This window comes from Misgurnus anguillicaudatus, chromosome 13 (genome assembly GCF_027580225.2).
Source record: "Misgurnus anguillicaudatus chromosome 13, ASM2758022v2, whole genome shotgun sequence".
NCBI classification, from domain to species: domain Eukaryota; kingdom Metazoa; phylum Chordata; class Actinopteri; order Cypriniformes; family Cobitidae; genus Misgurnus; species Misgurnus anguillicaudatus.
The window spans coordinates 7,864,071-7,922,467 of NC_073349.2; the positions used below are offsets into that span (position 1 = coordinate 7,864,071).

Genomic DNA, 58,397 nt, shown 5'->3' on the forward strand with positions numbered 1-58,397 from the left:
TACTGTAGAAGGAAAAGTCTGAAAATATTTCATGTTCATTTAACTTTGAACGAAATATTGCCAGTAAATAACATAAATGTAAAATCTACAGTAAGTTACTGGCAGCTAGTTACCAGTAATACCCATTAATACTGTTATTTCTACAGACATTTTTACAGTGTAGTCAAGATAAATAATACTGTTTGCATGTTGGCATGCCTTGTAAATCTGAATTAATTCAACAAAAAAAAGACATTAAGGCAGCAAAGATTTTTTACAGTGTAGAAATTGTGATTTGAGCTTCAAATATTTTTGTGGTAAACTGTAAGAGACTGTTATGAGAAAACTGACTGACAGGGGGCAGCACTGCTCCAGTGAGACACTCGACAACATGTTTATTTAACAGTGTATTGTTATTAATAATCATAACAGGCAAACAATAAACACAAACAATCATAAACAAAGTGCCAGGAGCATTGGTTCAAGATTACAGGTTGATAAAGGTGAAAAATACAAAAAGGCATGGAAAAAAGTTCTGTGTTAAACATTTCTTGTGACTTTTTTGTTGGTGTGTGTCTACAATAAAACCAAACCAAAAGCATAAATAAATATAGAGAAACACATTCAAAAGTGGTGCCATGTAACCAATCTTTAACCTCTCAGACAGTTCATATGTTGAAACACTTTAATTATAAAAGTATAATAATGGAAGACAATAAAACAGTGAGTGAACGTTACATTTGAACATTTATTGGCATTTGAGGATTCATACTGGACCAGCTGGCTGATTTGGGACCATTAAATTTGGGTTGAGGCAACGCAGTGTGTGTTATTTAAAACAATGGCAGTGTATATAGCTCTTATCTGCTGAAAAGTCACCAGCTAAAATGTTTTAAATGCTTGTCCTGAGCAAAAAAAATTTGTTTAGAGACGCATACCAGACTTCTTAAGCTAAACCAGCAAGACCTGGTTGACCTGCACTGCTGGTTAAGCAGCATACACCAAATACACCAGCCTGGATAAGGATTAAATTTAAGCCAGTCTTTGATGTACACTGCAAAAAATTGTAAACGATTCCTTGTTGCACTTAAATTTTTAAGTTTAATCAACTTGAAAGTACAATTCATTTCAACTTTCTCATATAAATAATCAAAATTGAATGATGAATTAGTTTAAGTTATTTCAACTTTATTTGAATGATTTATAGCAACTCCTCACTAGTCAGGAAAGTTTGAATAATTGTAATTTCAAGTTGATTAAACTTAAACATTTAAGTGCAACAAGGATTTTTTTTACAGTGATAGCTTATTACTAGCAAGAAAAACATTAAATTCTTTGGACAGTTTGTGGGACTTAAAACCAACACAGTCTCTATAGTAACACTTTTATTAGAGTAGCATACCTTCCAAGAAAAAACATTGAAAGTAGACTCTCAACTCAGCACATTGTACCAGTTTGACCTTTGACCCACAAGTGGCCAGTGGTATTCTTGCTGGTTAGCCAATTACACACATCTCAACCTACTTCAACCAGCAAATAACCAAGCAAACTTAGCTACCACCTTAAAGGAAAAGTTCACCCCAGACTGAAAACTAGCCCATATTTTTTACTCGCTGTCAAGCCATAGGTGTACAGAATATTACAGTATATGGATCTTCCTGGCTTTAAAATGGCATTGATTTTTTGATTGATTTATTTAGACAGTAACAACGATAAAATGCATAACAAGATACCATCACAGCAACATTGTACATTTATCAGAACTGTCAAGGATAACACAATAAAGTTACAAACTTATTTCCAGTGCGGTCCTCAATAGTGGCCATATTTTTTGTTATGAAGTCCATCCATCATCAGAAAATTATTCCAATGACTTCATTTGGTTAATGTCTTTTATAATGAATCAATATGATTTTGAGAGAAAATCAATCCTATTTTGAGCGTATTTTGTGTTTAATGTCGCGTATGAATGTAAGCCATCTATAAAATGGTGGCCTGCCTGCTCCACATTGGTGCGTACGATGTTGATTGGTTCTTGCGAGTCTCATTTAGCCTGGGTTTCCCCATGCTGCCTTGCGCGCAAATTTATTCAAGTCTAGCATGAAAACTATGGACCTTTTTTGCCCCTGAAATAGGGAACCAATCACAGAACGGGGAGGGGGCAGCAAGACGATGACGACGTCTATGCGACACACCGAAGCAGTTTTGTTAATCAAACACGACAGCAGACGCGAAGTTACTTTTCAGTGCAGCCTTAGATAGTCTTCTAAGTAGTTTTGAACGCAAGTTTATTTTAAAAAAGAGCAACTTTTGGCGTTAAACAAGAAGGATGTTTGGACATGGCAAGACATGATAACCACAGAGTTTTATAGGACCAACCTGCTAGGCATCGTCGTTGACGAAGTACAATTAACTTATAAATGGTAAGTGGTATTTATTAATATCATATTGTCATTATGCCTGTACTGTGGTTGTCACAGTGCCACTAAATTGTGTTGCTTTTCAATATCAATATACAGCTACCGGTTTAGTTGCATAGCTTTCAGCTGTGTGCACATGCACTGATACGCTTGAATTTATGTGGCTCTACATACATCATCTGGTATAACTAAAACGATTGGCTATGAGCTACGTACAGACGCATTTGATAGACATTCGTAGCGCCCAATAAATGGCTCTGGGCATTTGTAAACCACGCCTCAAATACGAGAAAATGAGCATGTGGTTCCCAGACCACTTCTTGATTCTCTATGAGACTGGTCTGGTGTAAGCCAGGCTAAGTCTCATTAGTCATCGTAGGTGTTGTTATGAAACAGGCTGTCACGAGACACGCAAGAACCAATGATCGTCTTGTTTGTACAGCCATACCGATGTGCAGGGGCGTCATGCACCATTTTTTTTTTTAAGGAGCACAGTGTGCACAGCTCACAGAAATTGTGCATAAACAGACATTAAATGAAATATTATAGAGCTTTATACAGTCTCTTTCATGGCACTCCCACTTACATTTCTAACAATATGAGGCCTCCTGCCTTCATGTGAAAACCACCCAAAAAATGACTAACTTTTATGTTAAAAACTTATATCAATTAATTCCATCATAATAATAATATATTGACATCCTATTACATCTGAAAAGGCATTTTTTGTTTATATACGTCCTGTTTAATGAATTAAATGTGCCATTAATGCATTTGCACAAGAACTGCGTTATGTTATAAAATAATGTTATTTTAAATCCATAAAGTATATAAACAATGAAAATGACATAAGCAACACAGTCACGTGATTGATTTTAATGTTTAACGCTGCAAAAGTAATAATGCTGTAATCTACACTTTGTTTTTGTTTTTTAACTTTTATTTTAATTGCAAATATTAAAAACGTTAAAATATGTTTATATAAAATTATTAGAGGAACAGATTATTACACAAAATTTTACCTTATATTTGAGCATATGTGACCCGTGAACTCTGGCGTTGTACCAAGATGAATCTAGAAATCTATAACGTCATTCTGAACCATATATTTTTTACACAGCGTATAACTGCACATGCATAAATATGCTAAAATGCAAATTGTTTTCTCTCACAAGCACATCATTTCACTTCAAAAGACATATTTGTGTCAAAATTTTCAGTCTAGGGTGAACTATTATTTAAGCAGTTTTTAGCTGGATTTTCCAGTAGGGTAGCGCTTTGCTTTTGTGACAATATCTTAAAGGGGACATTTCACAAGGCTTTTTTAAGATGGAAAATAAATCTTTGGTGTCTCCAGAGTACGTATGTGAAGTTTTAACTCAAAATACCCCACAGATAATTTATTATAACATGATAAAATTGACACTTTGTAGGTGTGAGCAAAAATGTGCCGTTTTGGGTGTGTCCTTTAAAATGCAAATGAACTGATCTCTGCACTAAATGGCAGTGTCGTGGTTGGAAAGTGCAGATTAAGGGGTGGTATTATCCCCTTCTGACATCACAAGGGGAGCCAGATTTCAATGGCCTATTTTTTCACATGCTTGCAGAGAATGGTTTACCAAACCTAAGTTACTGGGTTGATCTTTTTCACATTTTATAGGTTGATAGAAGCACTGTGGGCCCAATTATAGCACTTAAACATGAAAAAAGTCAGATTTTTATGATATGTCCCCTTTAATATTGGCGATACTGCAGCAGTTAGAAAGTAAAGAGAGATTACACAAATCTATAAACTTGGATGAGAAACTTTCTCAGTATTGGTCTCTCTTTGTACAGTATTAACCGCAGCACTTTATTTTACAGGTGTGTTATACACTTATGTATTATGTACCTACTTGTATAACTGTGTATGTTCTAGGTACCAGCCCTGAACATGAACCTAACTAACCCACATTAGGTACATGCAGTTACCAGTGTTTTGTTGTCCACATACTGTAAAATAAAGTGTGACTGTATTAACTGTATTGTCTGGTCTTCTTCACTTGGAAAGTTTGCTGATGACTCGTATTAAGGCCCCGTTTTCATCTTTCAGCCGCTGGTTGTCAGACTTCAGTTCAGTCAAAACCTGAAACAACAGAAGAGAATAAGAGAGATGTTATAACACAATTAAAATATTATCCTTTCTGTCATCACTAAAAATAATTTGTATATACAGTAATCAAAACATGAAGCCATGCATCATAAGCATTATAACACCCTATAATACCTCATTTGGCTACATTTTAAGACAGCAGCATACCGTAAGTAGCTTTTGAGAAGGAAATCCCAAAATGCACGCTTATTAAAGAATAATGTTGTTTTTTTTTGCGACCTTCTAACATCATAGTCAAGTGAATGAATTGTTAGTATGCTGTTTGTCTGGTTCACATATTTTGCTACAGTGTGTAAAGTGTTTTAGTAGACAGTAGTAAGGTGGTTTAGTAACAGCAAATATTTTTACAGATTTGCTTGTGGGGATGTTTTAATTATAACAGATAACACAGATTAGAATTTTCATGTTAAATATATATAGTTTGCCCCAATTTTTAATCCATACGGTTATTAAATGTATTTTTCTAATGTTGGGTCAGTAGTGAAGCCTTCCACCAGCCCTTAACTCTCCTTTGAACTGGTGTACTGCCGAAGGCCAGATCTGCACCGGAACCGGGCCGAAATCAGCAGAAATCTTCTGTTGACCGGCGCGGTGAACGTGATTTCACCAAGGCTGCGTTCCACTCCAGTTTTAGACACGCACTCGCAAACTTCCCTAAGAACTTCCGCTCGGGGGAATCCCTGTCGCCATTTTGAAGTGCGTTCCACTTCGTCAAGTGAACGGGGGAAGTTTATATGGACAGCCCCTCGCTCCCTTGGTCTACTTCATATGTACACTTCAGGCAGCTCCATATCCCACAATGCAACATGATTGTGACGTCACTTCAGCAACTCGCGCTTTGCACAGTTCAAATGATGGAGGGGGCGGTCTCCACTTTCCATGTGATCAAGGGCTTAGGGCAATCCATTTGAACCTACTTCAAGTGTTTTAGCAGTAGTGGGCACTCGTACAACGTAAGCAATGACGTATTTCTGAGTGAACGAGACTGAGGGAAGTTAGCAAGGGAAGGTCATTAAAAAAAACGAACTGAAACGCAGGGCAAGTAGGTTTGTAATACTGAATCAATACCATTGTTGGTCCTGGATCAACATTTTTGTTAACCAATCAGATTGCAGGATTAGGGTGTATGTTAGATTTAAGTTTAGGATTGGGGTTAGGGGCTTTTAAAAATTCTACTTAAACTATTATTTAAAGGTGCAGTGTGTAATTTTTAGAAGGATCTTTTGAAAGAAATGCAAAATAATATACAAAACTATATTATCAGTGGTGTATAAAGACCTTTTAAAATGAACCGTTATGTTTTTATCTACATACAAAGAGGGTCCCCTTACATGGAAGTCGCCATTTTGTGCCACCATGTTTCTACAGAAGCCCTTAACAGACAAAACGTTTTACTAAGTTCTCTCCGACGATGAAATGTTTGTCCGGTGGTGGCTACCGTAGCTTCTTTATGCATTTCAAAAGCGAGGGTTGGGCAGTGGACTGAGGTGTTGGTTGCAATTCGCAACCTCACCACTAGGTGCCACTAAAATTTACACACTGCACCTTTAACACTAATTTTAGGGGTAAAATGCTTAGGGTTTGAGTTAAGGGTAATTTGGGGTTTCTTTGATTAAAAAGTTGATTAAAAATATCTTAATTTGTAAATTCACAGCGACCTGGTGCATCACCTTAGACGTTTAATAACTGTATGGATTTGTTTTTGACAAATCTATGCACTTTTTGGAGCTTTAAAATGGGTCACTATCCAATGCCATTATAAAGCTTAGAAGACCCAGGATACAACTCTGTGTTGAACTGAAAGAAAAAAGTTATTTACAGGTACACCTAGGATGCAGTGGCGGCCGGTAAAAGCTAAATATGTGTTCGGACTGCTGCATCTGTGTCGAAAGGGTTTATGATAAAAGAGACACTCACGTCTCACAAGACACTCACTTAAAGGAACAGTATGTAAGAAATGTATTTTAATTAATCATAAAATGGCCCAGATATGTCACTAGACATTAAGAAATTATTTTCATTTCAAATACTTATATCACTCACAACAGTGGTCTGGCCAGGATATTGTCATTTAAAAAGTGGAGTTGCAGCCCTCAACTGATGTTTATGATGTCATTTTGTGTATTGGCCACCAGTTGTGTGATTGCAGTACCAGTTTTAGCCACAAGTTTTGTGATTGCAATACCAGTTTTGGCCACAATCCTGCATACTGTTCCTATAACAGTAAACTCTGATTATACATAAGATTAATTGAGTATCTAGTAAACGCGAGCGTCTCTTTTATCATAAACCCTTTCGACGTATGTGCAGCAGGCTCTTATTTTGACAAGACATGTGATGCACTTGAGAATGTTTTGAAGAGTTTCTCGGGAAGTCACGAGCCACCACTGCTAGGATGGCTTGAGGGTTAGTAAAATGGGATAATCTTCTGTTGCTGTGGGTTTACACCAGATGCGAGTTCCACGATTTGCGCGAGTAGATTACATACAAAGTCAATGCAAAGACGCGATCAGACGCGTCCTCACGTGGGGCGATGCGGATGACGCAATATTTGCGGTGCGCTTGCCGTGAAAACACGCACTATTCGCCTCAAAAGCGTCTTCGCCCTAGTTGAAAATATTCAACTCGAGCGAAAAAATTCGCATGACACGAAGTTAAATCCCGCGAGTATTCTAGAGCGATCAACGCAATGCAATTGCACTCTTTGCGTTTGTTGTAAACCCACAGTTTGAGGTGAACTATTCTTTTAACTTTCATAACAGTACAGTTTGAGTGACATCTGGCACATGATTGGCATGCGAGTGTGTGATCAGCTTCAGTGTATTTGAGGAGATAGGTCACAAACAAGGGTGAATGCTGGTCATTTAACTATACGGTTGTGACTTAAACAGCAACATCACAGCACTACTCAGCCATTCGTGACTGGGTGATACTCGCAAAATTAGACTTATGAGGTGTCATGAAACATTTTGATAAAAAAGTAAATGCTATCAAAATAAGAAGCATATAGTAACAAACATGTCTTCATGTATTATTTTGCACACAATTTCAAATGACATCATACAAACCAGTTTTGTTGTTTTTTCTACATTTTAGGGGAAAATTTTCATTACCGCAACGTGTAAATGACTGGATTTGGGTTCTTTGACATGGAAATATATATTATTAAAAAATCTAAAAAATAAAAATCTTCAGTGCATGTGATAAACATTTACATTAAAGAAACATGTGGTATTTGGTGATCATTGGTAAATGTAGAGACAATAATAAGGAATATAAATTTTCTCATCCTCCGCAACTATTTTCAAAAAAAATTTGTTGGAACGGACATAATTGACTGTGACACTCAAGATGGTTACCAGGTAAGCAGTTCTTATTTTTCTCTCCAGATAAAAGTTTAAATTTTGTTTGTCATAGTACCTAGAAAACTTTTTAGTTCTCATTACCGAAACATGAGTTTGTAAATGCATATATTTAATGTAATGTAATCATGTTGCGGTAATGATAATTTTTTATAATGATAATCTAAAAAATTTTAATAATTCTATAGAAAATATTTTTTAAATCCTCTGAAAATAATGGTTATAGTAAGTTCAGACCTTAATCTTATATGTGCAAAAACAAATTGGCTTCAAGGGCTTTTAAAAAATTGTAATGCTGGACACCCTTTAAGTCTGGATTTCGTGAGAATCACCCGACTGCATTTACCATCTTTCCAGCATTTTGCATCACATCTTTCCAGGTTCTTTTCCTTTTAAAATGGCAAGCACACACTCATGCACACACATGTAGACATGTCTGGGATTTTCCATGAATACTTTTAAACTAATTGTTAAACAGTTAAATATCTTGGTTAAGAGCAGCACTAATTGCTGGCATTTCTTTTTGGTGACACAGAAGTGAAACAATGTGATGTAAAATGAAATATTGATTTTGGCCTTTCCCGTCTCAGTGCTTTTAATCTTCCAAACAAATCCAAATATTAAAACAATACAGTCTAACTGTATAAGGCATTTTCTGTTGATGTGCAAATCATTTTATTTTTGTTTACCAAAAAACATATTTGTTTCCTATATAAAAACAATTTTTATAAAGTTACACATGCCCTTTCTAAAACACGATAGACAATCTCATTACAACAAATGTAAAAACTGAGAAAAACTGACTGTCTTTGTCAAGCTCAGCCATTCAATCCAAAATTACTGAAGCCAAAATCTGAAGCCCTAAACCTTTATTCATGGAAAATGTCTTTAGTAAAAACACTGGAAAAGCTTTTATAGTTAGCTATTTCATATAATCAGGAAAAGATTTCATTATTTTCCTTACTCTGTCAGTATAGACACAAAGCCATATGAAGGCCTACAGTACAGTACACGTCAAGTAGTTTTCAAAATAATCAGCAGATGTATTCACAGACACAAGAATCGTAAAGCTCTCTGGCAGTGATTTGATTTGGACGTTGCTCTGATATACAGGAGGCGTTTGGTCATGGGTTTGGAGAAGTTATAAATATGTTCAAAGTGAGCGCCTGCAGGAGGAATGTGAGGGGTTGCCCTTCACCAGACAGACACATGAGAGAGAAACAAGAAACAAACAAATGATTCAAAACAAATGAAAGAAACCTGCCTGGGTGGTGTGCAGCAAAGGGGTGGAGGAAGAGGACGATAGGGTGCAACCAAAAGAAAGGAAAGAAGACACACACACAGAGAGAAAAAGAGGGAAGGGAGGATTAGAGATCGTCCGTCTCAGGGAGAGAGGTGGTCTGAGTGAGGCAGGAGAGGGTGCGGAGCATGGCTTTGTTCTCCATTAGGAGGTGCTCGTTTCTCTGACGGAGAGCCTGTAGTCGAGCCAGAGCAGGAATGGTCTGGAGATATAGAAAGGTCCAGATATTTTGCAAGAGAGACAGAATAGGAGTGTTAAGAAACATTAAAGATGGTTTAAAAAGAGAAGCGTATTAGTTTATTAGTATTAGTTATCTCATTCTCATGTTGTTACAAGCCTGTATAATTTCTTTGTTCTGATGGACACAAAAGAAGATATGTTAAGGAATGTTTGTAACCAAACCAATCAGAAGCCCCACTGACTATTCTTTTATCCTACTATGGAAGTCAATGGTGCCTCTGATCAGTTTAGTTACAAACATACCTCAAAATATCTTCCTTTGAGTTCTTTAGAAATGTATACAGGCTTTTAACAACATTAGAGTCAGTAAATGATAACAGATTTTTCATGAAATGAAAATTTACTATTTACTTTTTTTAATAGTAACTTTCATTCATAGTCTTATCGTTAATAAAACATTGTGCAATCATTCCAAAGAAAAAGTGTTTGCCTTCGTAATATTTCATCAAAATGCAATAACTTGTCCCACCTCTAAAACAACTTTCATTTTCGTCTGACAAACTGACGTCTGACTTTACATTTTTATGAAATAAGGCAATAGTGTGGCACAGCGTGATCTGAGCAGAAATTCGTCAGTATTTTGTCATTTGTATTATAAGTGAATCGCACAAAAACAAATGAGACGCCTGTGAAATCCCGATTAAAGTTGTGTATAATCAAATTATCAAATCAAAGTAGTAATGACAAATGTATGTACTTTTTTGCTGTAAATGATAGATTATAAACTAAGCCTTTAAGATACATAACTTAAATTTTAATTTATAACATAAAAATATTGACATTAATGATTTTATTGACAATATGTTTTAAGCTATTTCTTTGTTTGTCTTTGTATTCACTTAACTCTTTCACCGCCAGCTTTAAAAAAAAAAGTTGCCAGCCAGCACCAGCATTTTTCATGATTTTCACAAAAGTTTAATGCCTTCCAGAAAATGTTCTTCTTTAAATATATAAACATACAATATATCAAAAGAAAGAACAGACCCTCTGCTTTAAAAAAACCCTTTCATCCTACCTTCATTAGTTCTCTTGTAATCACCTCTCAAATATGGTTTGGTTTCTTTAAAAACACAAAATTTTGAGCAAAAAGCTGAGATAATTAAATTTTTTTGAGGGACTTTGATAAAGATCAGATTCAGAGCAATCCTCAAAACATACACAGAGTTTTTATGCTTTCACGTGAGTTGTTACTTCCGGGTTGTATAAGTTGTGGAAAATAAGTTGCGGATAAAAGTGGTATTGCGGAAAGCTGGAAATACTCGTCATTGGCAGAGAAGTGTTTTCTCATAATTGACAAGTTAACTTGTCAATGGCGTTGAAAGAGTTAAGGCACAGATTTTTGCATCATTCGTTAAATGAACTATAAATTAGAAAAGTCATTAGAAAGTGAAAATATACCATATTATACAAACGTTCTTTCTGGTTCTCGAATCTGATTGGCTAAGACCTATGCGATATTGTGCTGATATCGGCACTGTAACCGCTTCACCTTTCGTATCATTCCGCCACCTAGTGAATGGAGGTCCTAAGCAGGCTCATCTCTGAATGGAAAAACACAGATGCCCTGTTTTGAATCACTCTCCGTTTGTCTCATTAGTTTACTAGCTCATAAATCAGTCTGTGAATCTCCAATCGGAAGTTATTCCGTCAAAGATCAGCGCTCTTGGATGTTACGTTACAGTTAATGGGAGAAATGTCTTGTCACATCGTGTGGACGATTAACACTTGGAAAGAGGAATATAAACACTCGTTTTTTTTCTGGAGCTATATTTCTTATCAGAACGCGAAAACACCGTGGAACTGCAGGTAAGCACCGCAGCTTTTAAATGTGGACATTGATAATTTACTTTATCGTGACCTGACTATTAAAACATGTTATGAGATATCGCCACTGGTATATTTATAAGCAGCATGCAAAAACATCTCTCTGACACTTATAAAAAAACGTTTTATATAGTACTGACAAGAACAAAGTTTAATAATAATTAAAACTGCAAGCAGTGATGGAAGGGCCCTCGCACACCTGACACCGCCACGCCGTGGCATAAGAATTAAAGGGAACAGTAGTAAATAGGCATTTAAGCATGTAAACATAGGTGAACCATTTGAAAGTGTAGTATAATGTGCCACATTTCCTGTTGCTAATTACAAATGACAGCGAGGTAGCATCGTGTAAGATAGCATGAGAGAGAGAGAGAGAGAGTGAGTGAGCGAGTGTGTGTGAATATGAGTGACTACATGTAAATATTGGCACGTAGATGTGTTCTGTCCAGGACTCTTATCAATCATGTGAAGTTTGGGACAAATCCGACATTGCATTATCATTGTAAACATGTTACTTCCTGTTACCAGCTGGTGGCGCTATGACCGTAACTGACTATTGGCATCATAAGTGACTATCAGTGATGGGAGTAACGCGTTACTGTAACTCCACTATTTTTTTAAATCAAGTAACGCAATTACAATTACTGAAATTTAAATGAGTTCGTTACTCGCGTTACTCTATTTTGTAAAAAATAGACAAGACATATCTGACGTCGCAGGACCGTAGTTGGCGGCGCAATGATTCATTACACTTCATCATAGCTGACAGTGCATATAGAATGAACATGAAAAATCTAAACGGGACAACATACCTTTGTTTAAAAATTGTGCGCAAGTCATAATCCATCCGGTCTCATGTCTGTAAATTATCTTCACCAAGCAATCGCAGTATGACATCAACTTGCATTTGTAGTCCACAAAGGTAATAAATCTAAGAAATGTTCATATATTCTTAGATGTTTACATCGGCTTCATGGAAGAGAACGATCCGCGATTGTTGTTTCCACTAAAATATTCACATTGCGCTGTACACCCGTGTTAAAACTCCATAGTATGTGTGAGCTCGCTTTTAGTTTTAGTTTCAGTCTCTCCGTATCCGAACAAAAAATCCACTCGCTCTGTGTCCGTCTGACAAAACAATCCACTCGCTCTGTGTCCGTCCGACAAAACAATCCACGTAGCCTACTCCGTTTTCTGAATAAATATCTTCCTTTAATCCTGTGTATCATTTAAATCCAACAGAAAACAAACAATATATGACCAAAGAGCGCAGTCCCTGCGGCAAGCTTCACAAGCTGTGTTCCAATTCAAGGGCTGCACCCTACTAAGCATGCAATAAAAGGTGAGCACTCGGCCATTCAAGGCGCTCAGAAGTTTGCGAAGAGAACTGAAATGAGACGGTCTAACCTTCGGAGGACCCATAATTTGCCTCATCTGCTGCACGCGCATCGTGCCTGTCAGCAGGACACAGCGGAGACGTTTCTAACTTAATAAAATAAATATGAAATCAGAAAAATTATAATTTATTTTACAAAATTTGACATGTTGACACAATTGTCTCCAAATTTTTAAAGAGACACTACACAATTTTAACATATTTTATATTTTTGTAAACATGCAGAATATTTGTCTAAATGGTCTAAATGATATACATAAATAAACTAAGTTTACATATTAAGATAATTTCTAACAAAAATATTCAAAGGTTGAATCTAAAGCAAAATAGGCTCCTACAGTATGTGATATATTAGAGTCTTACGTGTAAAATAGCCCATCCATATTATTTTACTGTTTGACTGTTCAGTACTGTTCATATTTACATTTAAAAAGCAGACATAAAAGTAACTTAAAAGTTACTTTTCTAAGTAACTAATTACTTTTGATATACAGTAACCGGTAGAGTGATTCAGTTACTTTTAAAAGAAGTAATTAGTAACTGTAACAAATTACTAATTTTTTAGTAACTTGCCCAACACTGGTGACTATTGACATGTAGATGTGTTCAGTCCAGGACTCTTATTAATCATGTAAAGTTAGGGAAAGATCGGTCATTGCATAATCAGTGTAAACATGTCACTTCCTGTTGTCAGCTGGTGGCGCTATAACCATAAGTGACTATTGACATGTAGATGTATTCAGTCCAGGACTCTTATTAATCATGTGAAGTTTGGGACAGATCAGACATTGCATAATCAGTGTAAACATGTCACTTCCTGTTGTCAGCTGGTGGAGCTATAACCATAAGTGACTATTGACATGTAGATGTGTTCAGTCCAGGACTCTTATTAATAATGTGAAGTAAGGGAAAGATCGGACATTGCATAATCAGTGTAAACATGTCACTTCCTGTTGCCAGCTGGTGGCGCTATAACCATAAGTGACTATTGACATGTAGATGTGTTCAGTCCAGGACTATTAATAATAATGTGATGTAAGGGAAAGATCATACATTGAATAATAAGTGTAAACATGTAACTTCCTGTTGCCAGCTGTTGGCGCTATAACCATAATTGACTATTGACATGTAGAAGTTTTCATTCCAGGACTCTTATTAATAATGTGAAGTAAGGGAAAGATCGGACATTGCATAATCAGTGTAAACATGTCACTTCCTGTTGCCAGCTGGTGGCGCTATAACCATAAGTGACTATTGACATGTAGATGTGTTCACTCCAGGACTCTTATTAATCATGTGAAGTTTGGGACAGATCAGACATTGGATAATCATTGTAAACATGTCACTTCCTGTTGCCAGCTGGTGGCGCTATAACCATAAGTGACTATTGACATGTAGATGTGTTCAGTCCAGGACTCTTATTAATAATGTGAAGTAAGGGAAAGATCGGACATTGCATAATCAGTGTAAACATGTCACTTCCTGTTGCCAGCTGGTGGCGCTATAACCATAAGTGACTATTGACATGTAGATGTGTTCAGTCCAGGACTCTTATTAATCATGTGAAGTTTGGGACAGATCAGACATTGGATAATCATTGTAAACATGTCACTTCCTGTTGCCAGCTGGTGGCGCTATAACCATAAGTGACTATTGACATGTAGATGTGTTCAGTCCAGGACTCTTATTAATCATGTGAAGTTTGGGACAGATCAGACATTGGATAATCATTGTAAACATGTCACTTCCTGTTGCCAGCTGGTGGCGCTATAACCATAAGTGACTATTGGCATGTAGATGTGTTCAGTCCAGGACTCTTATTAATCATGTGAAGTTTGGGACAGATCAGACATTGGATAATCATTGTAAACATGTCACTTCCTGTTGCCAGCTGGTGGCGCTATAACCATAAGTGACTATTGACATGTAGATGTGTTCAGGTCAGGACTCTTAGCAATCATGTGAAGTTTGGGACAGATCGGACACTGTATGCCTGAGTTCCAGCAACCTGTTTCATAGCGAAACATCAAATTTTGGCTGGCCGAAATAGACACAAATTTTAATATAGAATCAAATCCTTCGCAATTTAGCATCACAAAGGCCTTAAGATGAGACTCGCCAAATATGATGATGATCCGACGAAAACTGTAGGAGGAGTTAGTTAAAGTATGACTGCTGGAAATGAGAAAAACTGAGCCAAAATCTGAGAAATAATTCAAAATAGCTGACTTCCTGTTTGGTGTAGGGCGTTGCTCCAAGAGACTTTTTTGTAGGGCTTGTAATAATACATGAGCATAACGAAATTCGTACATGTAAGTTAAACACAGTCCAAGGGCTGCTTCATTCAATATTTGAAAGTGGCGCTAAAACATGTTCCTTCAGGTTGCCAGCTGGTGGCGCTATGGCTATAAATGAAAATTGTTATGTAGATGTGTTCAGGTCAGGACTCTTAGCAATCATGTGAAATTTGGGACAGATCGGACACTGTATGCATGAGTTCCAGCAACTTCCTGTTTGATTGGAAAACATCAAACTTTGTTGGGCCAGAACCGACACAAATTTTTACGTAGAGTCAAATCCTTCGCAATTTAGCATCACAAAGGCCTTAAGATGACACTCACCAAATATGAAGATGATCCGACGAAAACTGTAGGAGGAGTTAGTTAAAGTATGACGTCTGGAAATGACAAAAACTGCGCCCAAATCACAAAAATAACTCCGAATAGCTGACTTCCTGTTTGGTTTACGGCTTCGCGCCAAGAGACTTTTTTGTAGGTCTTGTCATGCTACAGACGCGTACCGAATTTCGTAATTGTACGTCAAACACAGTCCGAGGGCTGCTTCGTTGAAAATTTGTAGGTGGCGCTATAGAGCCATTTTCTCACGCCTAATTCTAAAGCCTACACCACATGTAAATTTTCATCACTCTTGACATCTGTGCAAAATTTCCTGAGTTTTCGAGTATGTTTAGGCCCTCTAAAGTCCCGCTGAAGTCGGAGAAAAAGAAAAAAAATAATAATAACTCCTTGAAGAACAATAGGGTCCTCACACCCCGGTGTGCTCGGGCCCTAAAAAAATAATAATAACTCCTTGAAGAACAATAGGGTCCTCACACCCCGGTGTGCTCGGGCCCTAATAATCGAGTGCTCGTATCACGTTAAGAATAAATGAGAAAGCAATAGCAACATAATATAAGTATAGTTTTATTAACTTTTACCTCGCGCCAAAACAATAACAACACAAAAGACACTAAATATGAATTAAAAAACAAGTAATAGTTTGATCATGACACCAAATACTGCTGATCTGATCTCATTTTGACGATCATAAACAAACAAGGCCAACATGAGAGCCAGGGTATCTCTGTCAGAGATGTAGCCCAGAGAGGGCGGTGGTCAGCGGGGCGAGTGAACACTGATGTCCGCTCATGCTTTGGTTCTCATTCGTACCGAATCTCACTAAGCAAACGTTCAAACAGGCGCTATCTTTACTAATCGACTGCAGATTTAAATATAATACATATACATTCTCGACTGAACTAATCTTAAAACTACACTTTGTGACCAAGAAACGGTAATATAAAGTAACGGCTTTTCCGTCCATTGAGTTGTTATGAGCTTCAAAGCAGCCGAAAGTTTTACCTGTCATTCTGGCTGCCCTCAAATCCGTGGCGGAAGAAGTAGTTCTCAAACAAAGAGGCTTTTAAAATAACTCCGTTGTTGTTTTCTAGTTTTCGTTTTTCAAGCGTGTGCCGTCGAACTGTTGTATAAAAGCAATATCGCTCTCGGAGTCGTGTGATATAGCTCTATATCATCACGGCTGTGATTAGGCCAGAGGCACGAGGCCGCAGCTCTATATAGAGCTATATCGCACTCCTACTCGAGCGATATTGCTTAAATATATAATCGCACGAGCGACAATCAGGTCTACGTTTCTCAATAGTGATTAAACTTAGCACTTAAGTGCGCTTTCTACGAGCGGCTTAACGAACATTCATTTTTCATTCACGTGCGATTCCCAAAAATGCGCATAAAACAATTGCTAGCACCTGGGATTCAAGTGCTACTTATGAGTCCCTTTCAGTTTGTCAAGTGCTGAAATTTCACGACTCGTAACTGTAGCAGACGCTTGTTTTTCACATGTTTAGCCTAATGATCTTCACCCGATGTGAATGTAATAATATTGTTTAATATTGTTCAATGACTAATGAAATTTTTTAATTATTTGTGGATCATGAGAAAATCTTTTTTATATTTAGTTAGGACTCATCCCATGTGCGATGCCTTCTGCAGTTTATATTATTTTTTAAATTATTATTACTTATTTACTTTATTATTTTATTGTTTATTTATTATTATGGCTTTCTGTGTAACAACAATTTTACTTTAGCAGCAATGTTATATGCATGCCGTATGTTTACACTGAGCACAACCTTTGGTCATTATAAACCTTACAGTAAGAGAATGAACTACGATTTAGAGCTAAATTGTGCCAAATACGTACCTTTTTTAAAAAATGTTCAGTCATTTAATTTTGATTTCTTATTTGAACTTTTAAATTAAATTAATTTAAATATAAATAAATATAATATATTTAAAAACATTACATTATAGTCATTGCACATGAGCAAAGTTGCAATTTGCTGATTGTCCTGCAGGCACCCTCGTACAATGCACGTATGGTTTAATGATTACTTAGTGCTCGTAGATCTACAAAAAATTTCAAGTACCATTTAAGTTACGATGCTTTTGGAAAACAGCCCTAGAGTCTAAGATGATTCATACGATTGTTTTAACGATCTACTTGGCTTACAATGCTTTTGGAAAACGCAGCCCTGGTCAGTGCCGGGCAAGGCATGAAAATGCGACTTTGGCCGGGTTCTTATTTCTGTGCAAATATTTTTCATCATCACTGTAATTTCAGGAACAGCTTCAACTTCTGATTAGATAACCATCCTTTTTAAATACATTTAAAAAACTGCTATGTGTCGAAATAATTACGTTTTTGGTTGCCGGTGCATAATGAATTCCGAATGGGAATATGACAGCCGCACCTATAAAGCACGAGGATCAGAAGACGGCTGATTGTATAAACTGTAAATGACCAAAACTGACTTTAGCTGGGCAATGTCACTGGGCAAAAGAAGATCATACTAAAATGTACAAATGAGATCTAATGAATTCAAACAAAACAGCCACATCGTAAAGTTAAGTACGAATTCCTGTCAGATTGTATTGGCTAAACATGCAAATATCATCAGGTAAAAACACATGGAACTCAAAAAAGAAAACCAAGCCTGCATTCAACTTCACTGACACTTGTACTGTATATTAAATTAAACCCATATACTGAGTCCTGAGGCATTGCTAGTGGCATGAGGCATTTCTGGTCAACTTTATCCTGTACTAGCATGTGGAGCAATCCTGAGGTATGAAGCGCCAACTGCGACAAAACCACCCAAACATGCTTTCACAGCTTACAGATCTGGGATCAGGCCATCGACCGACAAAATACTTCAAGGCATCTAGCAACGGTTTGTATCTCAAGAACGCTCACAAATTTCAGAATGACTCACTGCTTTGAAAAACAGAGGTGGGCGTGTCTATGAATGAGCCAGTGTGACTGCTTTTGCTGCCAGCCCTGACTAAATGTGTCAAAATAAGGATTCTTGATAGCGTTGTGATGTTCTTTCTGCTGTGTGCTGTTTTCTCAGTAGCTTACAAACCTTGTAAGCTCTCAGTGCCTATAGTTACTTTCTAAGGGCAGCTATATGTAACCTACAGTACTGTGCAAAAGTCTTAGGCCACCACCACCAGACTTGTTGTTTAAGTAGTTTTAATGTCCATCCATATTCATTTTTCAATCTATTTTATTAAGATACAAAACAGAAAATACTTGAAATATGTACAAAAAATAAATTTTCAGGACTAAATGTCTTCTTTAGGCATCTTCTGTGTTTAGTGTGACCTCTCTTAGAACTAAATACATCTGAAGTAAAAAGCCATTTCCTGTATTTTCTGGATGTATTCTATTAATCTGAGAAACAATTATATGTGATCACTATGACATTGCAAAAACAACAAATCTAATTCTGGCATGGTGGCCTAAGACTTTTGCACAGTACTGCATATATCTATATGTTAGACAGCATGAGGTATCTTACAAGGAAGCATAATCATCTGTCATACAGCCAAAAATGATATATATTTTTAGAGAATATGATTACTGGTATGAGGACGGATGACGTCAGAACGCGTTAACAGCTTCTGGCCAATCATAACATTGTGACACAGTTGATGCGTTTACCTCCCGTGCTGTTTTTCTCCACACGCTACTTGAAGTTTTACACACATATAATGCTAGATCGGACAAATCTCTTTACCAAAGTTGTTTAAAACAGTTTACTGTCTATTTGCCGAATTGCCCAAGTCCACTCTCTGTGAAGTCTTATGTTTAGACATTACTGTCTAACTGTACGTTCACAACGACGCCAGCGAGAGTATCAAAAAACACTACGGCTGCCCTGCCAACGACGCTATAGAAAAAGAGTGGTGGACGCTCTGACGGTTGAATGCATTCTCTGAAATCCTCTCAAGCGGAGGACTTCTATTGGTTTCTGCATTCCGATTGGTTGCCGCAGAACTGCGTCGTAGCTCAATGCCATAAAGTTTACCTGATTTCAACTCTCCTCGATGCTCACGCCTTCCAAGACGCGCTGCGCCGGTGCTCCCCGCCACCTCTCATTGAAAATTAATGACTTCCGGACACTTTGACGCTCCTGGTGGCAGTGGTGTGAATGTACAGTAATGTTTTCCCTAAATCTTTTCCCTACAGTTCAATTTGAAGTCATCTAATTCAACGTTATTTGGTCAAGATGATATCTTACTTTGTAAAATGACGTAACGTCATTGCGTGTGTGAACAGCACATGTTTGTATTTACTGGTAAAATCATTCAAATTCTTTAGAAATTACAGTATTACTGGGTATTACTGGCAACTAGCTGCCAGTAACTTACTGTAGATTTATGTTATTTACTGGCAACAGTTTGTTCAAAGTTAAATGAACATGATACATTTTCAGTCTTTATCTTCTACAGTAAGTTACTGGCAACCAGCTGTATAATTACTGTAAATCTGATAGATTTACAGTAATTTACCGAAATTACAGTGTGAAAGAGGCTACTGTATGTTGCAGTTTTGTCTTGATGGCATTTCGTAATATGATCAGTAATTGTTTGTAATTAAGGAGATTTACAGTAAGAAAGAGTAAACCTACATAAAACCTAAATTACTGTAATCTACTGTAATCTGCAAACACTGATGTGCTGCACGTCCGTGAGAGAATAGCTTGTGTGAGAAGGCACGTGGGCAAACCACTCACCCCTTTTCACCCAGTCCAGCTGAGGTCAGCTCAGGGCTGATAGCCAAACCTCACTGAGGGTGTCTGCTGGGGCAATAGTGACATCACTGATCAAACAAGTACAATAAGCAGAATATCAAAAAACGAATATGATGGACAGTAGTTGGCTTTGTTCACGCTGAGAAAGATCATGATCTTTGATAGGTTTTTCTATAAGAGTTGGAGATTTAAGGTGACAATAGCAGGCAATGAAACAACATTCAACAATATATGTAAAGTTTAACATTGTTTTCCTGCGGCTCAATTTGTAGAGCATTGCAGAAGCAGTACAAAGGTCATGGGTTTATTCCCAGGGAACAAACATTCTGACAACATGTGTACCTTTGGATAAAAGTGTCTGCCAAATGCAAAAAATGTGACCCTGTCTTTGAAATCCAGGCTAATGCTAACCTAATGATCATAGATTAGGAGCATCAAAGTTTGATTTCAATCATTGATTTGATGGCCTTACTCAGTCAATATAAAGATATCAAAGTTATACTTTCACGACGTTCTTTATGTTACGTAGGATGATTTTATGTAGAAAACAGTAAATCACAAAACATTTTTATGCAAGTTTATGTAAATATGTAAAATAACTGTTGTGTAACTAAAATGGGAATTCGGAAAGCCGAAGCCATTTTAACCATCTAAACATTGACTTACAGTAATGACCTCCAGCAATTACAGTAAATTGCTGCCGCTATTCTGTACTGTGTCTGTGTCTGTGTACCATGAATGGCAGTATCATTTATATAACTCTGTCAAATGTTATCAACAATGAACTAATCAAAGTATGAAATGAGCTGTCTAGTCCAAACCTTATCGCAATTGAAATTTAGAGCAATTACCCCATGAACCAGACTTCTCATTGTTATTGCAGATATCTCATCCCTCTTACACTGATTTGGCCTATCGTATTTTTGGCACCACACTCTTTTTGGCCTCTCGTAATGCCAGCTATGTGCAATTACTGCTGGAATGCTGAACAAAAGCCGAGGTGCGTCTCTGTGCTGGATTCAGTGTGGCCCGGTGTAGCTTAAACTAGGTCGCTTGTAGCGAAGCAGCTGTGAGATGCTTTGGGAGTGTTGTTGAGTTATGCTAAAGGCATTGATAGTGATTGTATTGGCATTGGTGTGATATGGACGACTGGCAGAGTTGGCTAACATGGGTTTAAACAGGCGTGGGATTTACAAACAACACATTCTCACAACCAACTTGTCATATTGACGTTTTGAAGTATTGCCGTTTGGTCAGCGTGTCACTGCATCACGCTTTGGCGTTGTTTTGTGACATGCATGGTACTTTATGCTTTTGTTGTTTGCAGAGGCGGTCTTAACATAGAGGCATAGGTAGGCGGCCACTTGGGGCCCTGCACCAGTGGTCATTTTAAGGGGGCCCCTAACCAACCTAATAAGTACATAAATAAACAAAACCCTTATCATCTTGAACACTTCAAAAGCATTGTAAATTATATTAATATTCTTAAGAAATACGTTGAAACTTTAAAATAGTAGTTAAAATGTCCATTTCATGTTTATCTGTCACTACACACATACACCCCTTCTTTCACAATGAAATGGACTAGTCCGTAATGGTGCGCGCTGGGCGGCACGAAAGATAAACTGCGAGTAAATAGTCACATTTTGCGAGTATTTTCCCTGTCTATGCGACTGTTTTTTATTTAAGGTCGCACTGGTGCGACTGTAAAATTTAAATATAATTAAATTAAAATAATGCGCAGATGATTACATCTTAGGCACATCCAGTCACTCTTCCTGTTGCTGCCCTGCTCCCCCGCCTTTCTATCCTATCTAAAGTGCATATCACCTCTCTAAATCCGTCTCTTTTGTCCACTTTAGACCGCTTATGGCCTGATTACTTTGAGGGGTGGTCTATGGAGACTACGGCCGAGTGCCTCTGCTTTCGTTTAAACGCGAGCGGGAAAAATTACGGGTTTAAAATGACACAAACTAATATTATGTCAGAGTCCGATGCTTGTGTTGTAATTAAACATGCTGCCATGATGCACAGTGTTTTTTATATGTGTATGTAAGAGCTTTCTCTGATATTTCAGCGCAGTTGATGAAATAATCTTGCGCAACTTCCTCACGCAAAATGAAACTAACGAAAGAGGCGGAGATCAGCTGCTTTAGTTTACTAAAGCTGTTCGTGGCTGTTTTTGCCCCATTAACTTATTCTCTATTGGTTTGTGTAGTGCTACACTTTGTGTGTTCTCTGCTTTCTTTTGGAGTAAAACATTTTTTCGTCCTCTTTTATAGATCGAAAAGGGGGGCCCCATACATACCTTCGCCTTGGGCCCCCAATTTGCTAAATCCGCAACTGGTTGTTTGCCATATGCATCAGATCAAGACATATTTAAATAGTTGAAACTAATATTATACAAACTATTTTAATAAGTTTGTAAACTTAGATTTTACTTAAATTAATATTTATACACTGTAAAAAAGCTGGTTCAAATTACAAAGTAAGTTACCTGGTTGCCTTAAAATTTTTAGTTAATTCAACTCATAATGAACTCATATTAGTTGACACAACATTTTTTACACATTTTTTTGTTGTTTAGTAAAATAATATTTTAAGGCAACCAGGTAACCTACTTTTTAAGGTGAACTAACAAATCTTTTTACAGTGTTTAAAAGTTAATTTGGAGCACCAAACCCCACCCATGCCCTAAACGTGACTAATTTTTGTATGGCAGCAAAATGTTTCTCATTGAAAGCAAAGAATTACCCTGAACACTGTTTTCAGTGTAATTCATTCACAAAAACAATGCCAAAGGGGTACCCTGTATGTTAAAAAGTGACGCTGAGGAACGCTGACCAAGCATCAATGTGACAATCATTTTGTGCTACTGATTTAACCTTTCATCGGTTATTTGTAAGTTCATCAAATCTAAGTACTGAGGTTAGCATGTTTGAACATGCATTTGAAAGTCAACCAACTTCAGGCAGCTGAACTACATTAAACTGAAAATAACAACCACATTAACGCCATCTACTTAAATACCTTTAGTTCTTCTTCCATGCCAGAGACTTTCTTCTCTAAAGCTTTCTTTTCCTACACAAGTGGACAAAAAGGAAAAAATCTTATTGCAATATCTAAAATAAAACATCTTCAATATATTTATGAAAATATTATTACAAATTAAAAAGCAAATTGTATGTCTTAAAAATTAAGGTTCTTCAAAGTGATGCCATACCCTTTAATAATCTAAAGAAAATGTTATGTCACAAAAAAACAGAAAGGTTTTTCAGATGTTTGTATATGGCATCAGCGTTCCAATTATGTCAAAGATTATGGGAGGGTCCTCAATGCTTATAGGAGGTCCAGGACCACCTCAGCCCCCCCTCAATTCAAACACTGTATGGCATTATAAAGCATTTTTATTTTGAGTATAAACAAATCAATGAGAATCATGTAAAGATCTGAACCAAAGAACATGGAGGAGGATTATCAGTTAAAGTTAAAACTAAAGAGAAATGCAAAGAAACTCATATATGAGAGTGCCAGAAATAATTATATATAATGATGATTATTTATACCTTTTTCTCTGATTCAAATACAGTCGATCTCTCTGATATTCTGTCCTGTCTCTGAAACACACAATTAATGATGGGGTATAAAACATCTTGCCAAAGGACTGAAGTTGAAAATTATCCGGCTGGCAAACACTGGCACATTTACAGTAATGTCGATTAATGTGTTTTGCCCTTATAAATAAAATAAACAAAAAATAAACAAATGAGAAGAAAAAGTAGAAAATGAGAAAAAAAGCATTAATCAACATCAAAAATCACTTTGAAACAATAAACACTGTAAATATAAAACGTCATCTTTATTTAATGTATTATTTTATGGTTCGTGCTGCTTCTTATTGGCTGCTACCTACAGTGTATTATTTGCTTTTACAGATCATAATACTTTACAGATGCTATCAGCCGTACTAAGCCAGATCCCCAGGAGCCCGACGGGATGCAGAGGGCAAGCGTGTGCTGTTGTTTAAACACAGTCTGAACTTCTTGGCAGATGATGGCCATACTGATTAAAACCACAAATAATCTTTCTTTCACTCCACATCGACTGAGTCTCTCCCTCACCTGTGCGACTCTGTCGAGCTGCGAACGGATTTTGGAGAGTTCCTGTTTGCTGTCCTCCAGGCGAGACTTCAGCTTCTCGTTCTCAGACAGAGCGTCCTCATACATCTGATGAAAATGAAACAAACGCATACATGCAGTTTGTCTATCTGGTTAAATTAACATTTCCACTGGGAGTTCCTTTCCTGTCGTTGGTCACCAGCAAACCTCTAGGGGGATTCCCGGACAGGGCTTATCCTAGTCCCAGATTAAAATGGAGGCTGGGGCTAGTTGTCACTTTCCCAACAAAATTGGTCCGTATTAGTTATGAGCCATTTAAATGTACAGTATGTGTTAGTATGCAAAACTTACTAAATAAACAATCAGTATCCAAAATTGTCTCCTTACCACAATTCAAATTGTAAGCTTATAATAATGTTTAGGGATAGGGATGTCAGGTCGGATTTTGGAAAGATGTCAGGTGCATATAAACAAATGTAAAGATGTATGAATGTAAAATAACTTGAAATTCGTATATTTCAAACTAAGATGGTGTACAAACTAATTTAATACAATTTATATCATATTAAACACCAGTTTCACTGATTAAATTCATCCTGACCTTCTTATAGTCTTTGCTAATGGAGTCATCCTCAGTTTTGGTCAAGGAGGCGAGTCTGTTCTCTCGACGTGTGTAAGCCCGAGCTGTCAGTCTGTCTGATGGGGCGTCAATACCGCTGGAGTCTGATCTGTTATCATCCAGCAAATACAGTAATAAATCATCTAACATTATATTAAACAGGCATTTATAAACATAAATCATCAGGTAGGTGATGTCATGCAAACTATATGAAAAAATTATGGTTTCGGACAAAGAATGAAAGGTTTTACCTGGACACACGATCTTGCTGTAAAAAGAAAAAGAACAAAGTTATTGTTACTGCATTATGTTGCTGTTTATTGTCATATTGTACAATTGCTCATGGTGAGTTTTCACCAAAATCAAAAAGACTGCATACTAATATTGATATTAATATATAGCACCTTTGTTTAATAATCAAGATTGTCTTACTATTAACACTTCAGTGATTTAAAACAGTGGTTACACAAAACACAAAAGAAGAGAAAATCTTCAGTGAACCTCATGCTGACCACACGGTTCAGTATGAATTAAAGGGGACATATCATGTTTAAGTGCTATAATTGGGTCCCCAGTGCTTCTATCAACCTAGAAATGTGAAAAATATTAACCCTGTAACTTAGTTTTGGTAAATCATTCTCTGCATGCATGTAAAAAATGGTTACTGAAATTTGGCTCCCCTAGTGATGTCAGAAGGGGATAATACTCCTAATCTTGTGAAATGTCCCCTTTAAAGACGCTGTGGAACTGAAGTACAGATTGTCTTCTTTTCTTTAACGTGACATACTGTATATCCGAGTGAAATGCTTCTGAAATGAGAAAAATGTTGGGCAGGAATCGTTCATTGAGAACTGATTGGATCGTTCAGCCATGTTGCTACTTGCTAATTGCTAATCGCTGCGATCTTTTTCCCGGGCAGAAACAAGTCTACGATAGCCCCGCCCTCATGCCATTCCTCATGACATGAAGTGAAGAGAGGTTAACGTATTTGATTTGTTTAAATATTATCAATTTACATTTATTTAAAAAAAGAAAGGCAAAAATAAGTAATTTATAAAAAAAAACGCTACAATATTTTATTTAAAATAAAAAATTATTGCATGCCCACTTTAACCTAATGCTGCCTTCACGTGCTATGAAAAAGAATACATTTTCCATTTGTGAACTGGTATTTACCAGTATGCTGTGTTCAAGTGCTTTTGTTGTCATACTGTATCACATGAATACAAATAAATACAAGTAAATTGCCAGAACCCTCATTACTAGGAGGCTCCTATTGAATGCTAGCTAGCATCTTCTAGCTGGAGGATAACACCTAACCATAATGGCAGGGTAACCATACATACCATTTTTCCTGGACGCGTCCTGGCCAGGATTTCGGTGTGTCTTATTTGTCGATCGCATACGTCATAGAGGATTATTATTATTATTACAGAAAAGCAACCGTTACATTTTAAGGTAAGAATGAAACTACGATTGTATGTCTTATGTTTTTATGACTTCCAGAAGACGCACTGAAATCCTGGCCAGGTCGCGTCCGGGAAGAATGGCACGTATGGTCACCCTACATAACGGTATTTTTAAAAGTGACACTGAGTTTTAATGCATTATATTACAATTGTCAATGACACAACATTGTATAGGCTACAGAAACTATGCGCTAACAGTAGCAAAAAACATTTAGTAGTGTACAATGCTTATCATTCACGACTCTTCAGTTGCTCTCCGGCATTTTGAAAAGGTCAAAGGATATCTCATCTTGGCGACTCGGGCCTCAAAATATTCTACGAGTTGCCCAGTGGAAAATACCACATGAGGGGGTGTGCATTTTCCACGTCGGCTTTTGGTATTTACCATAATTATCATAGCACATGAAGGCAGCATAAGTCATGATAGACTGCAACTGTACTGAATTCAACCAACCAATTTATTAAATGATCTCCTTGTGTGTTCTGCAAAAAATGTAAGTCAAACAGGTTTGGTGCAACATGAGAGTGAGTAAATAACAAAAACATTCATTTGTGGTAAGACTAATGCATTCGTCAAGACCTAAGAAGTTAAGGAAACTATATTCATATAAATGTCCTTCTTATTTACCGTGAGTTGCTATAGTAACATCATTAAACTTACAGAAAGTACATTCTTAAAGTGTTTTAGACATGATACCATGGTACTGTTTAAGTTATTTACTGTATATATTTTGGAGTACCATGGTTCTTGTAATAACTGTGCAGTATCATGGTATTTTCATCTAATGGTAGCAGCACTCTGAGTGCAAGAAATCCAGCTTTTTTAAGATGATATCATTCATCTCCAACAGTTTGAAAATCTTTCACTGGGAGTCCGCCAATGTCACCAAACATGTGCATGACAGCAGGTGACTGAAATTTCCATGAACAAGATTATAATCTTAAAAAGCATATAAAGTGAACATATAAAGTGTGTGAATGCTTTCTTCATTGCTGAAATGTTATTATTTTTAGGAACGTTGAAAAGTTGTTACATTGTCAATTACAACTTATTTTAATGTATCCTTGTTAGTGTAAATATACATTTAGGTAGTGAGTGATTAACATGTACTTAGGGTTTGGTTTAGGGGTAGTTGCATGTAATTATTCAAAATTGACTGTAATCACTATAGTACTGTACATATACAGTTGAGCTTATAAGTTTACATACCACTTGCAAAATCTGCAAAATGTTAGTATTTAGCAAAAATTAAAGGCATCACAATTTGCAGTTTGTTTTTCATTTATTCTTGAACTAGCTATTTCACATAACAGACACTAACATGTCAGTCATAAACCAGAATAAGAACTGAACTTACAAAAATAACCCAGTTCAAAAGTTTACATGACAGTTTTATGTTTTGTGATTATTGTTCGTGAGTCTATTTGCTAATATTTTGTTTTCAGGGAGAGTGGACAGTAACCCCGCCCCTAGCCCCAGAGGCAATCGGTTCTTAATTCTATCTAGACCAGAAATGTTTTGAATACTTAAAGGAAAACACAACCGTTTTTCAATATTTTACTATGTTCTTACCTCAACTTAGACAAATTAATACATACCAATCTTTTTTCAATGCGTGCACTTAATCTTTGTACAGCGCGTTGTGAATTTGTTATCATTTAGTCTAGCCCCATTCATTCCTTAGGATCCAAACAGAGATGAATTTAGAAGCCACCAAACACCATGTTTTCCCTATTTAAAGACTGTTACATGAGTTGTTGCACGAGTAAGTATGGTGGCACAAAATAAAACGTGGCGATTTTTTAGGCGGATAAAAAATGAAAACTATATTGTATGGCGGAAGAGCACTTAGTTTGCAGCACTTCCACCTCAAGTGCAGTAATATTGACGAAAGTTTGAGCGAGAGGGGGAGTAGTCAGGAGTGATGATGTTACTGCACGCTGAGGTCGAAAAGCTGCAAACTAAGTGCTCTTATGTTTTATTTTGTGTCACCATACCCACTCATGCAACCACCCACGTCTTCAAACAGGGAAAACACTGAAGCCCTTGGGTGCCTCTAAACTAATCCCTGATTGGATCCTTAGGAATGAATGGGGCTAGGCTAAATGCTAACACATTCACGACGCGCTGTACAAAGATTAAGTGCACGCATTAAATAAAGATAGGTATGTATTAATTAATCTAAGTTGAGGTAAGAACATAATAAAATATTGAAAAACTGTGTTGTTTTCCCTTAAAAAACACTTTTCCTGGTTCAGAGCTGGTGCTTTGGGTGTCTAAACAGAAAGAACTGATTTGAAATTAGGCTCTGGCTCTGAACCAGAACTCAAACTACCTTGGTGGAAAAGGGGCATAAGCATCTGTTATGTGAATTCTGTTTGGGCCTTCAGGATTGCTTCAGATTCAAGGCTTTGAGTTTTAGAAGAAAGGAGAACAACAAAAGAATCCCTTCTGTTCCTCTTCTAAAGCGAGCACATCCTGTTTGGACACTCGGCAGCACGCTTGATTATGCATCAGAGAGAAATAACAGTGCACTGTCTGCATGAGGGGGACCGCTGAACAATGCCAAAAAAGGACATGGAGAATCCAGACACTCCGAGCGGACGCAGGGAAACTAAAGTCATTTAATAAGATATGTGCCATCACATACACGACCTTATATGACAGTGAATGTCTCAGATGCTTTTTTGCTGGGAAATAAACATTTTAGGATGGAGCCCTTGATAACTGGTGAGACAGGGCTGTTTCAGTGTGAACTTTCACGTAATAAACACATCCAAAAGTTTTCTCCTTATGTGGTTGTACAGCACAGCATGCATTTGTAGCTCTTGACCTGTAGCACTGACTTGCAATAGCTTACAAAAAAGCATCACTGTTAGCAAGTGGAGTAGAAAAATTTGGTAGTTAAAGTGGTCCCAAACCGTACTGGGCCAGTGTCATTTAAAAAGGCCTTAATATGTATCATTTAGGTAGAGATTTGTATACATTCGGGACCAATATGGACCTCTGAGGTACTAATATGAACTCTCAAGGTGCACTTTTAAGGGTACCACCCCAGTAACAGCTCCGCACCTTTTTTTGACCATTTTTCTCATTGTGTAAGTACCACAAAGGTCATGGGTTTTATCCCAGGGAACACACACACACTGACAAATTGCAAGCACTGTAATGCACCTTAGATAAAAGCATCTGCCAAATGAATTACAATATCTAACTGTATACATATAAAACATTTGGGACTTTTGTACTGACACATCTTAACATATATCTGTGCCATTGTTTTTTCTCAAGATGCACCCCAGTATTGTTTTTTTTTTTTTTGTATGGTTTGTTTGTATGTCCTGATATAACTAAGGCCTAAACCTGGATTAATCTAAACCCTGTCTGGGAAACCCCCCATAGCGTATACATATCTTACAGCTAACTCCAGAGATACCTCTACAAACCATAAATTAATGAATGTTGTTCAAATCTTTAACCCAAGCCCTAAATGAAGTATATAAATTATAACCAAACCTATGTTATTCTTAAAAGTAAAGGAAAATGACTAAATAATGCATAATGTACTTTAAATCCCGACCTTATCCTTAAAGGATTAGTCCATTTTCTTAAAAACAAAAATCCAGATAATGTACTCACCACCATGTCATTAAAAATGTTGATGTCTTTCTTTGTTCAGTCGAGAAGAAATTATGTTTTTTGAGGAAAACATTTCAGGACCTTTCTCATTTCAATGGACTCCAATGGACCCCAACACTTAACACTTAACTCAACACTTAACAGTTTTTTTCAACTGAGTTTCAAAGGACTCTAAATGATCCCAAATGAGGCACAAGGGTCTTATCTAGCAAAACGATTGTCATTTTTGACAAGAAAAATAAAAAAATATGCACTTTTAAACCACAGCTTCTCGTCTATCTTCGGTCCTGTGAAGCGCCAGCGCGACCTCACGTAATTGCGTAATAACGTCGAAATGTCACGTGCTACATATATGAAACACATTTGCGACCATTTTAAACAATAAACTGACACAAAGACATTCATTAGTATTATTCAACATACAACAACGTCGGAACGGTTCTCTTTCTCCACTGAGCCGTAGTTTCCCATTCGTCCTCTGTGACCTCTTGACGTGATGACGTATTACGTGAGGTCACGCTGGCGCATCACAGGACCGGAGGAAGACGAGAAGTTGTGGTTTAAAAGTGCATATTTTTTTATTTTTCTTGTCAAAAATGACAATCGTTCGCTACATCAGACCATTATTCCTCATTTGGGATCGTTTAGAGTCTTTTGAAAACTGTTAAGTGTTGAATTAAGTGTCAAGTGTTGGGTTCCATTAAAGTCCATTAAAATTTGAAAAATCCTGGAATGTTTTCCTCAAAAGACATAATTTCTTCTCGACTGAACAAAGACAGACATCAACATTTTGGATGACATGGTGGTGAGTAAATTATCTGGATTTTTTTAAAGAAAATTGACTAATCCTTTAAGCCCAAAATCTGATGTTGAGCCAGGAACAGGTCCATAATGCACATCAATCCATTTAAAGTCGTTACCCACGGGCACCTGCTGGCCTGAAGCCTGCTTACTGTCCTTAAGAAAAGAGAGGGAGAGTAACAGAGTCCAAACTTTCACCACAGTAAACCATGTAAGGCAGTTCTGACCCTGATGCTAACATTCCACTCGCCGAGTAAAAATAACACTGAATCAGATTAATAGATATGGCCTCTTAAAAAGACATACAAGCATAACATACCGTTCCTTTCTGATCAAACCTACACCAGTCTGGTGTCCACGGCAGAGCTCATCCTTCATACAAAGATCTGGGAACAATTTAAGTCAATTTTCTTACAATGCTTCAACAAGGATTTGGTTGGGATAAGCTCGGATTAGTGCACCAAGGGCTACTGCAGCCAAAAAGGCATTGAGAAAACACAGGAGGACCTCTGATTGGTCACGGCATGGGCACACAGCAGAGGTTTTGAAATTCTCCATGCGTTTGTCCAATGCATATGATCTCCATAACTCATACAGAATAAACTGTGACGTGACGGAGCGATGTTGCTCCATGCAGCTGTGGACTTCACCTTGATCCAATAAATTCACAAACTGTAACATTTACAGGATCTGGCTCATACTGAAGTATTTATGTGCAACCCCTTTAATCCTCTCTTTCTCTCATCCCTTCACCCCCCCCCCCCCTTTGAGAGCCAGCTAGTCCGTCTGCCAGCTTGCAAAATGGAAAATATGAGCATCGCCATACTTGCATGGAGCCTTACAGCAACTCCAAATAAAGGTTGGTTTGCTTTGCATTTCTCTCCCTCCCTCTCTCTCCTTCCAATTTTATCATGTGATAAGACACTGATATATTAAAGGAGTTATTTCGTCCTTTTCTGGAGTCTACAGTTCTGATATCCATGAGCTCTTGTTGTGTCATTTGAAGTAGAGGTAGACTGATTAAATGGTTTTGCGATTAATCGGCACCGATAGTTCATTGGTGGAACGATCGGCTATCGGCAAAAATCCATGCAATAGTTTTTCCAAATTGCGTCCATTGCTTCATACCATGAAAAAATGTGTTGACTAGATGCCGCATTAGCAGAGAAACAACAGCATGAACCTAAGTTTGTCGTCAAAGCTGAAACAACACTCAAACAAAAATACACGCAGATAAATCCAACCCAAATGTTTAATGTCATGATTATCACCATCCATTAGTTTATATCCAGCTGGTTACTTTTATTCATGATTTAGCCAGCTAACCTGCATATTTTAAGCTTCCATTTTAAAATCTATCGGTTGATTAATCGGTTATCGGCAAGTACAGACCAACCTAGTTATCGGTATCGGTAAAATCCACTATCGGTCGACCTCTACAAAACAGTTCTACATTTGAAACACTTCAGAAAGTACAGTGATGATACTATGGAGAGATAGTATCAGGCGGTAAAACTATGGTACTTTGATGTACAGAAATTGCCATGGTTTTTGGGGTACTACAATATAGTGCACCTAAAAAGTGCTAGTACCTCAAAGATGCATATCAGTACCCAAATGGACCTTTTTAAAGGATACTGCCCCAGTGACAGGGTGGCTACATATTTTGTAGAATTTTCCTAAAAGTGCCAAAATACCATAGTAGTACCATAGTACTTTTTTTTAATAGGGGTTTCGTTCAAAAATCAACAGTATATGGAATTATGTGTTGTTTGATGTGGCATAACGGTGATTAAATATGTCATTATTATGTAAAATATGTAATTTTACATTATTAAAAGTGACATCATTTTTAGGAATGCCTTTATAAGGGCTTATTTCTTCTGCAGTGATTCATGCCTATTAAAATGTGTTCGTCTGTTTATTACTCTGTAATCTGTTTGTTTGGGCTAAAAAAAGGTCCTTTGTAAACAAACAGATGACCATTACAAACAAAACACATGTGTTTATTCTTTTAAACCTTCACTCCCAAAGAGACCTCACATGTACAGGCCGTCCCCCGTCATGGAAACTTCAAGACCATGTGTGCGATTTTGTTGATGGGAAAAAATACAAGTTATTATTAGAGGAAACATAAAACGCCGTGTCCATTTTTTTTAGCTAATCTGGTCTTATTATGGGATGAAACTACCATTATGATCAAACTTCCTTGATGGTTTGCAGACTAAGACGCGGGCTCAGTGATGTCATAAAGCAGCATGTACTTTATATTTCTGCCAAAATGCAACTTTTGGCAAATGCAGTGGGATCAAACAGAAGGAAATTAAATTCACCCTTCATTCAGTAAAGCACCTGCTGATTTTATGGGAGTTTTTTTTCTGATGTTAACACATCAACGTTGTCTCCGACCTTTGAGGTTGTCCATGGCATTGTAAAGCTGCGAAACAGCGGCCAACGGAGAAAAAAAACAAAAGTTTTAATAAATGCTATCTGAGGATCAACCTATTATGCAAAGGGTGTTACTATACTGTTTCTGCAGTGGTCCTGGTGATTTGTTAGGTGGTCGTTGAAAGCCCCAAATCTCAAAGAAGCCCAAACTAAAAGCGTCCTTAAGGGAAAATAGAGTCGAATTCTCAAACATTGCAAAGCTTTTATTCACATGAGAGATTTAGCATAATAAGGCTATTTTTATTCAGGCAATCTAATAAGAAGATATTGGATAAGCTCTGCTTAGGATGTATTTGAAAAAATCTATTAACACCTGATAAAACAGAGAACAAACACTGTTCACAATACAGTCATACTGATGAAATGACTCAGAAGGTTTCCACAACACATGGAAAGTTGGTATGCAATATTAACCCCCAAACTGTCAGGGGTCGTTTTATACCTAAAACAGCAAGCAAATTGTACCTATGCACATGACTACTGTTTTGATATGGCTAAAAACTTATTATTAACAAAATGATGTCTTGAGTCATGAAATGATTAATTTGGTCAGGAACTATGTTTGTTGTCCTGTTGTTTTATGTTCACGGCTATTTAAAGCAGGTTATCACTTTTTATGATAACATTTCATTAATCATATATTAAGACGACATGTTATTTAAATAAAATACCTAAATAGACAATAATGAGCAATTCAACGCATTGCATATGATGTACTACGCTATGACAAATTCAAATGCACAGTTTACCTAATTAATTATTCATTTCTTTAGTTATATTATTTATAATTTGAATAAGAGAACAATAACATAGAATATTAAAACAAAAGCATTGCAAAAACAACAAGGCGAATATAAATACATTCTGTAAATTTGACCCGCTGGCACTTAAACAGTAGGTATAGACCATTTCAAAAGATGTAAACAACACTGGTCCAGGAGCACTTCCTGTTTCAGTTTTTTAACACTAGATAAATGTTGGGATAAAATACAACCAACAGAACATATAGAACTGAATCTGAAGATAATGATATGAAATTTTTAAAAAACATTCACAAAACTGAAACAGGAAGTGTTTCTGGACCAGTGTTGTTTGAAATGGTCTATAAATGCCTCGCTTTATAATCTTATTTTATCATAACTATTTTTAACAACAGGGGATTGTAATAGGCTTTATGCCCAGCTGCACTACTTCCTGAACTTCAGCCAGCTCCTTGTTTCCTGTCTGCCATTATTGGACAAACTGATTAATCCAGATGTGCCTGACCTCAGTAGTCACAACAACAATAATTAGACACACCTGGGGTGCATTTCACTCCAGTTTTAGACATGCACTCGCGAACTTCCCTAAACACTTCCCCTCTCGGGGGAATCCCTGTCGCCATTTTGATTCAAGTGGACGAGGGAAGTTTGTATGGACAAACCCTCGCTCCCTTGATTTTGACAGAGGGAGCGAGTCTACTTCATATGTACACTTCAGGCAGCTCCATATCCCATAATGCATCATGATTGTGACGTCACTTCAGAAACTCGCGCTATGCACATGGAGGGGGCGGTCTCCACTTTCCATGTGATCAAGGGCTTAGGGCGATCCCTTTGAACCTACTTCAAGTGTTTCAGCAGTAGTGGGCACTCGTACAATGTAAGCAATGACGTACATCTGAGTGAACAAGACTGAGGGAAGTTAGCGAGGGAAGGTCATAAAAAAACTAAATGGAACGCAGGGCTGGATTAATCCGTTTGTCCAATAATGGCAGACAGGAAACAAGGAGCTGGCTGAAGTTCAGGAAGTAGTGCAGCTGGGCATAAAGCCTATTGGCACAATTTTAGTAAAAGTCAATGATTGGGAAGCTTGGTTTATTGGAAATTTGTACATTTGTAAAACAGCCATGGGAAAATTTTACCCTGTGGCGGTTCTAGTGAGCCAAAAATGAAAATTGTGTCATCATTTCCTCACTATCATGCTGCTACAAACCCGTATACATCTCTTTGCTCTGACAAACATGACCGAAAACACCCTGAGAAATGCCTGCAACCAAACCATTCGCGGACCCCATTCAATTCCAAACTATTATTTTTTCCTACTATGGAAGTCAATGGGGTTCACAAACGGTTTGGTTACAAACATTTCTCAAAATATCTTCCATCATGTTTATCAGAACAAAGAAATGTATATGGTTTTTTTTGGAACAGGGCTGCCTAATGATTAGTCGCGACTAATCGTTTGCAGAATAAAAGTTTTTGTGTACATAATATATGTGGGTGTACTATGTATAATAATTATGTATAAATACAAACACACACATGCATGTATATATTTAAGAAATATTTGTATATAAACTTGTATATTTATATATAATTTATATTATATGTAATATATAAATATTTATTATATAAATATATTTTTTCTTTAAATTATACATCCATGTGTATGTATTTATTTATACATAATTATTATACACATAACACCCACATATATAATGTAAACAAAACCTTTTATTCTGCAAACGATTAGTCGCAACTAATCGTTAGGCAGCCCTAGTTTGTAACAACATGAGAGTGGGAACATGATGACACAATTTTAAAAAATGGCATAGACTTGCATTAAAGCAGTGGTTCCCAAACTGAAGGGCATGAGATGGTGCGAGGGGGGTTTTAGTTTTATGACATTTCATAAAATACAATAATTTTCATGAATCCTGTGCACTCAAACCTCTCAAAAATATAGCTACCCACCCACAGCACTCTAGAGATAATTTACACTACAATTCGGGCTGCGCACATACCTAAAGGATTGAGAACCACTCCATTAAAGGAAGTACCCGAGTTATCTATGGATGATAATATCAATACTGTGTTACTGTATAGCTCAGTGGTGGAACATTGCATCCATGGGACTCATTTTACATGGGCTAAGCCAGTGGTTCTCAAACTTTTTCCGCGTGCGGCCCCCCTTGTGTACGGTGCATTCCTTCGTGCCCCCCCCCAAAGAAAATTTATAACAAAAACTGTTCTAAAATGTATTTTTTAATTAAACAAAACATATTAAGTTATACAAAGTAGTGCTGTTGGTTGGTAGCCTTATTTTTATTAAGTTTAATTACACAGAATTCATGATAAATGAATGTATTTTATAAAATGTCATAAAACTGGGGCCCCCCTGGCACCATCTCGCGGCCCCCCTGGGGGTCCTGGACCCCAGTTTGAGAACCACTGGGCTAAGCAACCACATAAGATGCATCAAAAACATGGTATGTTTTACACAGACCAGCACAGTTCAAATTTATTTCCTACTCTTAAATTGTCCTAAATATGATCATTTGTAAAATGTTCACATAATAATCTTTCGGAAAGATGTCATGAATACACTCTTAAAAACAAAAGGTGCTACAAAAGGTTCTTCACAGCGATGCCATAGAAGATTCCTTAATTTATGTTTTACCTTATAATCTAAAGAACCTTTTCCACAACAAAGAAACTTTTAAAGGTTCTTTATGGAACCATAGAGACATGGTTCTTCTTTGGCATCGTGTAGCACTTTTATTTTTTAGAGTGTAGTTTATTTTTCCCAAACAATGCTGCAAACTTTTGTGCAAAACATTTCCTGTTCTTCACTAATTATTAGAAAAGCATTAAGGGACTTAGTGACCCATGAGCACTGGGAATTACTCCCACTTCTGTACTGAATCACTGTGTACATCACAGACAGTACAGCTCTGTTCTCCCATAACATTCTCTGATGTCACCCCCGAATAACAGCACAACAACACAATCTTATGAGCTCACAAATATCCTCTGTTTGGATATAAGCACCAAATGTCTTCTGGTTTGGACTGTGGGATGCAAACACCTGAGATTCCTAAAAACATTTCTCTAATTTAATATAGTTCACAATATGATTACACATTTGTGACCCCTTCAGGAACCAGAATAAGAGTACCAGACAAGGTAGCAATATAACAAATTTGATTACTAAGTGCACAGAAATAGTGAAGATTCACAAATTTTAAGTCAAGATTTTATACAAGTCTTTCCATCAATGTTATAGTTGTTAAAAATTAATCCAAACTTCTGATACTTTTAACAAACAAAATAGTCTTTAGTTTCTGACAAGAGAATATACCCTCTCATTCAAGACAGCGCATGAACGTTTTATCCTCGTGACAAATGGCTATACATCATGACAACACATCAATGTCTATTTTAGTATTCGGTAATCCTCTATTAATAATAAATCGTGTCTCTTACTCTGAAGGTTTTGGTGCTGGGGGACGACGGCGGCGAGTCCGACAGCGACTTTTTGGAGCGAGACGACAGATCCTTGCGCGAGTAAAGCGATGACATCTCTCTCCTCGAACCTTGACAGACGCGGACGCGCGCTTACAAACACCTGCATACAGCCATGACTGCTGGAGCTCAACAGGTGCAAACTAGCGCGCGCGTGTGTCTGACTGACAGACAGCTGATGCGTGTGTCCTGTCCTCCGCACAGCACAGCGATCATTAGAGAAAAATGAAAACAATCCTCGAGTCTCCACTCCCTCTCTATTTCCGTCTATCTGCCTTTCTCACAATAACATAAACAACTTTTGTGTTGTCCCGTACAGTCGCTGACTCTCAGTCTCTCAGTGAGAGCTTAAGAACGGAAGAAGTCGCTTTGTTACACTCGACCGAAATCCCTCCCTCACAATCTTGACAGCTTACAATAACATGACACATGAGAAAATAAAGAAACGATCTTTCTCTCTCTCTCTCTCTCTCTCTCTCTCTCTCTCTCTCTCTCTCTCTCTCTCTCTCTCTCTCTCTCTCTCACACTTAATCTTCCGTGTCATCTTCTAACTTTCATTTCCTTATTGTTTGTTTTGTCTGGCTCAGTGTCAACTAACTTAAGATTCCTAGATGTTTGTAATTTTAACAACACAATACAAAATACAAATATAACCAACTAAGAATTAGTTTACTCTTTACCATATTCTGAATATGATGTTATGAGACACCCCTGCTGAAAAAAAATACAATAAAACCATTGCAGAAAATTCTAATGGTTTTATTGGTTCTAATGGAATATGGCCCAAAACACACAACAGTGTATTGGTTTTGTTGGTCTCTAATGGTATGTATTGGTTCTGTGTATTGGTTCTAATGGTATGTATTGGTTCTAATGGAATATGGCCCAAAACACACTACAGTGTAGTGGTTTTAATGGTAAAAGCTAATGGTTCCTATTGGTATTTTACTGGAAACCATTAGAATTTTCTGTAATTTTTTTTTCTTTTTTTTCAGCAGGGACCCCAAGATGGCTGCATGGTTTTAGAGGAGTTTTGGCCACTTTTTAGCTGGTCTTACCTTGTCCAGCCATCTTAATCCAGGCTAGAAGCTTGGCTAAGCTGGTTGGCTGGTCTCAGCTGGTTTAAGATGGAAGTAGCTGGTTTAAGCTTGTCCTCCCAGCCTGGCAAAGCTGGTTAAGCTGGTCTTTCAGCCTGGTCAAGCTGGTAGGTCAGCTGGTCTCCCCCACTGACCAGCTCCGGCTTAACCATTATAAGCGATTTTGTTGCTGTGTGTCTCTCCTCTCTTTCAAAGAGGTCGTTAGGGGGCGTTTCTATATCTGGTTGTCATAAAAAAATGAGTAACGTCCACTCCAGAAACTGACGAGAGAAGGATGACGTGAACTCCCCTGCTTCGTTCTCATTGCTTGCTCGAATGTTGCTCATAATTTGCATAAAGTTAAACATCTCAACTTTGTCGTGCACGCCCATCCAGTCGCCAAACGGTTACTGTCGCTCGTGTCGCCGGATATCACGAGCTTCCACTGAAATCAATGAGATCTCATCGCTCTGCTACTGCTAGTCGCTGCCTTACATATCCCCATAATGATCTCTGAAAGCCAATGCTGATATTTGATATCACCTAAACAACCCGAATCACGCCCCTACCCCAAAAGAATCTTGACCTTCTTTTAATAGACCCGCCCCACACATGCGCAACCCAGGCAATGATATCGGTTAGTAGACACTGCTGATTGGCTACAAGTGTGTTTTGGTAGCAGGCCCGACTCTCTTTTCCAAAGCGTTTTTCAGATATTGTGCACTGTGCCTTTAAGGCAGTGGTTCTCAATTCCAGTCCTCGGGACCCCCCTCCCAGATCATTTTAGATGTCTCCATATATAAAAACACCTGATTCAGTTCATTAGCTTGTTAGTGTGTTAATTAAGTAGCCTGTTGAGTGAAATCAGGTGTTTCGTATAAAGAGACATCTGAAAATATTCTGGGAGGGGGGGTCCCGAGGACTGGAATTGAGAACCACTGCTTTAAGGGACTGATGTTGCAACTCAAAACTTTTTATCAAGCTAATTTAAATAGTAAAGCAAATGTATCTTAATTTCAAACAACCTCGACCTCAGCGAGACGCCTCCTTTGACATTATTCTCAAGATGCTTCCAGTGAGATTAGCACGAAGCTACCTCATTTTATTAGTATTTCACGGCACAAAATGACATGGAATTATCAAAATGAAAGTCTCCTCTATAAGTTTTATAAATGAATTCAAATTATAAATGAAGAGTTTCGTTACAAAACGAGATAAATGCATTTTTTTACATTTTTGTCAAAACATGTTTATTATTATGTTATCATGTTATTATTTTGTTGTTTTATGGTGCTACTTAGCTGTATTTTTTAAGTTATGAAGGTTTCAATCAAAACAAACCAACTGCAGTTGCATTGATATAAATTGGAATGCACAACCAAAAAACGAGATTTCTGAACAATTAAAAAAAAGGATTTATCGTGTTTTGCAACGAAACTCTTCAGATTTGGCTCTCTTTAATGTGTCGTGACACGTGATTAACTGGAACGCCCTGAAATCAGAGTTGGGACACTTAAACTGTGATGTTCCAACCTCCGGCTTTGTCCTGAATGCGACATAAGTCATGAAATGACCAAAAATTACGAATAAATTAAGTAACTGGTAGGTGGTGTGTTCGCTGGTTGGGACTTCACTCTATAATACCGTTTTGATAGAAAAAAATTGTTGTTTTACTTAACAAACATTTCCAGTACTTTTATGCATAAATTATGCATTTTAATTTAAATTGTACGGGTGACTAATGACAGTAGTATGATGCTCTCATAATTGATCATCTTTAAATTCAATAGTAATGTTTAATTTCCTTATTGTACACTTTAGATGTACAATTTAACTTAAAAAATTAAGTTATACAACCGAAACTAGTTTTTATAAGTTATGTCAACTATTCACAGGTCAAAACTTAAAATTGTATGTTGAATCACTGGGCATTATCAGCAGACGTTATTAGTCATAGGCCTACTATGAAAAGACCAAATTGTGATTAACTTTGTCATTAGCTGTGTCCCAATTCAAAGGCTGCGACCTTCTAAGGACGTATTTTAAGACCGATTGCGTCACAGCAGCGCGACTTGAGGCTGGTAAGGCCGTCCCAATATGGTCCCAATTCAAAGAATGCTTAGAATGAAGCCTCAAAATGCGTCCTCATTTCTCCGCGCTTTTAAGGATAGAACGAATGGACCCTTAACAGCCGAGGGTATCCCAAGAGTCATTGCGGGTCTGCAACGGCTGCATATAATGGCTGGATATTCTAAAATAAACAATTAAAACCTTTATTAAATAAAAGTGTATTTATCAGAAAACATTTTTTCTTGTCACTGTTTTAGTATTATAAGTTATGTTTTGTGTTAATATTATTCTTTTTATGTTGCGTATACTTCTAAGGTTGATTAATTTGATATACTGTTGAATAGTTTAATCTACATCAATGTGTCATATTTTCTAAAATAAATTAATATTTTTCTGATTTCATATTTATTTTAATAAGTCAGAAACGTCTCAGCTGTGTCCTGCTGACAGGCACGGTGGGCGCGTGCAGCAGGTGACGCCAATTATGGGTCCTCCGAAAGTTAGACCGTCTCATTTCAGTTCTCTTCGCGAACTTCTGAGGCTTCTACCTAAAGACCGAGTGCTCACCTTTTAAGGTCGAAATGCTCATAAGGTTGCAGCCCTTGAATTGGGACACAGCTATTGTGTGTCCTTTTTCACCACCTTGGTATATTAACATAGTTACTGATACAGTACACAATACAGTATAGGCTCCATTATACTACAAATATAATAGACTGAATAAGACTACTATCACCAACTTCTCTCTCGTATTTTCCAGTCCAGCTGTACTGTAGATGCATTGAAATGACATCAGATTGAAGAGGGTAAATGTCAGAGCTCATGTGACAGACCGGCTCTGTGTTAAAATGATGTCATCTCTTGCTCTGCGCTCTGTTCAAGTGTAGTCTTTGTGTTGGATTATTTATGACAAGTTACTGACATTTGAGCAAACTGAAGGGAGGTAAAAATTAGTGTGCTTTCAATAAAAGTTCTTGACATCACAACATAAATTCCTTATTAAGTAGTGCAGGATAGAATTACTGAAAAATGGACATAGAAGATGAGATATTTTAAAGTCATTAAGATTTGTTTAAAAGGAAAGATTTTGGGCAATTAACACCTTAAATTTAAGTCTGTTCCTCATTCCATTGTGTTATCGTATCCACGTTTACACGGATCTGCGATATCTTGTGAAGAAACAAATGCATTCCCAACTCATTCTCATGAAATGTGTATAAATAGCAGTGTGAAAAGTCATGCAATACATACGCCAAATTTCAATTTTGTGTGCATATGATACACCAGTCTTTCCCGCTCACTTTTTACGTTGCATCTTTTTGTGTGTTTAATATATAGGTTTCTCCATGTTTTTGTCTATTTTTAAACCATGGTTGCTTAGAGTTGGGGTTATAATTGGGGTTTGGCTTAGGATGTCATTTTATGTAACAAAAGTTGTTCTAACCCCAAACCCAAGCGACAGTGGTCTAAAAACAGAAACCAAATACATTAAACATAAAATACAAATACATAAAACGATACGAAAAGATGTGCCATATTAAGTGAACAGAAAAGGCTGGTGTATCATATGCACTTAACTCTTTCCCGGCCATTGGCAAGTTATCTCGTTAATTAAAGGTCACGTTCTTCCTGATCCCATTTTTTACACCCTAGTTAGTGTGTAATGTTGCTGTAATAGCAAAAAATAATACCTTCAAAATAGTAAAGTTCACTGTCAGGAGAAATATTTTCTTTAAAAGAATTTGCCTTTGAAAGCCTACAGAGAACGGCCGGTTTGGACTACAGCACTCCTGGTTTATGATGTCAAAGTAAGAGTTTTTGACTAACCTCCATAGACTGTAAAAAAGATGGACGACGCTGTTCGCTCTCTTCCATTGGTGAAAAGTGAAGCCGCCTATAAATTACTGATAAGGATAGAAGCTAGTTCAGGCAAAGTGTTACCAGGATGGTGTGCCCATTAAAACACAGGAGCTCCAAATAATCCAGTTCCTTAACATTTTATTGTCAGTCAAGCAATCATGAGACCAGAGTTGTATGGTTTCTAAAACAAACAAACATTTTACAATTTAAACACATAATTAATCAATCACACAGATTACAAATATAAACAAAACAATACTACTAAACATTAAATTACTTGCATATATATATTTAAAGAAATAATACAACAAACTTACAAATTCAAGGACTCATCAACTCTGAATCTCCCCATGTGCTGTTGGATGTCACACTGAACAAAGAGCCACTAATTAACAATTTAATGCAGCTGTGGAGACATAGCTCCTCCCACATTGCTACCTCAGAATTCTCAACACCGCCAATGTCCCGATACAGTGCTGACATCTTGAGTCTGCGCAGTAGCAATTTCGGGACCAGTCCTGCGCAGTAGTGAGCAGGAAGTAAAGCCGCGAAATCAAGGCCCCACCCTCGCTCTCGCAGAATGCGCATATCACAGCTGTCAATCATGACGTGACACCATCGTTTTATAGCATTAAATAACTAACTAAAAACAAACTAATTTTAAAAACAAACACTTGAATTTACATCAGCATGATAAAAACTACAGCAAATGACAGAAACCAGCTTTGAAAAAAAGATAATTGAAGTGTAATTAAATTGTTTAGTTGGTCTCAAGTCCCATTGAATAACATGGGGGAGGCGGGGTTTATGACCTATACTGGGACCAGTCACTGGGGGGCGATCAAGACGTTTTGGCTTCACTTTTCAGGGCTTGTGCAGCACGCTTGCTAACCTTGCTAACCTCCGCCCAAAGGAATACGTCAGTCGCCAGCTAAGCTAACGGCAAGCTAAGCTGCTGTTGAATCACAACACACTAAACAAACTAAACAAACTCATTACGTATTTCTGAAGGAGGGACTTCATAGAACAAGGAAGACATAATTTTTAGGACAGTGAAAACAGCGCTATACAGATAATCAAATTGATTTAAAAAAAAAAACGTGTTTTTTTACATGTGAAACATTAACACATGTTATATAGCGCACTGCAAACATAATCAAAGCTTTAAGAGAAAACATTTGCATAAAAAATGTGTTTCTGAAGAATTTTTATGTTAATCTGCAATTACCCAATTTATGAAAAAACTGAAGCCAAAACGTTATTTACTAATTTTAAACGTGTATGTTTTGATAATCGTTCTGAATCTGAACTCTTCACAAAAACTCAATTATTTCAGCTTTTTGCTAAAAAATTTGTATTTTTAAAGCGTAACTAAACCCCTGGTCAGAGCCTGACTCCACCCACTGGCAATATTTGAAAAATGCAAGAAAAGTGGGCAGATCCCAACGGAGATAGAGGGGACGAACTAAGTGTGTGGTGAGATCGTAACAAGGGCGTGGTGAGCTTGAACCTGCTTACATCACGAGGTATTTTTTGGACCCAACATTCAATACGAAAATTCAACTGCAGTAGCCACCGTTCAACCTGAAGAGGGCAACACTCAGACGTTTTACACCATATATTGAAGTATTGAAACACTTTATATCCAAATGTCAAAAAACTTACTAAAATCAATGAACAGCACTAATAAAGCCCCATTCTTACAGATCATTAATTAAAAAAAGTTGGTTTAGGGTTTAGTTACTCTTTAAACGTTTTTTCCCTGTTTTGTTTGATTGTTTATTGTTAGTTTGAAAGCAGAGAGCCTTTCATTTGATGTATTTGTAAGTTTATATATTTTTAGAAGAAAATTTTCATGGAAGGCATTTTTTGAAACTTTTGTGAAAATCACAAAAAATGCTGGCGGACAACTTTTCAAAAAATGGCCGGCGGGGAATGAGTTAAAATTGGAATTTGGCCTTTGTTTTGCATGACTTTTCACACTGCATGCTATTTATACACATTTCATGCTGGCACTCCTCAACAGAGCAATAAATACAAACAAACAAGACGGCAAAAGCATCAAGCAGTTTTGTTTAAACATGAAGTTGTTGTTTTACCTGGACTGTAATCGGCACAATTTGGTAAACTTTGTTAGGGAACCATTAATAAACTCGTTCTCCAAAACTTGCACTTTGAAATTTGTTTTCAAAGTTTGCGTTTTTCTGACCTCAAATTACCACTGTTATGTAAACGGACAGCCAAACCATGTTTTAGTTGAAAATGTTGTAACAAAATTTGTTTTGTATGGAAAACAATACTAACATTTCCTGTTCATTAACTTCTAGAAGTGGAAATGTCAGGACACGAGGGTAAGGAAATGATGACTGATGTTTGGTAATGCATACACAATGTGTTTTAGGCCTAGTCAGCAGCAAACATATCTGCTATGCATCCTATGATTTCTTCATTTCTGTTTCAGGCTAATGGATGAAAACTCAAAGCCATATGCAAGGATGAACCTGAGCCATAGAGTGCACCTCATCAAGTGGCCTTTCTTTTCCACTGGCCGGAATAAAGGCTGGTAAAAATGAGTCTTGGGAGACTTGTTTAACAAGGTGGATTTTGTATTCTGGGAGCCAAAGTTTCAATAGCTGCATCTGTGTCTTAGGTTAAGCAGAGTTGTGACCTTTTCATACAGTATTATGACTTTCCAGATGGAACGGTCACATACTCGAAGACTTAAGTCCAGTGTTTGTACTCTTGGATGAAAACGCAAACTAATCTTTGATATCTGTATCCAAACACTGAGACAAATTCAGTGAGAGACAAAAGCAACTTATCATTTATAAAGCTTTGCTGAATTGAATCACAAGTCTGTGATTTATTTCAGTCTGGATTCCTATTAATATCAGACTCAGACAGCACATGACAGCACATAGTTTGTTTCCCAGCCATCGGATGCACATTGCCCAAAAACTGAAAAGCACTTTAATCACTTTCTCAATTTCTTGACAAGCTTTAATTTGATTGGTTGTTTACAGCAGTAAGGACACACACAGGGTTTTATTCTGTCTGCCTGGAAACAAGAAACTAGGTGCTTTTGAGGTAAAAATTGGATTTGCTAAAGTTTATCAGGTTAGTGATATTAAATTATTTAGGTATAAAGTACCTAAATATCCACAGGCCAAACGAGATGTTTTTCTATTGTATTCAGTTTTTGGCCCAATTTGATTCAATGTTTTTATGTTGTCATTGTGGTACATGATGTGTTCGACTGTGCAGACCAATCAGCGTATGACATCAGAGATACATCACACCAACACTATAGTCTATTTGCACATAAAAATAAAACAAAGACTAAACTCTGGTAAACTCTTTGTTGCTTACAGTAAAAGTTCACACAAAAATTGTCTCACCCTCGTGTTGTTGAACTCCAGTCGATTTGTGTCAAATATTTTAAGTGTCCTGAAAACATTTATTCTCTACTTTCTTGTTGTCGCTGTTGTTTCAGTTGTTACATATTATTTAATAGTAAACATAAAACTGAACAAACAACAGTTCAGAAAGAGAAGCACCACTTTAAAAAAAAAAAAGTAATTTGGGTTCTGAAGAACAAAGACAGACATTGGGGGTTGAAATGACATGACATTTTTTTTCATTTTGGGTGAACTATTACTTTAAGCAACCAAGCGAGGTAAATTTTTGTTTTGTTTTTATTTGTTATCGATTACCAGAAATACTGTTGGTGGGATGTACTTTGGTGTCATACTCTGATTGGTCTGCGCAGTCAAACACACCGTGTACCATAATGACCTTTAACATATTGGTCATGTGGTTTATTCTGTTTAGGTAAGTGGTACAATATTGTCAAATGTTCAGATACCAAGACTTGAATCCCATCAGCCTAAAATAATAATAATAATAATAATAATAATATACTGTATTATCACACTTAATTAAAACATCAAATGTATGTAAAAACAAAACCCACAGTTAGAATTTTGACGAATGTACTGCCTAATTGGAATTGCACAGATCTGTGAGTCAAAAACTACAGACATCATTTGTAATGTAGGTAAAACTAAAACAATTATGTAATAACAAACCGTGGGAGATCTCTGGGTTTTGTGGAAAATATGAAGAGAGACACATGCATGGAAATTTTTCCAGCAGAAAGTAAACTTCCAAGAGATTGCTCTGTGCTGTTTTTCCTGAGGTCAAAAAGAGGCCAGATTCACTATAAACACACACACATCACGACTCTCACAGACTTTGTGCTCTTCCTAAACTCATACACAGGCCAATGCCATTTAACACCAAAATCTTATAAGAATACAAAAAAAGAGAACATAGTGCTTGTTTATAAAACACACAAATATACACAAAAATCCAAAATTCGACCAAACAAACACGCGTTGGTTTTGTGTCTTTTCACTTGAACCGGTCTGTTGGATCATTTAGTCCTTTATGAGGGGAGGCAGAATTTTGGATAATAAATGCATCCTTGATTTGCAGCGTTTTAACGGGTTGTTCCCAAGATCCCTGAATACATTTAATATCTAAACTATACGCTAGCTCCAGCCTCAGAGATTAAAATATTGTGTCTTTTAACATTGTGAAATATTAAAATACTATAATATAACACATACAAGTAGTAACAGCCAATAGTCTGTATCATGCAAAATGAGAGCTGAAATGAAAATTTTAATTTAACAGAGTTAAGATTTTATTAGACTGATCTCACGGAAAGTCGTGTTATAGTCACGAAGATTTTGATTAATTTATTCGCGTCCATGGCACTAAATTTTTTTCGTGCCTTGAGCACAAATGCCTTGTCGTGTCACAAATTCGTGGCATGAATTTCTATAGTTTTTCGTGTCCGTTGCACAACTTATTTTTTGTTTCATTTAATGTATTGTTTTCTCTTTGTTTTTGTTTTTTTTTTTTTTTTTCTTACGGTTGTCGCTTGCGGTTAAGCTTAGAACACAATACATAAAAGTACATCCTAACCCAAACCCCAAATCTAACCCCAAGCGACAATGATTCAAAAATAGAACAAAAATTTGAAAACAATACCACGGGCACGAAAAACTATTTATATTTGTGACACAACAAAGACATTCGTGCTCAAGGCATGAAAAAAGATTAATTTCGTGCCATGGACACGTATAAATTAATCACATTTTACATGACTATAACATGACTTTCCATGAGATCATGTTGGATTTTATATAACCGAATCAATTTCAACTTTAGTTGTGTGTACACTGTAAAAATTATTGGTTGGTTCAACTTAAAAAAGTAAGGTATCTGTTAATTTATTTTGTGTTCATTCAAAATTATTAGTTGACACAACAATTTTTACACAACTTTTTTAAATAATTACTAAAAACTAATACTTTTAAATTGAAATAACTCAAAATTTAAAGGCAACCAGGTTACTTGTTTTTTTTCCAGTTAAGCCAACAAATCATTTTACAGTCATACACTCTCAAAAAAAAAAAACATACAAATGTTTTATATACAGATATTGAGGAACCAGTAGGTACATCTAATACAGTACCAATATGCAGGTACAAGTGTACTTTTTAAAAAAGTACCACCCCAGTGACAACTTTTGCACCTTCTTGTACCTTTATTTTTTTCAAGTACAGTTGTTTACAGTGTTTAAAAATGTACATTGTTTCTTTAGACTGTGCAGACAAGACCTGTTTTTGTTTAGCAGAATAAGTTTTGACAACTGGAAAAGTTATTCTTCAAACATTACAGTACAAAAAGTGAAAAAGTATTGTGAAAAGTTTATCTTAGAAATTGTTGAATCTTTCCATAAACTATAAACCACTTGGTTTGATATTTTGTTATCAAATGCAATGATGTTTACATATTTGTAGTGTTTTACATATTTTGTAGTACTTGAATACATGTATTCTGGATGAAGAATGGTGGAAAAGAGTCTTGTGAGACTTGTTGGATTTCAGTCTGGAAGCCAAAATTGCAATAGCTGCATCTGCGACGAGGGTTAAGCAGATTTGACCTCTTTCTCATTATTATGATTTTCCAGATGGAACATTCATATTTTTAGGTACCAATGAAGCGTTACTTCAACCAAGTTATGATTTCCTCCTGGACACATGACAGCGATTCTCTCAATCTTACTATAATTTCGCTCACACATCTCCTGTCCTCCTTACTCCAGTCGTCAGACAAAACCAAAGCTCATACTGTAGTTTCAACATGACGTGTTGATTACTGGTAATACTTTGCAATATGGTTGAATTTGTTTACATTAGGTAAAGGATTACTCCGCTTTCATAAAAAGAAAGAAATTGCGTTTTTTGAGGAAAACATTCCAGGACTCCTCTCCAATTAATGGACCACTGAACAGTTTACAGTTACAATGCAGCGCCAAATGGCTCTAAATGATCCCGACCGAGGCACAAGGGTCTTTTTTCACAAAAAATAATGTAATAAATGTACTTTTAAACCACAACTTTTCCTCTTGCACTAGCCATGTGATTTGGCAGCACAACCTTACGTATTACGTAATCACATTGAAAGGTCACGTGTTACAAATGTGAAACGCACACTTGCAGACAATAAACTTACACACAGACATTAATTAGTATAATTTCTCATACAACAATGTCAGAATGGTCCTCTTTATAAACACTTGTAACCAGTGATAGGCAGTAACGCGTTAAAAGTAACGCATTACTGTAATCCGATTACTTTTTTCAAGTAAAGTAAGGGATTACAATTGCAAAAACAGTAATTAGATTACTGTTACTTTCCTGTAAGCAGGCTGCGTTACTGCGTTATTTAACCTTGATTTTGTTTCGTGAGACTCTCATGTTGTGACGTGAGTCGACTGCATCAACACATTTTCTATATAGTATAGGCTATATGCACACACAAAACAAGCATGAATATTTAAATGACAGCCCACAGACAAACTGTCATCCCTTCATGTTACAGTAATATGACTAGATGTCTGTGTATTCTCAGGTGGTGGTTTGAAGCACGCAGACGTGAGCGGACCCATCATGGTGAATATCAGAGATAATTATCAAAGACCAATATAGACAGCAGCTGCGATGAATCTTTCTCCAGTTACAAATCCCAGAGTGATTCGTTGCATTGAATCACAGACAGCTGACGAAATGGAAGAGGGATTCGCTGTACCTTTTCAGGGTATGTTCAATGCCTCATATAGGTTTTGCCCTTGGTCTGTCTTTCCCGCAGGCTTTAGCACTTTTTATCACCCAATACGTCTCTCCTGCAGTCTTTCGTTTGACGTTTTATCTCTCTCCTCTTCGTTTTATGGGATTTAGTATGTATGTTGTGCTCAAGACTGAGAGAAATCAAAAATAAGTGAGAACAGAAGCTGCATACAGGCAGTTTTGCCCTAAATGGTATGGAATGTTCGGATACTTCACGTGTGCACTAAAGCATGGAGCGTTCAGGGGTACGGTAAGGGTAACAGGATAGCTTCTTCAAGCTCACCTCTGTCTGATCCTGTTTACATGTGATGAATAAGAGATCACTGTTTTGTTGACTAAAATACAGGGTCTAAAATGGTTTGTGATCTGAAATTTAAAACGAATACAGCAACTGCATCTGTTGTCTATCAATTCATCGTGGTGACAATAAAGAAAAGTACAAGACTTCACAACCTATCTAGTCTGACAGACATTGACATGTACTACTTCATGATCCAAGGTCACAAACTGAGCTTCACTAAACCAACAACACGCACTGCAGAACATCACATCTCCAAAATGTCACATCTGCACAATTTTTTTTTTACATATATTTGTATATCTCTACTTCGTTTTTTCCACCAGTGACTGAATGCATTGACTGGATGAACATTTATGGTCTGTGCCTTCCACAGAAGACAAATATACTTATTAGGAACACCTGTTCAATTTCTCAATAATGCAATTATCTAATCAACCAATCACATGGCAGTTGCTTCAATGCATTTAGGGGTGTGGTCCTGATCAAGACAATCTCCTGAACTCCAAACTGAGTGTCAGAATGGGAAAGAAAGGTGATTTAAGCAGTTTTGAGCATGGCATGGTTCTTGGTGCCAGACGGGCCAGTCTGAGTAGTTCACAATCTGGGTTTACAAAGAATGGTGTGTAAAAGGAAAATCTACCAGTATGTGGCAGTCCTGTGGGCGAAAAATGCCTTGTTGATGCTAGAGGTCAGAGGAGAATGGGCCAACTGATTCAAGATGATAGAAGAGCAACTTTGACTGAAATAACCACTCGTTACAACCGAGGTATGCAGCAAAGCATTTGTGAAGCCACAACACGCACAACCTTGAGCCGGATGGGCTACAACAGCAGAAGACCCCACCGGGTACCACTCATCTCCACTACAAATAGGAAAAAGAGGCTACAATTTGCACGAGCTCACCAAAATTGGACAGTTGAAGACTGAAAAAATGTTGCCTGGTCTGATGAGTCTGGATTTCTGTTGAGACATTCAGATGGTAGAGTCAGAATTTGGCGTAAACAGAATGAGAACATAGATCCATCATGCCTTGTTATCATTGTGCAGGCTGGTGGTGGTGGTGTAAGGGTGTGGGGGATGTTTTCTTGGCACACTTTAGGCCCCTTAGTGCCAAGTGGGCATCGTTTAAATGCAACAGCCAGCCTGAGCATTGTTTCTAACCATGTCCATCACTTTATGACCACCATGTACCCATCCTCTGATGGTTACTTCAAGCAGGATAATGCACCATGTCACAAAGATCGATTCATTTCAAATTGGTTTCTTGAACATGACAATGAGTTCACTGTACTAAAATGGCCCCCACAGACACCAGATCTCAACCCAATAGATCATCTTTGGGATGTGGTGGAACGGGAGCTTCGTGCCCTGGATGTGCATCCCACAAATCTACATCAACTGCAAGATGCTATCATATCAATATGGGCCAACATTTCTAAAGAATGCTTTCAGCTCCTTGTAGAATTAAGGCAGTTCTGAAGGTGGTCAAACACAGTATTAGCATGGTGTTCCTAATAATCCTTTAGGTGAGTGTATATCAGTATATTTAGAACGCTTTACATCTCTCATCATTTACTCACCCTTATGTTGTTACAAACCTGTATAAATTTCTTTAAGAATATATTTGTATTCAAGCCGTAAACAGAAGTGCCATTGACTTAGGAGGAAAGCTATACCCTCAAGCTATTTTTTAGCATCTTGGACCATCAAGCGCTGTGTGCATAAGATGACATTTCAAATTTAAAAAAAAAAGTTGAATTTGAAGAAACACATCCCAAAGCCTCTCCTTATTAGCATACATTCCTGTTTGAATGGCCCGTAAAGATTAAAACTAGCAATGACATAATACATCCCTCAAAAAATATTTCTCTGTAAAAAATCTTAACATTCAGCAGAAAGAAAGAAAGTAAAAAAAGCTTCCTAAGAAAAGGTTGGCCGGTGCTTTACACCTTAGAAATAATGGTACAAAAGCGGTCACTGGGACAGTACCCTTAAAATAAGGTCCAATTTGTACCATTTAGGTACAGATATGTCCTTAATGTTCCTGTATAGCTCGGGTAGAGCATTGAGTTACTAAAAGGTCATTGGGTTTGAACCCAGGGAACACACATATAAAATTGTACCTTATAAGTCGCTTTGGATAAAAGCATCTGCCGTATGCATAAATGTAAATGTACACATCTGGAACTAATATGCACTTTTTAGGTACAAAGATGTACTTTTAGAAACAGTACCGCCAGCTTTTGTACTTTTTTAGGGAAAGTTTCCCTAAAAAATCCCTAGACTGTGCAGCGGCTCCATCTAGTGCTCTGAAGGCAACATATTTAATACACACAATAGTGTTAAGATAAATAGATGCTCTCAAAGCAATGCCACATGATTAACATCAACCATCTATGAGTGAGATAAACAGCAAGGAGAAAACACACAAACAAACACAGTAATCGTACCTCAGTAAGTAAGCAGGTCACGTCTGCACTGAAATCACTGTCATCTGTCAGTCGCTGCGCATCAGATGAGCCATAAACAATGTTCTCATTTTCATCTGTGCTTTCAGACTCTGAACACAACAGATCAGAGAGCATAAAGGATGTGTTAGTGTGCAAGATAAATCAATACAGACTTTCCCCGATGGTTAATAACTGCTTAAAGGTAAATGAGCACCTTTTAAAATCTTGTGATTGTTCAGACTGGGAGTGAAACCGCAGGCTCCTCTGACTGATGAGATGCAAAATGAAGATCTCTCAGATTTATTAGCTGATCTTCTTTTCCAGTTTCCTTGCTTGAAAAAATGAATAAATCACTTCATACAGTTACATCAAATCAAATAAGAAAATAAACAAAGTGGTATTTATTTTAAAGACACAAGCATGCTTTTTTTTAAAAAAAAAAACCTTCACAAAATCTCAGTTTGTTAGCTTTTAAATTATAACCATTATAATTTAACCATTATAATTACATAGTATTCTTTTTTCCTACTATGGAAGTCAATTGGGCGTGTTACCTCATCCAGGTGTTCATTGGTGGACTCGTGGCTTGTGTGTTCTTCAGACAGTTGGTCCTCCTCATGAACTCTTCTCTGAAGACACAAACCTTCAGTAGATCTGCACACCTCACCTGACTGAATGTCCAGCTTTGATGTGCTGAAGGTTTTCTTTGCTTCCATCAACTCTGAAAGGGTAATTCCCTAAAAATTTAAAATATTGGTTTATATTACAGCATGTGATAACACTTTATTTTAATGAAAGGCACTTATAGTGCACGACGTATATGATAACTCATAACAAACATTACTGATGTGTCTTTTTTGTACTCCGTATCTTTGTCCCTTATTCTACAGGTACCCTTTAAACTCAAGCATTGAATATACGTACACATTAACTATTTGGTACATTCACTAGTATGTCCATAGTAACTGCATGAAAACAGGACTGTTAAATAAAGTGCTGCATTTTACACAGTTACATGATCATACTTAGCAATGTTAATGTGCACTTAATGTAGACTTGTACAGCTAGGCCTGACATTTTCCACCTGACACATCTGAATGAAAAATCATTATGACTGCAGTGAGATCAGGATTTATTTATTTATTTATTTATTTATAACCAAAATTAAACCATACATCTTATATAGTGCATCTTTAACAGTAACATATTAAAAAAGTAACATATCCTGCTGTTTTATACACTGTAAAAAATGTTTGTAGAAATTACAGTATTAATGGGTATTACTGGCAACTAGCTGCCAATAACTTACTGTAGATTTTACATTTATGTTATTTACTGACAACATTTTGTTCAAAGTTAAATGAACATGAAATTTTTTTTTGACTTTATCTTCTACAGTAAGTTACTGGCAACTAGCTGCAAAATTACAGCAATTTTTTAGAGTGTACCTGTGTAGCTCTGCGCGTCTGTCTGGCCTGTCGTGATTTGGCCTTTCTTTGGGACTCAGCTTCATCATCCCTCACCGGGATCATATGATTCCTGACATGACATAGAAAACACAGTTAAATTTAAAATGAGTTTAAATGATCATTCATATCCACATAGAATATGTCAATTGCTCTAGCATGCCCTAAAATTAACAGAAAAAAAAATTGGGGGGGAAATTTTACAATGGTCCATACTGCCATACAAAGGCAGTCATTTCATTCTTGGTTGAAAATCAGTTATTGATATTTTTGGTACATTCATTCTTTATCATAAATAAAATATTAAGTCAGTTTGTTGTTGTGTTTGAGAAAATAACTGCAGAAAATAAATAAGTCACTAAAAAGTCTAAACTAAAAACTTTTTTTCAGTTCATACAAGTTACAGTCTTTTGCCTTTGGGCGGTATATTGCTTCGGGACAAAAAATGTCCAAAATTTGTAAAGGGCAGCAATGAGAGGATGCACATTTTTCACTTGATTTTGTCTTAATTGAACGTTAATGGATGTTGGTGTCTGTTGTTTACAAACTACTGCGCAGGGTGACCCTTAGTTCTAGCACACCAATAATAAAAAAAAATTTGAAATGTTGGAATATTTATCTTTTTCATTGTCTAATTAATAGTACAAAATGTATAGTTTTGTACTATAAATATTTTATTGTTTAGTTATAAATGAAACAACAAATATCACCAGTGGCAGTTTAATCACCAGTTTTAATCAACAGTATGTCAGTTATTATGAGATAATGTCGGATTAAAAAATGTATGATGATTTATAAATGCATTTATTTTTGCATCTTTTTTTAAATTGAACTAAAATCAGGCTGCAGTAGACTCTGTAAAACTGTTGTATGTTTTACATAATTATGAAAATAAATGAAAAGTCTGGCAACTTTAAAGTCTGTGTAAAGTCCGATATTAAATATGTTCTCAGTTTGTGACATCAAAGAAAAATGTGATATTAACCACCCAGCCAAATTTGAATGATTTAAAAAGACGGCAATTAAAAAGTTATCAAAATCATGGAAAAACTCAGATTCTCTGCTCTCAAACACTGGGGGCGTCAGTGAGGCGACAGTGTAATGTTTGATGATGTGTGAACTGTGATGCAAGACATCAAAGCATGTAAAGTCATGGAAATCCTATTCTTTTTTAAGATTTAATCATTGCAATACATCACTATATTACTGTCATTACTTTTTTAAATTAGAATGTATTTTTTAGTAATGAAAATGAGGGGTGCTTAATGTGCTTAATTCAAAAATAATGTAATTTCCTTTGATTTTGGAATGCAAAATGACTCAAACACGATTAGGTGAGAATCAATCTCAAATGAAGTCTGTTATTGAACAGATTGAACCACCGTGCTGCACAAGAAGGTCAATATCTACGAGTATAGAGTTTCCTCTCTGAAAGCAATCATGGCCTTTCAGACGACATCCCGTCCCATAGAGACGAACAGAAAGAGATGAGTAAGCGATCTGGCTAATAGCAAAGCGGGCCATTAGCACTCTGCATGTTTTCTCCACCCTTCCTCTTCAGCATTGTATTGATGGCCATGTGGTCATGAGTCAGAACACATCCAGAGGGAGATATCAGACTGTCATTCATGTCATCTTATACATACACAATCCTCCTGACACTGTGCTAATACACACACCATACACCCATTCTCCATCCACATGTATGCAAGCACAACTGAAGTATAATAGTTATATAGTTCGATTTGTTTAAAACTAGAAAGTGTTCGACAAATCATTTTAAAAATGTGTTTCCAATCATACCTCATTTTATAGCATATTAGCAGGATGATCAAATAATGTTATTTTCTATGCAAATGTTAAGGTTATGATGCACTGACATTTGATTTAATGTAATGAGCGATACTAAAAATTATAGCTGACATTTCAAATATGAATCTGTATATTTGTAACCAAAACAAACAAATGCTTTGAAGCTAAACAACTCTTCAATCAGTCAATCTCTGAACTTTGGCTATGAGCAGAAAAAGTTATAACATCTGTTCAAAAACTTTATCTCAAACTAGAGAAGGACTTGAATACTATAAACAAATAATAGCATCACACTGAACAGCAGCAATGATAAAGTCTTACATCTCAGCAACAGACCTGCCAGGAAACTTTATATCACTGAAGCAGTGAAAGATGGGAAATGTGGCTGATAAAATGAAGATAAAGCAAATGAAAGATAAGGCTGAGTACTGTACCTGAGCACACAGTCTTGCATCATTCAGTCCGGCACTATAACTGTAGTGCTAAGGGGCCAGCAGAGAACAGACTGCAGCAGTTATGGGATACGGGAGGCGGGGCAGGATAGAGGATGCAGTGACATTCAAGGGAGGGCGGGGAATAAAAATCTGTGTGATTGACAAGTAAGGCTGGGAGATGCATTTATGCAAAGCCATTGACAATAAATATGTGTGTTCCTGGGCAGCGAACCCATAACTTTGTCATTGCTTGCATAGTGCACTACAGTTGAGCTATGGAACCAGTATTAGTCGATTTTAATAAGAGGAAACGTTTTGTCATTTTGTAGAATACATATAGCTTGGGTATATGCATGGTGGATGGTTTTACCCATGACCTTTGTGTGGTGCACGGTACACCCAAGGTCATCTGAGTTTATATACTTTAAATTGCATTGGATAAAATAGCTGTCAAGTGTATTAAGTCTTGCAGTAATTGCAGTACAACTAAATGGGTCACGGGAAGATCAAATATAACTTAAATTGCTTTGGAGAAAATATCTGTCAAATGCATTGTTGCAGTAATTGAAACCAAATTGCATTGGCTTGTATGTGCATGTTTGAATACAATGTAAATGAGACAGTAGAGATATTCAGACAATAAGGACTTAAAGTTTGGTCATATCCAGTTTTATCTTGTGAGGAAAGCATAATAGCACGGGCCTGTGTGATGGCATGATGTGAGCCATATGGACCAGTAGAGGGTAGCATTGTCCTGTCCAAAATCTGAAAAAGTGTTTTTTTGGGGAAAAGTGAAAGACTTTGGTCTTCACTTTGAAAGTAAGATGCTTTGAAAGACTTTGAAATTTAAGATTGGAACAAGTGTTTTGCAACAAACATGAATGCAAGCTTAAATTGTGTGGCTTGTTGAGGAGAAATGTGCTGATAAAGCAGATGAAGCATCCCACAGACTTCCACTGCCATTTGATCTTCTTCTTTATTTATTTTATTTTATTTTATTTTATTTTATTTTATTTTATTTTATTTTATTTTATTTTATTTAAGAATGAGGTTTTCAAACTGTGGGTAATTTGTGGGGTGAATGACACACAAAAAACAGTTTGGTTCAACTAGCAATGACAATGATTTTGATGTGATATACCATAAATTATTTTGATATTTAAAATAAACGTACATGTCATTATTTAAATGACAAGGAAAATAAAAAAGTACTCAATTATAAAAGTGGTTAAATATATAATATATAATATATATAATAAATAATTTTTCTCATTTTTTCATTTAAAAATATATTGGTGGGTCCCGTGATGGATTATACCTATTAGAGTGGGTAGCAAAATTAAGTTTAACCACCACTTCTATAAGATGAATAGAAAGTAATAACACAGATGTCTATCTTTCCTTTAAGCATCCTGCATGGCCCCACAGAAATTAAATGGATAAATACCAGACAAGTTTTCTGTATTAAAAGTTGTGTGTGTATGCAATGATATTAATATGATAAACAATAAAATCACACCTCTTATAAATTGCCGTAGAAGTGCAAGCACAGAGTGCCAATTTCTGTTGAAATGGTTTGTAAATGTATATATAATATAGGCGATTAATTCTTTTTGAATACATTGCCTAATTATACATGTATGTGGTGAACAATTCCACTTTTCAACCACACGGTGGAGCCGTGAGCCAGTTTTACATAGTGAGGCTTTAAAGGTTCACTGTGTAGATTTTAGCTGATCTATGAGATTGTGAATTGCAACCAATGGCTCAGCCACAGCTCACCCCTTCCTATTGAAACGCATAATAAAGCTACATGACAGCCACTTCCCTGTTAGGGGGCCCGCAGTGTATGTAGATAAAAACAGCTCATACTAAGGTAATAAAAACAATAGCGTTTATTATGTAAGGTCTTTATACAGTACTGATTATATGTATATTATATTGCATTTCTGTCAAGAGATCTTTCTAAAAGTTACACAATGCACCTTTAATGACACCTAAACTGTAAATCAGTTGACCCTCCATTGTTCGGTCACCAAAGTTTAAAAGTAAATTAGCACCTTTCAAACTCTTGTAATGCTGTTCTTGCTGGGTCTGATCATGTCACAGGCCCATCTGACTGATATGATGATAATCTTGTTTAGTTTCCTTGCTTTCAGAATGAATAAGTAAGTAAATTAATGGATAGCTTATCACACTAAGAACACCTCCCAAACTGCGATAGATAGATAAGATAACAACTTGCAATATAGTCTACTGTAGTTTTTTCCATT

At 36.7% G+C, this 58,397-nt stretch overlaps 1 protein-coding gene across 4 annotated transcripts; it reads right to left on the reverse strand.

The window, feature by feature from the left end:
- Window positions 1-373: 373 nt before the first annotated feature.
- Window positions 374-37,878, reverse strand: ppp1r12b (protein phosphatase 1, regulatory subunit 12B). 4 transcript variants are annotated; one of them, XR_008639567.2, is made up of 8 exons: window positions 37,415-37,878; window positions 25,061-25,077; window positions 24,792-24,918; window positions 24,194-24,298; window positions 23,639-23,689; window positions 23,103-23,153; window positions 9,178-9,415; window positions 374-4,524 (listed from the first exon to the last, which is right to left on the reverse strand). XR_008639567.2 is itself a non-coding variant. In XM_055187894.2 (8 exons), the coding sequence occupies exons 1-7, from the start codon at window positions 37,508-37,510 to the stop codon at window positions 20,085-20,087; spliced, it is 480 nt and encodes a 159-aa protein (XP_055043869.1). In that variant the 5' UTR covers window positions 37,511-37,874; the 3' UTR covers window positions 374-4,524; window positions 20,055-20,084. The 4 variants fall into 4 exon arrangements, 3 of the variants coding, with proteins under 3 accessions (XP_055043869.1, XP_055043868.1, XP_055043867.1); XM_055187894.2 differs by lacking the exon at window positions 9,178-9,415 and adding an exon at window positions 20,055-20,117 and having other exon boundaries at window positions 37,415-37,874; XM_055187893.2 differs by lacking the exon at window positions 9,178-9,415 and adding an exon at window positions 20,055-20,120 and having other exon boundaries at window positions 37,415-37,874.
- Window positions 37,879-58,397: the final 20,519 nt, after the last annotated feature.

Coding starts and splice junctions, on each gene's coding strand:
- ppp1r12b (XM_055187892.2), bottom strand. CDS start 37,510: ATGTCATCGCTTTACTCGCGCAAGGATCTGTCGTCTCGCTCCAAAAAG. Junction 23,690..24,193: donor AGCTCGACAGAGTCGCACAG/GTGAGGGAGAGA, acceptor TGTGTGTTTCAG/AGACAGGACAGAATATCAGA. Junction 4,525..23,102: donor GCATGGAAGAAGAACTAAAG/GTATTTAAGTAG, acceptor CTGTTGTTTCAG/GTTTTGACTGAACTGAAGTC.